This window comes from Haematobia irritans, chromosome 1, assembly GCF_050003625.1.
Source record: "Haematobia irritans isolate KBUSLIRL chromosome 1, ASM5000362v1, whole genome shotgun sequence".
NCBI lineage: Eukaryota > Metazoa > Arthropoda > Insecta > Diptera > Muscidae > Haematobia > Haematobia irritans.
The window spans coordinates 275,192,295-275,264,383 of NC_134397.1; the positions used below are offsets into that span (position 1 = coordinate 275,192,295).

Consider the following 72,089-nt stretch of genomic DNA (forward strand, 5'->3'; position numbering starts at 1 on the left):
CTACATTGTGTTGGTTGATCATTTTTCTTACATTAGACGATGAAGGGGAAACATATGTCCCATTAGCGTCGGTACCTTTTTAGAAAAACTATGTAACCGAATTAGTCCATTTAAACCGTTGTCGAGAGAGGATGAGTTGATACAAAGTATACCAAAGCACCTCACATAACCTATGCTTGAAATATGTAAACAATTATTTAGTGAAAAAAATTTCAGATTTTTCATATTTATAACTTTTCCACACACAAAGTACGCACAAATACCCCAATTTAAATGTATACATGTTCATAGCTACATGTGTTCTGCGCCAAAAGAATATTTTTTTTTGGAAAATTGGTTGATAAACGTGAATTTTACAACGGAAATGCGAAATGGGACATATATATCCCATTCATCGTCAAAGGGTTAAAAGAAACTTTTTCTTATATATTTTAACAATAATTGGGATTTTCTTGCTTATAGACATGCCGCGTTGTGAATGCGTATGTAAATTTTATTTATATATAATCCTGAGAGAGAAGTGGATAACTATCTCGAAAAGTAAATGAAAACGTTTTTATTTGAATTATTTATATATTCCACATTATTCTCATGCCACCCTTTACAATTGACTCTAAAGGATTTACGTATTCGTAATATCATATTATAATACTCATACGCTCTTATGAACATCTCTTAACCTTTCTGTGTTTATAGTAAGTACTTTACATGTACTTAATCAAACCCAAATTATTTAAAAGAAAAAAGAACAATATTACAGTTAGTCAATATATAAATTTATAATTATCTCTCTCCGATAATGTTGTGTAATGACTTCTTAAGTGGGACCACATGATTAATTCGGTCGTCTCCAGCATTTACTCTCTTTTCACACTCACTGTACCAATGGCCACAAACATCATCTCCAACTTCACTCATCCTATGTAGGCCTTTTTCATCATATTGTGTGTGTGTTTTTTCCTTTTTTGGAGTTTTCTTGAAGTCGACGTATTAAATATTATATACCTGCCCAACCATGTCTTAAGACACGTTGCGTTGTGATTTGTTTTGATTTTCAGAGTTTATTTTGCTTGCAGAAAAAAAATTTGGCACATTAAATGCATGGACGAGTTATTGCTTTAACCATAAGCAGGGCTATGGAAGTGAGGGTGGTAGCAAACAAGGAACATAAAGGTAAACAGTCCATGAAATTGGCGGGAATTTAGTTCAATCTGACTTTGTTGGCAAATTGGGCTCATTCAATTTTGAATTAATTTCACAATATGCCTCAATATAATAAAAGACGAAACTGCAGTAAAACGACCTACAATTGAAACATATGATTATGTTTTATAATTTCGAAACCAATTTGATAGATTGAATATTGGCATTAACTTATGAATTCAATAATATAAGTACACTGCAAAAAAAAAATAGTCACAATTAAAATGGATTGCTCTGATTTCGAATGATAATAACCAAAAACGTAATAGAGCAAAAATTAACTTTTTAACAAAAAAAAAAAGTTTTCATAAGTTTTCAAAATTTTTCCAATTAAAATTTTAATTGAGTTTTAAAAAATATTCAATTAAAAATTTAATTGATTCAACAAATTTTTTTATTGAAACAAAAATCAATCACAAACATTAATAGTATCAATTAATTTTTTAATTGGATCAATTAATTTTTTAATTGACCTTCAATTAATTGTTTAATTGACCTTCAATTAATTGTTTAATTGATACTATCATTTCTGTGATTGAAGACATTTCAATTAAATAAAGTAATTGGATCAATTAATTTCGTGATTGAATCAGAAAAAAATTTTTTGTGTGTATATTTAGGTGATTCGATTAAAAATTGGTATCTTAATATAAAAGAAAAATTTGTTTGACTAAGGTCAACATGGCTTTAATAATTCTGAAAAATTAGATAAAATTAATGAAATCGTCTTTAAGTTTGTACAGTTTATATATTATGATTACAAAACAAAGTAGCTTTCATTAATTATTTACTTGAAACATAGCATAAATTCCATTAGAATTAGAGTCAGAATTTGGAAATTTATTTTTGTCGTTGACACGTTTTTAAATGACTTATACCACATGAAGTAGACAAAAATAATATAAGAAATTTTGTTTCCTAGTATCAAGTATGCAAAACTCAAACTTGAAAGGGAATTGTGTCTTAAAGTTGTAATGATCTTTGGAATCGGATGAGATTTTTTTCAGTGTACGTAGGGATAAAAATCGAAACAAGTATATACGGCCGTAAGTTCGGCCAGGCCGAAGCTTATGTACCCTCCATCATGGATTGCGTAGAAACTTCATCTAAACACTGCCATCCACAATCGAATTACTTAAGTTGCGGTAACGCTTGCCGATGGCAAGGTATCTTAAAACCTCCTAACACCATCTTCTAAATTGTATCTAAGTCCATACGTGGTATATACTAAATCAAAAAAGATCGATCCAATACGTATATAATTCAGTTTGACAAAGTAGACATAAAATTTTGACAAAATTTTCTACAGAAATAAAATTTTAACAAAATTTTCTATAGAAATAAAATTTTCACAAAATTTTCTACAGAAATAAAAATTTTGACAAAATTTTCTACACTCTTAGAAAAATATGTTTTTAATATGTTCCGATATAAACAAAGTGTGTTTCGGGCACAATTTTAAAACACAATATATTTAAGTGCAAACATGTAATGTTCCTAAACTAACACTAAATGTTTGGGACATCTATTTTAATATGTTAGAATATATTATGTTTGGGGCATAAATGTTTCATAAAAATTATATGTGTGAATGCAAACATATATAAATTTACAAATTTCGACTAAACATACATATGTTGTGATATTTTATCCAAAGCGACAGAGAGTATAGAGAAAGAAATAGAGATGGAAACCGGGAGAGTTGACGAAAGATATCAACATAACACAGCGAAAGAATCCAAAGAGAGAAATTTTTGTGAAACTGCTTGTATGTTGTTTCGGAAAACTGTTTTATGATAAGGCCAAAAATTTGATATGCTTAAGTCTAAATATTATTTAATTTGAATAAAGAGAATGGACATTCGGAATTAAGAGAATAGACATTTGAAAAAAAAACATGTGTTTTCGCCTTGAGAGCAGCATTTCATGTATGTGTGGACATGTGTTTTATTTATCATTTTGGCATTATGGGAACAATTTTTTTCTTGGTGCGTTAAAAGAAATCAGGGGTCTTCATAAAAATAACGAAAGGGCACTATACTCTTTTTAGAGTTGGGACAGTAAAATGAAATAAGGAGGAAATAGTGAAAAATTACACAGTAAAATGTATAAACACAAAGTTTAGTTCCTCTTTATTAATAAGTAGTCCCAGAGTAGTTGACGGACACCTTCAAATATAAAAGCGGGCATTAAGTTCGAGTTTTGCAGCTTATTTTCTTTAAAATGAATTATTAAAGAAAAATAAAAGGCATTTTAGACCGATGGTGTTAAATGCTAGTACAAAACTGTTCACGCCTAAATAAGTTTATGTTTATATTATAAAATTATTTATGTATGTTACTACTCGACTCCATGTTCTTCTTTTGTTAGAGTTTTTGAATTCCTTCCAAATATTAAAGTTTTGTACCAAAAACAGTTTTTTGTTACAAAATTGTTATTTTTGCAATAAAAAATAATATTTTATCCAAAAATCAGTCGATTTCGTTTATATCATGCACTGTTAATGACTATACATCTTTAATAACCCACATTTCGAAGTTTCATTATAAAAATTTTATATAGTATAAATATAAATGTGTAAATTAAAAAAAAAAGTTTTTGGTCGGAGCTGGGATTGAACCCACGACCCTTTGCATTCAAGGCAGACATGCTAACCACTGCTCCACGTGGCAAACAAATGTATGTTTCTGTTAAATAATGTTATGTTTGCATGGGCTCGTGGGCGCTGCAAACTATGCTATATAAATGTAACTTATAACGATAATTATCTGCTGGTGACCACAACAGCTACGTAGCCCAGTGGATAGTGTGTTGGCTTACAAACTGTATGGTCCTCGGTTCGATTCTCCGTGCAGGCGAAAGGTAAAATTTAAAAAAAAATATAAAAGTGAATAATTTCTTCAACATTATTTGTATTACAGAAAAAGGTGCCAAGAATTAAAATATTTCGTGGAAGTGAAAATAACGAGTATGTTAGGGAATGAGCACAATCGTCTTTGGGAAAAATTCTTCCAAGCATATAATATTTTTGGGCTCAAAATGCTTCCAAACATATAATATGTTCACATAAATCAAACATATTAATGTTTCGGCAGTATCCAATAATATATGTGCTTTCTGCAAAATATGTTTGGAACATATGTTAAAGAAGCGATTTTTTTGAGGGTGTATAGAAAGAAAATTTTGACAAAAATTTCTACAGAAATAAAATTTTAACAAAATTTTCTATAGAAATAAACTTTTGACAAAATTTTCTATAGAAATAAAATCTTGGTAGATTATTTTTGGCTCGAGTGGCAACCATGATTATGAACCAAATAAAATTTGAACAAAATTTTCTATAGAAATAAAATTTTGACAATGATGAAAATTTTATTATGAACCGAATAAAATTTTAACAAAATTTTCTCTAGAAATAAAATTTTGGTAGATTATTTTTGGCTCTAGTGGCAACCATGATTATGAACCGATATGGACCAATTTTTATGTGATTGGACCAATTTTGGTATGGTTGTTAGCGACCCTATACTAACACCACGTTTGAACCGGATCGGATGAATTTTGCTCCTCCAAGAGGCTCCGGAACCAAATCTGGGGAATGTTTTATATGGGGGTTATATATAATTATGGACCGATATGGACCAATTCTGGCACGGTTGTTAAAGATCACATACTAACACCATGTACCAAATTTCAGCCGGATAGGATGAAATTTGCTTCTCTTGGAGACTTCCCAATCTGGGGATCGGTTTATATGGGCGCCATATATAATTATGGACCGATGTGGACCAATTTTTGCACGGTTGTTAGATACCATATACCAATACCATGTACCAAATATCAGCCAGATCGGATGCAATTTGCTCCTCTTTGAGGCTTCGCAAGCCAAATCTGAGGGTCCCTTTATATGGGGGCTATACGTAAAAGTGGACCGATATGGCCCATTTTCAATACCGTCCGACCTACATCGATAACAACTACTTGTGCCAAGTTTCAAGTCGATAGCTTGTTTCGTTCGGAAGTTAGTGTGATTTCAACAGACGGACGGACGGACATGCTTAGATCGACTCAGAATTTCACCACGACCCAGAATTATATACTTTATGGGGTCTTAGAGCAATATTTCGATGTGTTACAAACGGAATGACAAAGTTAATATACCCCCATCCTATGATGGAGGGTATAAAATATATTTTTTTAAGTTGTTCATTATGTTTAAAAACATCTCAGGAAATTATCCGAAATCAATGCAGATGATGGTTAAAAAGATGACTTCCTCTCCATGACAAGCCTACACTCAAAAAAGTGAACTCTCTATTTCACTAAAGCCAATTTAACTTTATTTTAGCTCATGGAATTATTATGTTTGGAGAAAGTTTCTTTTACTCTAATAATTTTTTGCGTACAATAGTTAAGTGAACTAAAAAACAGGGAAAATTATGCACGAATTAAGCATAAAAATTTACTAAATTCGTATTTTTCACAAAATAGCTCATTATTTCTTTAAATTTGTAAATTTTACTACTAAAGCGTCCATCATGAACTTCGTATGGCACTAAAGACATTCTTGCAATTTTAAACTCCAAATCTTTCCTTGGAACTACAAATTTTTCTTTAATAAGTGAAAAAACTTAATTATGTCTAATAAATTTTCTTAAATTGTTCGAAAAATATTTACTTATTTTTATGATATCGGCGTGATGCCAGCGTTGTAATACTGTTTAGTTAAAATTTTCTAAAAATTTTCTAAAGTTAACCAAAAGTTTTCTTCGTGGTGGTGTATGAAAAAATAAAATGCTTTTGAGCCCATTTTCACTACCTCCGGATCAAAAAAAAAAAAATAATTTTCGTTGATTTTGTTTTTGCTGGTTTGGTTTCTAATTTAACTTCTGGAAAAAATTCTTTTGAACTAAACATTTATGGAACATGTCCCTAGATCATATTTTATTCGATTTCTATTATTTTATGTCCATACAAACAATCATCTACATAGGTCCAGATGTTTGTATAACCCACTCTTCAGAGACATTTCCTGGTAGTGGGTATTGAAAATTCGGCTTTTTTGCCAAATATTTTCTACTTCTTGTGAAATTCAGAATCGAAGCAACAAATCTTGCCCAAATACATTTCATAACTTGAAAATAAATATCTTCGATAATTTTTTCACAACAACACATCTGGCATTTAAGCTTAGACAAATATCCTATTTCATTAGTCTTCATGTCAACTCGATTGCCACTCGCTCATCATTGGTAGATCATGAACGTTATTTTTTAATGTTTTCTCTTTTGTCAAGTGTCAACAATGGCCATCTATGTGTAGAACAAGAACGTGTTCCATAAAAATTCTGACCTTGTGTAGTGTTGTGGTCATATCATTCTCCTCTCGATTTTGCAACATGATGAAATTGTGTTAAGGTTCTTTACGTTTAAGCCAAAAACACATGCAAGAGCTAAACTTTGTTGTTGTTTTGTTTCTATACATACATAAATATGTAAAACATATACATACATATGTACATACTGTGACGTTTTATATACGCATGGTCGTAGGTATACATAAACGCACGTGTTTATGCTTCGATCATCTTTAAATCTGAATCCATGACCCGTCTCAAACGACGTCATATGAATACTGGCTTAATGTGATATTAAGGTGGGACAATAAAGATGTACAGACAAAACTTTCTGATTCAATCACAAAATTAATTGACCCAATTAATTTCTTAATTCAAATGGCTTCAATCACGAAAATGTTAGTAGTAGTAATCAAAATTGGTTCATATTTCTATATAGGAGGATTTTTTTTTTCAAATTTCTCGTCGAAAATCTATCCGGGACTAAAATGCGAATATTTGCTTTTGGACAGCATTTTTTGGTGACATTTTAACATTGTTGACTTTAGACTTTTGTGGTTATTGAAAAATCGACCACAATGCATAAATTGCAGCTTCCTGTCCACACTCAAAAAAGAGTGAACTCTCTATTTCACTAAAGCCAATTTAACGTTATTTTAGTCCATGGAATTATTATGTTTGGAGAAAGTTTCCTTTACTCTAATAATTTTTTGCGTACGTTAGTTAAATTAACTAAAACCAAGGAAAAAAATATACACAACTGAAGCATAAAGATTAACTACATTCGTGTCTTCCACCAAATAGTTAAGTATTTCTTTAAATTTGCAAATTTTACTACACATGCATTCATCATGAACTTCCCAGCAAAAAAAATTGGGAGTTGTTCCACAAACACTTCTTTTAAAGCCCATCCCGGAATCCCCCATCGAGTTTTTCCAACTTCCGATGCAGTCCTTTTGGACAAGTCCACAAACATTTTGTCTGAAGGGCATCGTGGGATCCCCCAATAATTTTTTTCCACTTCCGATGCAGTCCTTTTGGACAAGTGCACAAACATTTCTTCTAAAGCGCATCTTGGGATCCCCCAATGATTTTTTTCTACTTCCGATGCAGTCTTTGTGGACAAGTAATCGAAAAAACGCAATCAGGCTATTAATAAAAAAGTAAAAAAATAATAAATTTCATCCACGCTGGGATTTGAACCTGTGCCGTTTGACTTTTTCGCTTCCATGGATGTTCTTTTGAGAAGGGTTTTCAAATTACGAGAATTTTTAATTTTTTGTTGATTTTTAATGGAAAAAGTATATTTATACGAAAATAAATGTCGAAAATAAAAACAATGCATAACATAAAATTTTTTTTTTTAGAAAAATATTTGATAAAAAATTACCACTGGTGAGATTTGAACCTGCGTTTCGTTCATACTAATAAATAACATCTCGAGAAGCAATTAGAATGTTATTCCTTGGTGTCGTATTACGATCATATCACAAACATTTGAAGTGACCTTTCGACGCTTTATGTTCAATGGCGTTTGTGGTTGAGTGTGCTAAGGCGTTCTGTTATAGTGCCAGCAAACCCAGGTTCAATCCCTGGTCGGAGCGATAAAGTTTTTCAAATTGTAAAAATTTGATAATAGGAAAATAATAGCCCAGCAAAAAAATTTGGAAGTTCTTCCAAAGGCACAACTTTAAAAGCACTTGCAGAAGATGCACTCCCAATGATGTTCTTTATTTTAACTACCCAGGAAGTTCTTTTAATTTTTTATAACTTGGTTTTTTCATACTTTTAATGGATAATTTTAACTTTTTTTGTTTCAAATATGTTAAAAACAGAGTAAGAATTCACAAAATGGTACAAAACATTTAAATTTTGTCGAAAAAAATGCTAAATTCAATCTGAAAAAATTGTGCATTTTTGAAAATATTTGAAGTCAAACGTTTCCGACAAGCACTAGAATCCATTAAAAATTATAAAAAATTATAAAAATTATTTATTTGACAAAATAACAGAATTTTTTAATTTACATCCAAAACATTGAATTCGGATCACATCTAAAGAAGTGATGCAAATTCAGTGCAACGGCTGTTGAAATGGAGGACTTCCGTCCTATAACAAGCCCATGTTAAATTCATCGCTTCTGCGTCAATTTTGCACCACTTCCGGATCCAAAAAGAAACATATGGATGAAAAAAAGTGAAAGTGGTTGAAAAAAATGTTTCCGCTTTTTAAATTTCTTCATTCAAATTAACTTCCAGGGCACAACTTCTAAAGCAATGCAAAGGATCCAAAAAGGGAGTACTTCCGTCCTATGACAAGCCCATGTAAAATTCATTGGAGATGATCCAAGCTTGCATTACTTCCGGAGCACAGATTGGGGATCCAAACTACTTTTTTGGAAGCTCTTTTTTTGCTGGGTTCGTATGTTACTAAAGACATTCTTGCAATTTTGAACTCCAAATCTTTCCTTGAAACTATAAATTTTTCTTTAACAAGTGAAAAAACATAATTATGTCTAATAAATTTTCTTGAATTTGTCGAAAACTATTTACTTATTTTATTCAAAATATTCAAAATTTTCTAAAATTAACCGAAAATTTTCTTCCTGGTGGGTTCACTGTTTTTTCAGTGTAATATATCCCCGAAAGGTAATTTAAGTGCAAGGATAGATTTTTGGATTTATCCTCTTGTTTCTCTCTTGAAATTCGACTTTTGAAGTTTTGGTGAATTTTCAGCATAAAACTCTTTCGCTAAAGTTCACTTAGTCCCTTTGGTTACTATAAAAAATTGATTTTGACAGCAATATTTCAAAATTTGAAATAGTTGATTTTTTGAAATTTCGAAGTTTTCAAAAACTCGGTTTTCGAGTTTTTTTTTAAATTTGACTCGGTTATTGAAAAGTTGATATTAGAGGTTTTGACTTTTTGCGGATATTCAGCATAAAAATAACTCTCCACTTTTAAATTGTTTCGTTAAAGTTCTATTTCTTGTGAAACATGCATTAGATCAATAGACAAACATTTGTCGAAAATTATTTACTTATTTTAATGACATCGGCGTGATGCCAGCGTTTGTAATACTGTTTAGTTAAAATTTTCTAAAAATATTCAAAATTTTCTAAAATTAACCGAAATTTTTCTTCCTGGTGGGTTCACTGTTTTCTCAGTGTAATATATCCCCTAAAAGTAATTTAAGTGCAAAGATAGATTTTTGGATTTTTCCTCTTGTTCCTCTCTTGAAATTCGACTTTTGAAGTTTTGGTGAATTTTCAGCATAAAACTCTTTCGCTAAAGTTCACTTAATCCCTTTGGTTACTATAAAAAATTGATTTTGACAGCCATATTTCAAAATTTGAAATAGTTGATTTTTTGAAATTTCGAAATTTTCAAAAACTCGTTTTTTGAGTTTTTAAACGTTTTACTCGGTTATTGAAAAGTTGATATTAGAGGTTTTGACTTTTAAATTTTTTCGTTAAAGTTCTATTTCTTGTGGAACATGCATTAGATCAATAGACAAAAATTGACTTTCTAAAAGAAAAGGTAAATTTTCACAAATCGACACTTTCCAAATCTGGATATCTCTAATTGTATCTGGGAATTTTAGCCCCTCCGTTGGTGCGGTATATTTGACCCACCCCCCTTAATGTATTCCTTTTCATATTTCAGAAGGTTGCGAAAATACCAAAACGGAATAATAATAAAAGAAACAATCGAGATTTCCAGTTGGAATCATAACATTTCGAGGTACAGCAGCACATCAACACCGACTTCTCCACGCAACAAGTGGCCGCAGAGGAATAGTTAAAAGGCCGAAGGCAACTTTACCAACAACACCCAACGCAGCACACTGATCTCAACCCAACCCATCTTTGTGAAAACAAAATGAGTTTTGGTAGCATGCAGCCCAAAAAAAAAAAAAAACAAAAACGAGCGAGGGGGTCACTCATTGGCTGCCATTGTCCTATGTCGGTGTGGTACAGTAGTGTCAGCATAAACCGAACTGATACTAATGATGGTGATCCTTTTTTGCATTTATTACCACCACCACGCAGGCGGATGGATGGATTTATCCAAATGGTTTAAGAGAGTGTGGTGTTTGGGCTTTTGCTTTCGACTCACTGGGTGTCGTGTGCTTCGTACTATTTATGAGTGGTTTGCCCCCATACTCCACCAACCTAACATCGTCGGCCCCATAATCCCGAATCCGTACATAAGTATCTCTGCATATGCGTACATGTGTTGGGTATTTAAAGCATTCGGTAGCCAGCAGTCAATTCTTACAAACAAAAGAGCATCATTCACGGTCTGCCACCGTCCACAAAAGCCCTCAAAGGGAACCCCTTGATGATGTTGGTGAAATGGAGAGGCTTGTGACTACTACCTTAGCCAGCTCTTAAGCACCTTCAGCAAACACTTATCGGGGTCGTTTTAATAGTTTTTTGTTTTTTTTTTTTTTTTTGTATTCCATCAATGGCTCCGAATCGGCATCAGCATCACCATCACATTGACCACCGACAACATTTGCACTGTAAGCCACCATTAGGGGCACACCAGGTCCCCATGTCCGTGTATGTCCAGCAGCACCAGTAGTCTTGGGACTATTTATTGCGCATGGATATTTGTATTGTTTGTCTGGGCCATTCGGTTGCACTTCGCGTTATGCGTTTCCAGACCAAATGTGTAGCCCGGTAGCAAAAGTTGCATCATTTAAGCGCGTGGACCATGCTAGATTGAAGCTTCCATTTTTGTTCGTTAAGTTCTTTGGCTTTGGTTTTGTTTTTTGGTACAGCATCCCAAATAGCCACCAAAAAAAGTGTGTTCTCTTGGCTTCCCTTTCCACCCATCCTTTCTTTTATGGAAATAGTGAAAAATATTGCACATAAATAAGACAAAAAAATCTGTTATGGTCACGTAGTTAATGGATCCATGGATTTGTGGATTTTGCAAAAGAAAAAACTAACGAAACTCGCATTAAAAACGAGAGAAATATTGCAATTATAGTGAATGAGGTTAAACTATTACATTTGGGAAATATTACAAATCGCTACTTAAGATTTTGGATATATCTATCTATATATCTATCCAGTCTGCTGAGACTGCATTGCATGAAGTGGTCGGCCTTTTCGTATGTACCAACTGTCAGTCGCTAAGTATGCAAATGTGATCCAATAAAGTGTATCCGAATTCAATACTTCAGGCATTGTCTACATTAAATGATTGGCAATGATTTACAAAAGAGAAATTACGAACTTTTAACTAAAAGGCGTATTTCAGCCACTCTCATAACACCTAGCAAGGAGTAGTTCGATTACATTTAGTTTGAAAAAGTCCTTTAGTGCATTTTGTATTTTTTCGACCTTGCTTTTATTTTTTAGTGACAACCTTAGTATCCAAAACTCCCCAAACGCAAAAGTTCAGAGGATTGAGATCCAAGGGTTTTGGTGGCCATTTTGCGGTATAAATGAATCGAGACCATTCCTTTTCAAGCCATTCTTTGTTGACCCAATGTATGCAAGGCGGACACGCTAGCCCGGTGGCTCGCTGGAGATCTCTAACGACAGCCACATGTGGTTTTCAACCCAAATATAAAGAAACCACACTATCTCACTTGAATTTTTAACGAATAACTTCATTTCTCAATACAACAGATCAATATGTCATTTTAAGCTTTTCAACGTGAAAAAATGAATTTAGTTATTTATTTTTCCATATATTTTCAATCCAGCCTACGTCATCCAACATTCAACAAAAAACCAAACACACACGAACCACCACAAGACACGAGCTATCATTATGTTGAACAGCTAAGTGGCTGTGTGCTACTACATAGATGTGATTTCTGATGACAAAATTCAATTCACGCGAGAGAAGCTAATTCTCAAACAGTTCATCGCATCGATTGCTTATATTATTGACTTTTGGCAACCAACGGCAGTTGGCGGATAGGTGTAATCGTTCTACGAGTGGTTCACTGTACATTAGATAAGGTCACGAAAAAAAGTTGATGCGGTCACCCCCCAGTTTTGTAGCATATTCGAAGACAATTTCAGAACTCCAAAACTTTTTTTTCGTGCACCCTACGACCCCCCAAAATACAATTTATTGTGCTGTGTCGTCATTTGAAGTCCGATCGAAAAGAAGCGCATACCGTTGTTCGTGGCTGATCAGGGGCTATACTTCGTGCATTGGTCATTTTTGACTCCGACGTCAAAATTGATTTTTAATTTTTTTATTTCGCTTCGTATACCGCTATGGTGCCCATTTCTGATAACCATTATAAAGATCTTAATAAAATATGAAACTTTTGCTTTTGAAGTATTTACTTATATTCATAAACAAAAAAGTTACAGAGATTTTAAAGGTCACAAAAATATGGACAGACTTAAAAAATCATGTAGCGAAAGTGAATTTTAAAACAGTAGGCTCTCAAATTGTTCTAGCAAAAACACATGCACTTTGCATAACGCAGAAAATGCCGTAGTGCAAAGAACGAGTATGTATACAAAGGTACCGTTAGAAATTTACAGATAAACAGGTTTTGTGTTCTAAATGCCTTATAAATTAATTTCGTAGATGTGAATAACGATGTGCATGTGGTTTCGATCGGACATCATGACAACACAGCAAAAACTATTTAGTGGTGTGTAGGGTGACCTATTGACTTTTTAAAATCTCTGTAACTTTTTTGTTTATGAATATAAGCAAATACTTCAAAAGCAAAAGTTTCATATTTTGTTAAGATCTTTATAATGGTTATCAGAAATGGGCATCATGGCGGTATACGAAGCGAAATAAAAAAATTAAAAATCAAATTTGACGTCGGAGTCAAAAATGACCAATGCACGAAATATAGCCCCTGATCAACACGAACAACGATATGCATTTCTTTCCGATCGGACTTCAAATGACGACACAGCACAATAAATTGTATTTCGGGGGGTCGTAGGGTGCACGAAAAAAAGTTTTGGTGTTCTGAAATTGTTTTCGAATATGCTACAAAACTGGGGGGTGACCGCATCAACTTTTTTTCCTTTAGGCCGTGACCCTATCTACTGTACATGGTTATTCTCGTAGTTCGGTGGTATTTTTGGCGTCGTCCGAGGAATACTGTCTACCACAGAGACTTTCGGGCCTAATGTTCGCTCCAAGACTAGTAAGTAGCCGTAGCAGGGATGGAAAATACAATTTTTAAGAAAGTACGAAAAGGTATATTTTTGAGCGAAAAAGTACTTTTCACTAAATTTCAACAAAAATCCCATTGGAAGATTATTGTCAAGAGCTCCATTAGACTGAATTTTAAAGAAAATAAATTTGTTTGTCAACTCCTCAATTTTAAATATTTCTTTTTATTTTTATATCCGCTTGCAAATACTACCGTAGTATTGTAATCACGATTGCCACTGTTGTACTTCATGGTACTTCATACATTTTCTATAGAAATAAAATTTTAACAAAATTTTCCATAGAAATAAAATTTTGACAAAATTATCTATAGAAATACAATTTTGACAAAATTTTCTATAGAAATATAATTTCTATAAAAATATAGAAATAAAATGTTGACAAAATTTTCTATAGAAATACAATTTTGACAAAATTTTCTATAGCTATAAAATGTTCTATAGAATAATTGGACGGTACTTCTTCAAAAATGATGCGAATCGTAACGTATCTGTGAATGGTGAACGCTATCAAAATGCAAGAGCTTGACTTGGTTTCAAGAAGAGTGTGTAACATACGACACAGCACTCTTAACAAGGGAGTTATTGAGAGGCGAATTATGTGATATTATTTCACGATCGAGACCGGTCAATTGGTCTCCTAGATCGTGCGATGGTAAAGCTCGTTTCTATTCAGAGAAGCTTGCTTCAATAGACGTATTGGAGGACAACATTGAAGCATTTTTTCGTGATATATTCGGAAATGTTGCAAAGAATATGTCAAAATCTGACTAAGTAGATGGACCGATACGAGGGCGGTTCGGAAACTTCTTAGTCAATGAAAGAGAATAATGGACCGATACGAGGGCGGTTCGGAAACTTCTTAGTCAATGAAAGAGAATAGTTAGTTTTTCAAAAATATTTTTATTTTTCAATATAATCTTTTATACACACAAAAAAATTTCACGAAAATTTTTCCAATTAAAATTTTAATTGAGTTTTAAAAAATATTCAATTAAAAATTTAATTGATTCAACAATTTTTTAATTGAAACAAAAATCAATCACAAAAATAATAGTATCAATTACATTTTTAATTGGATCAATTAACTTTTTAATTGACCTTCAATTAATTTTTTAATTGATACTATCATTTCTGTGATTGAAGACATTTCAATTAAAAATTAATTGGATCAATTAATTTCGTGATTGAATCAGAAAAAATAGATTAAAATGATTAAAATAATTTTCCTCAAGGTCTTCAAAATAGTGGTTTACAACTGTAATTGCATCTTCATTTGAGGTAAAACGCTTGCCAGCAAGGATTTTTTTTAGATTTGGAAACAAGTGAAAGTCACTGGGAGATTAATCAGGAGAATAAGGTGGGTGGTCAAGCAACTCGTACTTTAATTCGTTGATTTTAGCCATTGTTAAAACACTCTTGTGCGCTGGTGCGTTGTCTTGATGAAAAATTATTTTTTTGTGTTGTAAGCCAGGACGTTTTTCTCGAATTTGTACATTTAATTGGTCCAAAAGGTTGCAATAGTACTCTGAATTTATTGTTTTACCCTTTTGCAGATAGTCAATCAATAAAATACCTTTGAAGTCCCAAAAAACCGTTGTCATAACCTTACCAGCCGATTGAATTGTTTTTGCCTTCTTTGGGCCACTTCCTCCAGCTTCAGTCCATTATTTGGATTGTTCTTTTGTCTCTGGAGTATAGTGGTGGATCCATGTCTCATCAACCGTTTTCATAACGACGCTTAAAATCCATTTTATTTCGCTTAAAACGATCCAAACAAGCTTGAAATGTTCATTCTTATGCGTTTTTGATCGACTGTTAACAAACGCGGGACCCATCTTGCAGAAAGCTTTTTCATCTGTATGTTAGTTCTTCATGCAAAATTAAATGGACTCGATCATTTGAGATGCCGAACTGCCCTTGTAAATTGCAAACACTTAACCAAGAGTTTTCTTTTTTGAGAAACTAAAATGGAGACAAACGAAGTTTTTTTTGACCCCAAACAGTATTTTCTTTAAAAGCAAATAAAAACGATTAGAGACAATCGTGTATTAGCTTGCCATGACATCGGGTTTAGTAGAATTGAGAATTTTGTATGTCTAAAATTACGTGCCAGAGGAAAGTATTTTTTTTTTTTCTTCGAGTGTTTATGCACGAGAAGTAGTTTTTGTTGTGGTGTAAACATTTTCCATGAGCAATGTTTATTTACTATGAAAATATGTACAGAAAATATGTACAGCGAGAAGTAGTTTTTGTTGTGGTGTAAACATTTTCCATGAGCAAAGTTTATTTACTATGAAAATATGTACAGCAATTTTTTCGCAAATCAGTGCGTGACTGAAACCCAACTCAGATCTTCTACTCTCTGTTATTCTATTGTACAACATGGTCGCTCTGTCATTAAAGATTTATGCACAGTTATACAAGGCATTGTTAATGATATACTCTTGTGTTTTGGCGTGTAACGCCCCACTTTTCCATAAACTTGTTTCGGTTTTAAGTAGATTTCCTATTTTATCTTCATTGTTGTTATTGCTAGTTTTCTTTATATGGCATTCTTCTCACTTTCTTTGCAAACTTTTGATTTATTCGCGAATTTTGCAAATTGAATATATCATGGGTTTTGTGTAAGAATGTCGTAACTCAAAAAGTGAATTTTTTGAGAGGTAAGAAAAAATAAAAATTAAAAAAATATCTTTAAATCATTATTAAATGATCCATCATAATTTACTGTCATCTGTTTCAACAAATTTGCAAATTGATTTAGGCCGTTCTTGCAAACAAACTCCCTTCACATGTTTTCATGATCGCTCCAATAATATATGTATGATGTTTTTTTTTTGGCTTTATTGTTTTAAGTTGTAGGCATTTAACATTACCATCAATCTATTCCACTATCCATTCATCCATCTCCTTATCGTTCTTGAAAGGTGTTTCCAAAACACCACAAAAAGAAAACAACTTCTAACGTGTCTATTCGAAATGTTGTAGAGTATACCCTGAGGGTCAAATTGCTTTTAACACGTCCCTATTTCGAAATTATAAATTTCGCCATGGGTCATCTATGAACCATATCAACTGCAATTAATAGAGAGACATAGCCGTTACTCGTTATAGCGCCCTACTTGAAACTTTGAGTGTAGTGGCTATAAGATTGATACAAAATAAAGTTATAAATTCGTAAAAAATTATTTGAAATTGACAAGCGTAGAGTGGTATACTACCACTGAATTTTTGCAAAAAAAAGTGAAGAATGGGTCAAGGAAAAACAAACTTCCTATAAAATAAATATGCTTACTTCATTGTGTCTTATGTTTATGTCAAAACATAATGCCAAAGATCGAATCATGCGAATTTGCTTTGAAGTGTGGAACAGATAGGATGTTTGCAACACCCAGAAGGAGACGATATAGAAATATTGTGTCTTTGGCAATATTGCTCGGGGCCCTTGGTCGATCTAGCCATGTCCGTCGATCTGTGAACACATTTTTGTGATCAAAGTCTAGGTCGCAATTTCAGTCCAATCGACTATATACATATATCTTTCGCCCGATATCTACTTAAATGGTCCCAGAAGCAAGAATTTCAGCCTGATTTGCTTTCAATTTTCTACAAGGAGTGCAATTGATAGTATCGTAAAGTGTGCCGATTTTGGTTGAAATCGGTTCAGAGTTAGGTATGACTTCCATATATACCTATCTTTTACCTGATATGCACTTATATGGTCCCAGAGAATTAACGTTCTCGATATATATATATATATATATATATATATATATATATATATATATATATATATATATATATATATATATATATATATATATATATATATATATATATATATATATATATATATATATATATATATATATATATATATATATATATATATATATATATATATATATATATATATATATATATATATATATATATATATATATATATATATATATATATATATATATATATATATATATATATATATATATATATATATATATATATATATATATATATATATATATATATATATATATATATATATATATATATATATATATATATAAATTTTGATTGAAATCGGTTCAGATTTAGATATAGCTCCCATATAAATACTTCGCCTGATATACACTCATACAACAACACAGGTCAAATTTGTAATCCGATTTACGTGAAATTTAAACACAGGGAGTAGAATTAACATTGCAGTTAGCATGCTATATGATATGTTTTTGTGATTTCTGCAAAAATGGTCAAAATACCAAAATTTCCCTTTTGCGAAGTTGCCTAAAAATTGCTTCAGATTTAAATGTTTCCTATATTTTTATACCCTGCGCCACACTGTGGAACAGGGTATTATAAGTTAGGGCATATGTTTGTAACACCCAGAAGGAGACGAGATAAACACATGGTGTCTTTGGCAATAATGCTCAGGGTGGGTCCCCGAATCGATATAACCATGTCCGTCTGTCCGTCTGTCTGTGAACACATTTTTGTGATCAAAGTCTAGGTCGTAATTTAAGTCCAATGGCATTAAAATTTGGCACATGTTCCTACTTTGGGTCAGAATAGAACCCTATTGATTTTGGAATAAATCGGTTCAGATTTAGATATTGCTCCCATATATATCTTTCGCCCGATATGCACTAATATGGACCCAGCAGGCAGAGTTTTATACAGATTTGCTTGAAATTTTTTACAAACATAACACTTAGTCCTATAGTCAAGTGTGTAAACTTTGATTGAAATCGGTTCAGATTTAGATATAGCTCCCATATATATCTTTCGCCCGATATGGACTTATATGGCCCCAGAAGCCAGATTTTGCACAAGGAGTACAATTAGTAGTATAGTCAAGTGTGCAAAATTGGATTGAAATCGGTTCAGATTTAGATATAGCTCCCATATATATCTTTCGCCCGATATGGATTAATATGGTCCTAAAAGCCAGAGTTTTGGCCCAATTTGGTTGAAATTTTGAACAGAGAGTAGATTTAGCATTGTAGCTATGTGTGCCACGTTTGGTTGAGATCGATTCAGACTTAGATATAGCTCCCATATATATCTTTCGCCCGATGTGTACTTATATGGACCCAGAAGCCAGAGTTTTATCCCGATTAGCTTGCAATTTTGCACAAGGAGTAGTAGTATAGTTGGTAGTATAGTCATGTGTGCCAAATTTGATTGAAATCGGTTCAGATTTAGACAAGGAGTACAATTGGTAGTATAGTCATGTGTGCCAAATTTGATTGAAATCGGTTCAGATTTAGATATAGCTTCCATATATATTTTTCGCCCGATATGGACTTATATGGCCCCAGAAGCCAGATTTTTGGCCCAATTTGGTTGAAATTTTGCACTAGGAGTACAATTAGTAATATTTTCATGTGTGCCAAATTTGATTGAAATCAATTCAGATTTAGATATAGCTCCCATATATATGTTTTTCTGATTTCGACAAAAATGGTCAAAATACCAACATTTTCCTTGTTAAATCGCCACTGCTTAGTCGAAAAGTTGTAAAAATGACTCTAATTTTTCTAAATTTCTAATACATATATATCGAGCGATAAATCATAAATAAACTTTTGAGAAGTTTCCTTAAAATTGCTTCAGATTTAAATATTTCCCATATTGTTTTACTAAAATTGTGTTCCACCCTAGTGCATTAGCCAACTTAAATTTTGAGTCTATAGATTTTGTAAAAGTCTATCAAATTCTGTCCAAATCGAGTTATATTTAAATGTATGTATTTGGGACAAACCTTTATGTATAGCACCCAACACATTTGACGGATATGATATGGTATCGAAAATTTAGATCTACAAAGTGGTGCAGGGTATAATATAGTCGGCCCCGCCCGACTTTAGACTTTCCTTACTTGTTTTTACTAACATTGAGTTCCACATCAGGGCATCGGCCAACTGAAATTTTAAGTCTATAGATTTTGTAGAAGTCTAACAAAGTTTGTACAGATCTAGTCAGATTTTAATATATCTATATGAAAACATTAACATTTATATATAGCGACCAAAATATCTGACGGATTTGATATGGTATCGAAAATGTGGATCTACAAAGTGGTGCAGGGTATAATATAGTCGGCCCCGCCCGACTTTCCTTACTTGTTTTATTTTGAAGTTGTTTGTTCACAATGCTTCTTTGTTGTCTTCTAAGTTCTAAGTTGTCATTAAGGACATTTGGCTCGGAATTAAAACCAAAACATAAACTTTTTTTGAGTGTGGTTTGAAAAAAAAAGAAGAGTTGTTTGGTTTTTTTTTTAACGGCCAACCTGAACATTACCAACCTGGCAAAAGGTGACGGCATTTGATACGTTTTGACACTGACACCGACATTGACACCTTCCTCAATGTCTGTTGAATGAATGACAGCCTTCTTTACGCTTCATGCACCCAACTGTCAGGCAAATCAATTAACTAATTCGTTTATTATCAACATCTCTTGATCACATCCACCGATTGGAGTTGAGTTCTTCCTTTTAAGTTGTAAGTGAATTGGTAGGACAAACATTGTTTTAGAGTAATACAGAGGATTGTAAACAAAGTTCCTGTGAAGGTCTACCATAAACAGCCCCAAAGGCATTTGAAAATTATTTTAAATGAGACGATCTCTTATGTGGTAGGCGACGAATAAAAACACCTGTACAGGAGATATTTCTCTTTATTGGGGAATATGAAGTGCATCAATGTCACATAAAAAAATATGTACCTTGGATGTTGGCCTCCATATCCACATATTTTGACGTTTGGAGCCAAAAATTGAAAGTCAAACCAGGTGTGCTACTGTATCGAATAATATAACAAATATCATGAAGAGCTCATAGTTTAAGTATCTATTGGGAATTGTCAATATTCAATACCACATTCTTGGCATGTATTTAAAGTTAAATTAAGAGACTTGCATCAAATCTTTACATCTTTACATCGGTGAGCACAAATTTACTCTTGAATAACTACCACTGAATTTCTCCTCTTTTTAAAGATCCAACAGAGTGGACACCAGACCAGTACAAAGTATCCAGATCGGTACAAAGTATCCGTTCCTGGAATATCACTGATTTCGTACTGACCTCCCCCATCCTTTCGTCCCACCACAGGTTTATTATGGGTCATTTGAGTGCCTGAGGGCGAGGCGCATTTTTGCGTCCACGTCCGCAAAATTGGAAATATTCTCGTATTTGTGCATTGAGGAATCCTGCACCATCGCGTTTTCCCTTAGACCGTCAATCTTCCCATGCTATAACTGACCTCCTTGACCAACTTGTGGATCTCGTCTTGTCTCGAGTTCTTACCATAAGTGGCATCTAGCTCACATTTATAGGAGTTTGTTTGGTGCTTGCCAAGTAACCCATACCATAGGAAGCGGATGAATACATTATCTCAACTATGGGAGCCACCGTGGTGCAATGGCTAACACGCCAGACTTACATACAAAGGGTCATGCGTTCAATCCCAGTTTAGACCAAACAAAAATATATTCCAGCGGTGGATTATTTCTGAGTGGTCCCTTGTTATTGAGCTTAACATGGACTGAATAGTCTAAGTGAGCCTGAAATATTGGGAAGCCACTATACCTAACCTACTTTTCGACAAATCGATTTTGATTGTTTAGAAAGTTGAGCGCTAGACGAACTTTCGTAACATAGTATCCAAAATCAACGAAAAAATCGAAAACTCGATTGACCTTCGATGATATATACGTCTGAATTGGAATGATAGAGATCCTAAGTCACGGATTGTTAAAAATGAATATCACCAGCTTAGTCGCCTTGAGTCTTGAATGTCCACTATAGTTTATTTGATATCAATAAGGCTTCGGTTCCAACTAGAGGTGTGCACGTGAGTAATATTTTGCTCACGCTCACGCACACTCACGTCGGAAAAATGTTATTCACGCACACTCACGCACGATATTTTTTGGTAAGACTCACGCACGCTCACGAAAAGAAAATTTATACTCACGCACACTCACGCACGAAAATCTTTTAAATGTTGTGACTCACGAAAAATATCGTGACTCACGAAAAATGTTGTGACTCACGAAAAACCTCGTGACTCACGAATAATTTTATGAGTAATTTACCTACAGAACCTGGCTGAAAACATGAGTATGATTAAAATCGGGAGCGTTATAAAACTCTTAACACTTTGGATATCACAAAAATTATTAATGAATTCAACTCCTAAGCATTTTATGTTCGTGAGCGGGATTATTTTCGTGAGGGTGTTTTTCCGAAAGTCGTTACTCACGCACGCTCACGAAGATATTATTTTCGTGAATCACGCTCACGCACGACATTTGGTTGGTTAATCAGGCTCACGCACACTCACGCCGTTTCCCTCAGCGTGACTCACGCGTGAGTCACGAAAATTTTCGTGAGTCACGACAATTTCGAGTCACGTGCACACCTCTAGTTCCAACCTTCATGAAATTGGGTATTACCTGGTGGGTATCTTTCATAAGCAATAGAGAAAAGGCATTCACCAAAATAAAAAAAAATATCTTTGGCTTAAAAAATACTTTTTCGAAGCTAATTCAGTACAATTTCAAGAATGCTTATTATCGCTGCTCTCAGCACCCAGTGTGTCTAAGTGAAATAGCAGATGGGAAAAACTTCATTATATTAAGGAAATTGTTTATTAATCCTCTAATGCCCAATCCCGCCTTTAGGCGCGCTTCGAAAAATCAGTAAGCTTTTACTAAACACACCTTAAGACAACAAAAATGGGCAAAATAAAAGGAAAACTTAATAAAATCTGTTCAAGAGGCTTTGCAGCATATACTGAATTTTACCGCATACATTTTTCTTGTTTCGTTTTCTTGCTTTCGTGTCGTTAACATTGAATATTTAATCAGCTGGCAAAAAAATTTGGGCATTAGAGGGTTAAAATTATGCCAATGAAACAATTTCAAAAATACAATTAAATTTTTCGTTGTTATAACGATATAAAAATGAAACTTTTCACATGAATATTTGCATTGTCTTAATGAAAAAAAAAATGTATTATTTATGAACAATTTTTTTTGTACCTTTGTTATTAAGGTTTATTTTTTTTAATGTGTGCATGTGTTAATATTCTCTTAATTTTTATTTTCCAAAATCCTATAACATTTCATTATCTAAGAAAATTGGCCCCAACGCCTTATAACGCTTTAGAAACAAGAATTCTCTAAACCGCTTCTCTTCACAATCACTTAGGGAGAGACCAAACCAACACAAAGTGTTTTGTTGCTTCGTTCTGACTCAAGAATACAAACTTGAGATGACACTTTTTTTCCATCTCTCCACATCTTTCTCATGATCGGAAATGAGATTTTGTGTTTTCTCCCTCAAGATTTTTGCCTATTTAATTATATCAAAGCACGCATATATAGAACTTTTACAGGAAACGGATGTTGTAGCCTACATAAATAGTTCTCATTCAATGGATGTCTATGCTAATCATGTACTCGTATAGGGTGATCTGGATACTATGGCACGCACAATAACCATACCAAACGAAAAAAAAGAAACAAAACTGAATTCTTCACCATGGGATATAGAGCCTATTAGCTATACGCCTGCCGAACGACAGAAGACAAACAGGTATTGCAACAGACGCAGACAGTAGTTAAATGTCAGAACGGGTGGACGGACAGCTATAGTAATTAAATTGCAAACACTTCCGTGTAGCTCATATTCCGCTCATACAAGTAGAAGAAAAACTTTCATCTATGGAAGACTTTGAAGCCATGTCCAAAGTGCATAACCACAAAATATATCAACGTGAGCAACGTCACTCTCGTCTGATTCTATTGTTTGTTTATAATTTTGGACGTTTCCTTGGAATCGTTAATGCATACTGGGATCGTCAGCACCAAATATTGCGTCCACTTAGCCGACTGTATTGGGGGGCCTCAACTATCTTTCGTTTGGTTATAGTGATTACCTATTGGGATGTTATACCGGAACTGGTGCAGAATTTTTTCACAAATCCCAGAAGTTTTGAGCAATTGTTCTCCCTCCTTCAAATCGTTTCAGTGGTGGTGTTCAGTGTAGGTCTGGTGATAATGAAGATACGTGATGGTGCTCAAATGATTACAATGACCAATAAATTTGTGGAACTTAATAAGCAGGTAGCCGAATTGAATAATACACCGTTCACCCTTACCAAAAGATTTGTGATTCTATTCACCCTAAAGACCATAATGACCCTAATGGGATACATCAGTGAAATGCCCCATATTCTAAGTGTGGACGGTGTTAAAGTTTATTCCTTCATTAACATCAGCATTGGAATTTATTTGTGGTTGGGTTCCATGTACATTTTGGATGGTTGCTATATTGGCTTCATGCTCTTGGCCATGATGTATTCGAATTTGGGTAAACATCTGCAACGCATGTTGGCCAATATGAAACATATCGAGAGTGCCAGTCATTTGGGTTCATCACTAACCGATTACAATCGCATGAAACTATTGTGTGACTACTCCGAGAAATTGGATTATATATCGTCCATCTATAGTCGTCTGTACAAATTGACCAATGAGTTTGTTAGCCTCTTCCAATGGAATATCCTCTATTACATTTACTACAATTTCATGGTGATTTTCTTTCTTCTCGTTCATTGCATTTGGCAATATCTTAAAAATTCGTTTGTGGATGTTGGACAAATTCTTTATATTTTTGTTAAAATTGCCAATTTGGCTTTTATGATTATGCGGGCCAATGACACTGTGGATTGCTCGGAAATGGTGAATCAACTGAATCTGGATGTAGTCTGTTCGGATATCGATGTTCGCTGGGATACCAGTGTATGTTCGATGTTATCAACTATATAAATAAGATGTTTTCTTTTGCATTTCCTTGTTTTTCTTTTCAGGTGGAAACTTTTCTCAGTCAACGCAAAGTGGAAAATTTGGAAATCAAGGTTTTTGGCTTCTTCACCCTCAACAATGAGTTCATCCTGATGATGTTATCTGCAATTATTACCTATTTATTTTTCATCATTCAATTTAGTATGAGTGGTGGTTTTGGAACATCCAATGTTCACTAGTCGTCATTCATTTGAATGGTGAATGTTACGAGAGAGGTTTGCGAAGGAGAGAAATATAAATATATTGAGTGATAAGTAATTTTGTATGAATTTCTTTGACGGGTTCGGTTTTATTATCCAAAACTATTTTATATTGGGATAGGCTAAGTTAGGTATTGTAGTAGTCCGTTATTTCTGGAGTATATTCACTCCATTGTGATACCATTGAAGTGAACTTCCTTCTTCTCAAAGAGTACTGATCGTTAGTAAGCTAAACATTGAATTAGCTTGCTAACAATGGTACTCCTATTGATCCTAAATGTCACATTGAAGACAAAGTGTCTAATATTGCAACCAACTATCATTTCTAAACCGCTTTTTCAAATAACTAACCGATTTATTCCAGTGAAAGTTCATTGAGTTCATGAAGTCCATTTTATTGGTTACATGCGTACAAAAGCATTTTGATATATTGCATTGAGAAAAAAAGTTACTCGTGATGGGAAACCACAAGTGAAAATCAGAAAAAAGTGCGCTTGTGATAAAGTTATTTTGATTTGATATTGATTTCTAGCCAAAGAATCGGCTTCTTTAAAATAAATACATTTTTAGAAACCTATCTATCAAGGATCAAAAAATTAAAATTCATGTAAAAAAATTTTAAAAATATGTTTTTTAATTGCAAACAAACAATCCTTTAAATAAGTCTTAGGCAGCGTTGCCAATTTAGCTTTTTTCCCGCTAGATTTGGCTTTTTTTGAAGACGTTTAGCGGGAAAAAAATGCATTTAGCTTTTAGCTTTTTTTCTGGCTTTTTTTCATGACCCTTTTAGCTATTTTTGGCTTTTTTATTTTCGACATGTTCCTATTGAAATATGGATAAAACTTCGTTTTTATCTAAGCCTTGCTGCCAGAATAAGATTTTCCACATATTTCAAAGTTCAATTGAAACATTAATAATTACTCCAGCCATTATGCGGGCATTTTTGCAGCACATACACCTTGTTATAAAGTTTTTTCCTCGTATTCATAAAAGTTATCGTAAACTTTAAATCTACTATTACCATACAAATTCCTTATATAAACTGTCAGTAAATTATTAGGAATATTAGCATTTGACTCGTTTATCCTTTTTATGTTATTATAATATTTTAAAGTTATTATGATATTACTAAATTAAAATAGTAGATGTGAATTGCTTTGTACACTAAAAAAATATTGTCGTGAGGCCATAGATTTCATGTCCTTAAAATACGAACGCGAATTTTACTTATAATAGCATTTGTGAATTTCTCTTACACCCAAAGAAATTTGTTAGTAGGGACAGCAGAAAAGTCTGCTAAAACAGCAGAAAGTCTGCTGAAAAAGGGACAGCAGTCATTGTTTGCTGAAATAGCAAACATTTCCTGCTATTTTTGAAGCTCGATTACACTAAAACATGTTTTATTTTGGCTAAAATAAATAAAAATGTCAACTTAGGAGCTATCCTAACATAATTAACACAATATTTTATGAATATCTATAGTATTTGACCAAATATCTGAATATTTATCGAATTGAGGCATAACAGCAAACAAAATGTTTGCTGATCGTATTTAGGAGCTTGTAAGTATATCACAGTGCAAAAATATACCAAAAACTACTTTTGGTTCTTAAATAGGCTTTGGGGAAAATTTTATAACCTAAAAATTTTATAAATTGTTGTTCATTACGCCCTGAAGTACAAAAATATAACAGCAGACATCGACTGCTGTTTTTAGCAGACTTTTTTGTATGAGTGTATATAAACTGTTTTCCTTGTCCATAAGCCGATAAAGTCGTTTTGTCCTTATAGTTAAGTGATTCAACTTAAAAATGGGTATCTTTTCATGAAGGAAGGCTAAGGTCAATTCTAAAAATTCTTAAAATTAATGAAATAGTCTTTAAATTTGTGGAGATTTTGTATCTTATACCACAAAGCAAAATAGCGTTAAAAAATAGAAGAGGTTTTTCAACATTTTATGGTGAGTACTATGTTCGGGGTTTTCACCAAAACACTAAACTAAAAGTACAAATATATTTGTGAAGACGTTTATATTTTGCTCAAGTCTTACCAAATAATGGATGGAAAAGATCCAAGGAATTGACTGCAAAAAATTTTATATTTCTAAATTAATTAATTAAAAAAGTAACCGTGAAAACAAGATGGTTTTCAGCTTGAAAACTTAACATAGTACTCAGCTTTATTTTAAAATCGCATACATAAAATAATTTCTACCTAAACTCGAGTCTGAATTTGGAAATTTAAGTTGTCGTTAGCACGTTTTTAAAGCACAGTGTGTAGCTCATGAAGAAAAAGCCTAAAAAACTAATAAATTCAAATTTGACTCGGAATCAATACCAAAATCATTAGTGTACAAAATCTTTGGAACCGAACATAGAAATAATTAAGGAAATAAAGTTTTGAATGTGGTATTATTCTTTTTAACACCAAAAAATGCAATAAAAAATTCGTAGTGAAAGGATCAAAACAAATCTGCTATTGGAATGGATTTACATTTACGAAAACTGGACAACAATAGGTTTGTATGGGAAATATCCGAATAAATGTTATTCAGTATAAACTTGCAAGACAGTTGGAATGTGTTTTATTCTCTTGGGTAAAATTAGGAGAAGTGTACACGTTCACGAATTTATCATTAATTCAGTTAAAACGAAATATATTGATATTTTCTAATGCAGTTCTAAGTGACAACTTGCAATATATCGCACATTGGACTTGTTGATGATTAACCAGCTGACAATTGCAAGTTTACTGGGAAAAATGTTTTTACTTGGAAATATAAACGAAGGACTTCCAGTAAACATTTGTGATAGTAATCAAAATGTATCGAGTACGCCAACAGAGCTAATATGACTTAGATTTTCTTACAGTCTCACAGAAATGGAATTAAAATGAATACAATTAAAATAATACGCATTTTAAGTGAAGTAAAGCCTTTAAGTTTGTTAAATTTCAATCAAAAATGTGACTTTTGATACGAACAAATTTAGCTTTTTTCTAGCTATTTTTTAACATTTTTTAGCTTTTTTGGCTATTTTTTTGGACAAATCTAGCAGTTTTTTATGAAACAATTCTGGCAACGCTGGTCTTAGGCTATATTTGAATCTTTTTTTATTATACCAACCACCATAGAATGGTAACGGGGGTATAATAATTTTGTCATTCCGTCTGTAACACATCGAAATATCGATTTCCGACTATATAAAGTATATATATTCTTGATCAGGGAGAAATTCTAAGACGATATAAGTATGTCCGTATGTCTGTTGTAATCACGCTACAGCCTTCAATAATGGCGCTATCGTCCTGAAAATTGGCACAGATTCGTCTTTTTTTTTTGCAGGCAGGTCAAGTTCGAAGTCCATCGGTCCAAGTTGTGATATAGTCCCCATATAAACCGACCTCCCGATTTGGGGACCGATTTTGCTTCTTGGGCGTCTATAAATTGTATTTTCTATCCGATTTGCCTGAAATGGAAAATCTAGAGGTATTTGAAGACCACAAATTGGTGTACCGAAAATGGTGATTATCGGACCATGTTTTGATATAGCCCCCATATAAACCTATTTCCCGATTTCAATTCTTGGGCTTCTAGAACCCGTAGTTTTATCTAATTTGCCTGAAATTGGAAATCTAGAGGTATTCTTGGACCATAAATAGGTGTGCCGAAAATGATGTGTATCGGTATATGTTTTGATATAGCCCCCATATAGACCGATCTCCAGATTTTACTTCTTGGGCTTCTAGAATCCGTAGTTTTAATCCAATTTACCTGAAATTTGAAATCTAGAGGTACTCTAGGACCCTAAAGACTTGTGCCGAAAATGATGAGTACCGGTCCATGTTTTGATATAGCCACCATATAGACCGGTCTCCCGATTTTACTTCTTGGTCTTCTAGAATCCGTAATTTTTACCCAATTTTCCTCAAATCGGAAATCTAGAGGTATTCTTGGACCATAAAGAGGTGTGCGAAAAATGTTAAGTATCGGTCCATGTTTTGATTTAGCCCCCATATAGACCGATTTTACTTCTTGGGCTTCTAGAATCCTTAGTTTTTACCCAATTTGCCTGAAATTGGAAATCTAGAGGTATTCTAGGAAAATAAAGAGATGTGCCGAAAATAGTGATTATCGGTCCATGTTTTGATATAGCCCCCATATAGACCGATCTCCCGATTTTACTTCTTGGGCTTCTAGAATCCGTAGTTTTTACCCAATTTGCCTGAAATTGGAAATCTAGAGGTATTGTAGGAAAATAAAGAGATGTGTCGAAAATGGTGATTATCAGACCATGTTTCGATATAGCCCCCATATAGACCGATCTCCCGATTTTATTTCTTGGGCTTCTAGAATCCGTAGTTTTTATACAATTTGCCTGAAATTAGAAATCTGGAGGTATTCCAGGACCATAAAAAATGTGCTGAATATATTGTGTATCGGTACAGTTTGTGATATAGCCCCCTTATACACCGGCCCTCCGATTTGTGGTCTAAATTCTAGAACTACAATTAGATGTGCTGAATACTGTGTGTATCCTTCCATGTTTTGATATAGTCCCCAATACACCGAACACCCGATTTAACTCCTAGGGTTTCTAGAAATTGTAGTTTTTATCCGATTTGCCACAAATTGAAAATATACTGGCATTTTAGACCCATAACAAAGTGTATATGATTTAGTTTTATCAGTCCATTTGGTAAGGCCTATATATAGACCGATTTCATTTATTGAGGGCATAGAAGGCGCACTGATCATGAAAATTGCTTGACACTGAATTTCCAGATTTTACTTCTCGTAATCATTTAAATAATAGGGATGAAAATCAACAGATTTTAGATTTCTAATCAAGGCGTTATTTCATCATTTTCTTGTACACTTACAAGAGATGTTTATGATTCCTCTAGAACTCAAACAAAAAATGGTTCTTATAAATTCAGAATCTGATCTAGTCTTCATAGGTAAAATCTTTACATTTATCTGTGGGAAGCGTACTGGTTGAACTGGCGTAGAAATGCCTCTGTCTCCGTTGTGGGCTATTCATCGACCGTGGGGTCTAAACAAATGCCGAATATTGTCGGGAAAATGTCCTAAAAACAGTATTGAAGCCCTGGACATTTCTTTGACATTCCAACAGGACTTCACCCAAGAATGACTAAAAAAGAGGGTTCGCTGCTTCATTTCTACCGCACAATGGCCACCTAAGTCCTCGGATCTCAATATGTTGGACTTTTGCACCTGGGGCATTTTTGAGACTAAGTTTGGCATTAAAAAAATTTCTTTGTCAATGCGTGTGATGTCTTTGTCGACGGTTGGAAGCCCATAATTCGTGCCAAAAATAGCCAATTCGAACAAATCTAAAATCATTCCAAAACTGTATGTTACATTTTATAATTCAATATCTTTAATTTCGTACCAAAGAGTGATTTTTTATGGACGCATTTGATGCTTTTGCAATACTTCTGGATGAACTTCTCTCCAAAATTGACAATTCTGCTTATTTGCGTATGTACCAGTTGTGCCAAAAATGAGCTTAGTCGCTGATCACAAATTTTCCATAAAAGCGCGCGATGAACAGATCACGCATATTGATAATAAAATTCAATAAATCGCTAGAATGTTTGACAGTGAAATAAAACACTAAACGTGCGTCAGCGGTTTAAACCTGTGTTGCCAAACTGATAACACTAGTTTACATTGAAAAATGTACATTTAATGAGAGGTGACTTTTCTTATGTATTTTGGTCTGCTGAATTCGAAAAAAAAAATGGATGGAACAGTTTTTGAGATATCCCGTTATTTTTAGTTGTTCGCTCCTTTTCCTCTAAACAAATTATATCTCGAGTTAGAAATGTCCGATTATATAGTTTGATACTTAAATGAAAGGTATTGAGATTACGAATAATCGTGTATAATTGGATCTGTGATAAGTTAAGTGGTTCATATCGATGAAAAAAGGGAAATTTTCATAAAAAATAAAAAAATAATGTTTTACAGTGACCCTTTTCCGCCGGAAAAGTACAAACCATATATCTCAAAAACTGTTCCATAATTTTTTTTTAATATTTTCGAATTCAGCAGATCAAAATACTTAAGAAAAGTAACATTCCATCAAATGTACATGACAAAAATTTTATTTTGTAAACTAGTCTAATTGCTAAAAAATCACCCTTTAATTGTGTATTGTCTGATTTTCACAAATTTTTCATTGGTAAGTTTTTGAAGACCCCCTTAACTTCATTGAAGTAATAGAAATTTTATTAAAAAAACTGCCCTCGTAAGTTTGAGCATATTTCGTGCACACAAATTTTCACACCATCACTAATTATTTGGTAATTATTAGTGCTACACCCACCACCACATATATACATACCTTCAAAATTCAAAAACTTAAGACAAAGACAACAATTTGTCTCTGAATCATCTGAAATTATAGGACGATCATATTCTTCCATGGAGCAAGAGAAAAAAATAAAATTACCAGCAATGGAAGCAAGTCAAAAGTACACAAGTAATCATGAATTTAACCCAAAACTCCAACAATGACTTGGAAGGTCAACCAAGCGAGACACCAGACAATCGTTGGCATAACTACTCCCATTACATTGGTTTAAGTATTTTAGTGTGGGCCACTGACTATTGTGGAAATTACATTCCAACTGTGACCAAAGTGACGAGCCCAAAGACATCCATGCAGAAGGTGAGGGGTGAGATTTTTGCCCGTGACCCTTGATCCGTGACGATGACATCCAAGTAACCAGCTCTAAACGGAACAATCAGACTGAATTGTAATAACGACCATAGGGAGAAAAACAAAAAGTCATCAAATCGCTGGGCGTAGGAGGCCAAAAGATCAAGAGGAACATTGCAATAATTGCGATAGTTTGTCTGTCTATCCATGATGTAAAGAAAGCTTAACAGAAAGTTTTTTTTTATAAAATCTACACTCAAAACAAATGTGTTTACTTGAATGCAAGAAAGTTTATAAACTTCAATTTTTGGTATTGATTCCGAGCAATAGACTTGGCTTCCATAAAAATAAAGATATTTTGAAGAAGCAACTCAGCTAACTTTTTTTTATAGTGAACCGATGTCGAAAAAATTCCCACGAAAATTCCCAACAAAATAACCAAATCGCCAACTCTATAAATTCGTCCCCAACCACAAAAAACTAAATGCCGGCAATACTGGCTGGTGGATCGTACTACTTCAAAGTAACGAACTTGGGAGTGGTGAGCCCCAAAGATTATAGATTACAGAAGATGGGAGATTGGCTACTGAGCACATCAAACCATTTACCACATTAGTTTAATACTCGAACCAAACGCATATACGACAAGTATTGACATAGCATTAAAATGCAAAAAAAAAGAAATTAAGAGCACGAAATAAATTTCCATAAAGGAGAAAATGTAATTTTTTTGTTGTTGCCTAAAATTTAAAATTGTTTCATTAAGAAAATTGCATTTTTCATTTAAACAATAAAAGCGAAAAACAACTAAAAAATTACAAATATGTATTAAACTAATCAGGTAAATGCAACATTTGGTATGACGCAAGCCAATCTCACATCTTCCTCAAATCTATAATCTTTGATGAGCCCTATCGTGAAATAGCATTTTTAATAAAACTGAAAACAAAATAAATTGTTTGTAATAAATATAAGATATTTTTAGCATCAGTTTGAATCGAGCGATTCATATAAATATTTAAAAATATCATTATTTTTACGAAATTTGTCCTTACGTGTTCTTTAATTTATGTTTCAAATTCTAAACATGAGTATCCTAATTTTTGTGAAAATTAACAATTAACAATTTTTCTTAGAATTAAAATTACTTTATTAATATTGAGTAAATGCAACATCCTAAAATTTAGATCGCAAAAATTTTCATATCACGTGTATATAGTTTTTTTTTCAATGCATCTATCCCATATATAAAATATAAATAGTCCGATTCCTGAATATGGGGCTCTTTTACGCTATGAAAATCTAAAAATAAAGATAAGCCTCTTCCGCTAATTGAACTAGAACGCACATTCATTCTTGGAACATTGGCTATAATAATGAGGGAAATGGTCATTGGAATTTGCATATGTAAAGAGTTCCAAACATCCTCTCCCCAATCAAAACATAACCCTTTGCTGTGATTCTTTGTTCTTTGTAGCCCATATCCATCACAGCACAATAAAATTCTATGGCCTCATCCAGCCATGGCTAGACAGGTACACTCATATCATGGAGTTGGTTCCACCACACATATATACTGACCAAGAGTATTTTTCAAACTTTTCAGGAATCCATGCATGCTTCCGGTATGGTCTTTTTCATTCCACCTCTTCATCATTGCGAATATCGTCCAATCAATGTTCCTACTCCTCCTCCTGTTATTATATAGTTTTTGTTTTTTTTTTTTAATCATTATAATCACCGACTGTGTCATATATTTCCCGGTGACTCACATGGTTCATTTCTGCCATTGAAAGGGGAAAGATGAGGTAAAAACAAAACCAAAACATTTAAGACCGATTGTCAGACGTTTATCGGTATTTGCGCTAGTCTCATCACCACCAAATGGGTTAGCTTTGTTGCAGAAATACTTCTGGGAAGGAATTTCATTTTGGTATTATTAATGCCAAGAATGAATCATGAGAAAAGGGAATTTTGCCCAAAGAACAGTGCCCAATATTCCTTACAGGAAAAAACAGGGGAAACAAAGAACAGCGAAACTTTTACATAGTAGTTGGCAGAAATGAATCAATGGTCTCGTCATCCATAAAGAATTCGGAGAAAATTACATTGACTTGTATGAGGTATAGGTCTGTATCTGATATCCATATACAAAAGAGGAACGAAACTAAAGCCAATTAAACTTTATTTTAGTTCATGGAAATTATTAGGTTTTAGTTAAAATTTTCCCCAGTATGAGAAATCTTCCTTCACTTTAACCATTTCTGCCAAGGGAACTTTCTCATATTGGAGAAATTTTAACTAAAACATAATGATTGCCATGAGTTAAAATAAAGTCAAATTGAATATAGTGCCCTGCAGGGTTTAGTTCTTTTTTTTTAGTGCAAGCCACCAAAAGCTTCTGCGAAATTGCCTATAGAAATAAAATTTTGACAAAATTGTCTATAGAAATAAAATTTTGACAAAATTTTCCATAAAAATAAAATTTTAAGAAAATTTTCAATAGAAATAAAATAAAATTTTGACAAACTTTTCCATAAAAATAAAATTTTAAGAAAATTTTCTATAGAAATAAAATTTTGAGAAAATTTTCTATAGAAATAAAATTTTTACAAAATTTTCTATAGAAATAAAGTTTTATAAAATTTTCTATAGAAATAAAAATTTGAGAAAATTTTTATAGGAATATAATTTTGACAAAATTTTCTATAGAAAATGAAAAAAAAATCTATAGAAAAACTAAAATTTTGACAAATTATCTATAGAAATTAAATTTTGACAAAATTTACTATTGAAATGAAATTTTGAAAAAAAAAATTCTATAGAAAAAAAATTTTGACAAAATTTTAGATAAAAATAAAATTTTACGAAATTTTTTTTTTTTTTTTGAAGTATAAATTTGAGAAAACTTTCTATAGAAATACAATTTTGACAAATTTTCTATAGAAATAGAATTTTGAGAAAATTTTCTATAGAAATATAAATTTGAGAAAATTTTCTATAGAAAAAAAATTTGACAAAATTTTCCATAAAATAAAATTTTAGGAAAATTTCCAAAAAACAAAAAATTTTGAGACAATTTTCTATAGAAATAAAATTTTTACAAAATTTTCCATAGAAATATAAGTTTGAGAAAATGTTATATAGAAATATAAATTTGACAAAATTTTCTATAGAAATGAAATTTTGACAAAATTTTCTATAGAAATGAAATTTTAAAAAAAATTTCCATAAAAATAGAATTTTGAGAAAATTTTCTATAGAAATATAAATTTGAGAAAATTTTCAATAGAAAAAAAATTTGACAAAGTTTTCCATAAAAATAAAATTTTAAGAAAATTTTCTATAGAAATAAAATTTTGATAAAATTTTCTATAGAAATATAAATTTGCGAAAATTTTCTATAGAAATATAAATTTGACAAAATTTTTATAGGAAATAATTTTGAAAAAATTTTCTATAGAAATAAAAATTTGAGAAAATTTTCTATAGAAATAAAACTTTGACAAAATTTTCTATAGAAATAAAACTTTGACAAAATTTTCTATAGAAATAAAATTTAAAAAAAAAATTATAGAAAAAAATTGAGAAAATTTTCTATAGAAATAAAATTTTGACAAAATTGTCTTTAGAAATTAAATTTTGACAAAATTTGCTATAGAAATAAAATTTTGAAAAAAAAAATCTATAGAAAAAAATTTTGACAAAATTTTCCATAGAAATAAAATTTTAAGAAAATTTTCTATAGAAATTAAATTTTGTTGTTGTTTTTTATTTCAGCTTAAAACCATACATTGACTAAACTACAAGAGTAGCTTAACCAACAGAGGAAAAGAATGTTTGTCAAATTTATTTGGGCAAAGCCCTATAGACTGCAAGATGGTTGGATGGACGCACGTTTCGGAATTACCACATTCCTCATCAGCATCCTCTACTTGCAGCAAAACTATCAACCAATTATCAGAATAAATTCAGGCAGTTTATTAAACCCAACAAAAACCACACTTGAACCCTCCGAAAAAAGGTTTTACATTGATAGCCGGCTTATGCCGAAATAAATTCGAAACAAACATATCTCTTTTCCTATGCCACTGTCAAATCATCGATTTGAATTCACATGGCTGGGTTTATTTTGAGCGTGCCTCCTCTTCTTTTTCCATTTGTTTTGTTTTGTTATTGTTGGTTTTGTTCTTTAAGCATTGTTGTTGTTTTTTATTTCAGCTTAAAACCATACATTGACTAAACTACAAGAGTAGCTTAACCAACAGAGGAAAAGAATGTTTGTCAAATTTATTTGGGCAAAGCCCTATAGACTGCAAGATGGTTGGATGGACGCACGTTTCGGAATTACCACATTCCTCATCAGCATCCTCTACTTGCAGCAAAACTATCAACCAATTATCAGAATAAATTCAGGCAGTTTATTAAACCCAACAAAAACCACACTTGAACCCTCCGAAAAAAGGTTTTACATTGATAGCCGGCTTATGCCGAAATAAATTCGAAACAAACATATCTCTTTTCCTAGTTTTCCTAGTTTTGCTGCAAGTAGAGGATGCTGATGAGGAATGTGGTAATTCCGAAACGTGCGTCCATCCAACCATCTTGCAGTCTATAGGGCTTTGCCCAAATAAATTTGACAAACATTCTTTTCCTCTGTTGGTTAAGCTACTCTTGTAGTTTAGTCAATGTATGGTTTTAAGCTGAAATAAAAAACAACAACAATGCTTAAAGAACAAAACCAACAATAACAAAACAAAACAAATGGAAAAAGAAGAGGAGGCACGCTCAAAATAAACCCAGCCATGTGAATTCAAATCGATGATTTGACAGTGGCATAGGAAAAGAGATATGTTTGTTTCGAATTTATTTCGGCATAAGCCGGCTATCAATGTAAAACCTTTTTTCGGAGGGTTCAAGTGTGGTTTTTGTTGGGTTTAATAAACTGCCTGAATTTATTCTGATAATTGGTTGATAGTTTTGCTGCAAGTAGAGGATGCTGATGAGGAATGTGGTAATTCCGAAACGCCTAAAACAACACCTAAAATGTCTAAGTGAGTTAGGAAATGTGACACATTTCCTCATGCTCGAAAATTTGAGCATACCAAAATAATTTTCCATGTTAAGTGGTGGACGCACATGTCCAAGAATGCAATTCAGGAGATCGGTTTATATGGATCAAGAATGACTCAATCGTGGCGAAATTTGACAGAGGTCAAGTTCGAAGATGTCATACATCGGTCCACGTTTTGATAAGCCCCCATACAAATCGACCTCCCGATTCGCAAGCCTTTTTTCAATGTGTATATCCATAGTCTTCCATATAGATATGTCAGGAGGGTAACTTCTAATGGAGAAAACTCTTTACAAACCAAATCGTTGGCAATGTAAAGCTACATCTCGCGAAATAAAGGGGCTTGCCCATTGTTGTAAAAACAAAATTTTTCTCCTTTTTCTAATAGAAGTTCATACGTTACACCGTTGATCATCTATGAGAAAGAAACGTTCGGGTTTTTGCTATCCTGAAGGTACCAACATCTCGATGAACAGGTTTTTCATTCTGTTGATGCTACTTTACCTTTATAAAACCTGAAGAAACAGCCGAAGAAGAAATGGATAAAATGAAACAGAGATTATCTTACATGTAAGACGATGCTGATGCAACTACATTAGCAACATAGGGCATCAGAAGAACATGAGTCTCCATACCATAAAATGCATCAACTGGTAACTGCATTTTCAGATGCATTTGCCGCAAGGAGAAAAGATGCAATGATGCAGTTTCTCCATAAAGTTGCTTCATGATGCTCTAGTACACAGATGCTTACAGGAGAGCAACAGAATATAGCGCTTGGTAGCTAAAATCTGGCACACAACATCGGATTGGTTAATGTTTATTAAATGCATGGAAAGAGTAGACCAGAATTGTTTGTGCTTTGGCTGACCATATGTCAGTACTACGATTGGATTATTACCATTTGCTTAAATATTCCTACGTGAGTTCGGATAAATAAACACGATATTTTTGATCTATTGGGAAATGTTCCTCGTCAGAGAAATGCACGAAGGTCGTGCTAGCGCACCAACTCATTTGCTCTTTCTAAACTACATTTTTTCTTTGAAGATTTTTTTAAATACTTACCTTAGCCTTATTTTCCTCCATAATGGCGTTCACATATTCTGACAATCACCCATGTTCCCATATCCACTTCAATTCCACTTGCACTATTCACGTCAAATCCACGAGCGTGAAAATTTGGTGTTCTTAATTCCACTTATTTGAACTTTTCTGTAACCAGCTTGGTTGCACAAATCACCCAAAAATTCACTAAGGCGGAAATCAAAATAAGTGGAATCAATAAACTTGTTATAATTTATTATTTTTTTAAATTAAAAATGACGCAGTTTTAATAAAACTCATGTATTAAATATAAAACATTTCAAATTTTTTACGCGAGTACTTATTTTAACCGGAAATACACCTATCTTGGACATAATTCAACTTTCACCAAGACTTTTGCAAGTGAATTGATTTCACGAAAATTCCGGTGAAAGTGGATTGTAGGACACGAAAATCGGGCAAATTTCTTCATAACGATATCGGTTCACTTTGAGGTATTCGAAAACTCTAAAACTATGATTTTCGTTGCCCTTCCAACTGTGCCACAACGCTTATTGTGTGTCTCTCCAATGCATCCAACACGTCTGTGTATTCTCTATGAGTTATCTTTTCCCACAAAGGGTATTGAATCTTTGTGTGGTGGACTCTTTTAACTGATTTGTTAAAAGGGTAGGGGCATATGTTGTATTCCACCTCTTCCACCTTGAAACACTAACTTCATACATCATCATCCGCTGCTCGTATTCGTCATAGATATGATATCAATTCTACGTACCCGGTCATAATTCTCACGGCAGTTCTGATCCTCGTCGTACGCTCTTTCACTAAAGCTTCCGACTTTTTCTGAATTTCGATCTCCCATAAGATTTCCGTCGCCGTTCCGTCTGTTCAACTGCTTCACATTCTATTGTCTCTCTCGCGCCCATGCATCCAACTGAGCCTATGTAGTCTCTATGGTTTCTCGTCTACCCTAAGCTCACGCCCCTTTGTTTTCTAGCTCTTTACGTCTCATCTTGTTCAGACATGCCCAAAACACCCAGCAGTATTTTTCTTACTTCCCTCTGGTATTTTACCTGAGATCCTATGCTTCCAGGACAGGTCAGAACTCGGAGGTCATTGCCACCTCGGGTTTTATATATCCGCCACTACTCCCATCGACTCCCCTTTTAACCTTTAATGGTTCGTCATATCCATTTTGCTACAATCTGATAGGCTAAATTCCAGTATCGTTTCCAAAGCTCAAAGGATTGTCCTAATAACGCTCCCATACGTCCAATGTGTCATCTATGGATTCAGGCCCAAAGATTTTCTGCATAGAGCCCCACGTCTATCGGACATTATTGTCCTTTATTTGGTGTGGAACTTCCAATTAAATTCCTGTCTAAGGTTAATCTTAAGTCCAGAATACCTCGTTCGATATAGTGGACTATCTTACTCGGTCTACTCTCTCTCTCTCTCCCCTGCAGAGCTTTTTATGATTCGTCCTTTGCAGAAGTATTATAGCGTCGTCTTCGTAACAGACGGATTCAAACCCCTTCTTGGTCAGAATCCCTAGTCAACAAATAAACCCAGACTCAAATGTTTTTCGTTGGAGCTGTGATTTACATTTTGGCTGGTATTCTAACTCATTTTCACGAAGGATTCCATCCTTGCATGTTTCCCCTGGAAAAGTAACATTATGCTCTCGTATTGCTTCTCTGCGTGTTGATCTTGTGTTTATCTGTTGTTAGAGAACCACTTTGGCCAGTCCATTATAATACCGAAGTTGTTGAGCTTCATTGGGACAAGCTAACTATATCTTAGCCAGGAACTTGCTTTGAAACTTGAAGTAGGGTACCTATTTATCCATTCCCGATCGCATAATTTGAAATGCATTTTATGTAATGGAAATAAAAACAAGTTCTCCACTTCATCCGTGTAGTCTTCTTTACTTTTGGTTTGCCAATATGCAGTTTTAGGATGGGATCCATTGGGTTTCCTATTGGTGATGCATTGATTGCGAACTTTTTTCTTGTTTACTCTACGATCGTTAAGTGACCCCCCAAACCAGGCTCTAACTAAGGCTCACGTTGTCTTGGATGGTTGTGGCAACTAGAAAAGAGGGTATTCTTAACGCTTGGAGCATGTTGCATTGTCGCATTTTCTATGGATGAGAAAGAGTATTGGATCTGCTGTACTAAACCTCATCCAACTGCTCTTGCTTAGGCTATTACGACATCAGAACATCAAGTACTGGATGTACTTTCTTGTTGCCCATAATTGCACGTTTGGTGTTGTTGCTGATGTTGAAACATCAAACCAAAGAAATTAAAAAAAAAAAAAACGATGGAACGAACGAATGCTTGGACTGAAAGGACGCTAAGCAGGCCGTGAGATGTGGTAGGAACCTATATTATCCATAGAAATCCATGACCAACTGTAGCTAATGTTTGATTTTCATTGTTCTCTTGTTCCGTACCCGATCGAGTGTAGTAAATTTTTATATCGTAGATGGTTTCTATTGTTGTTTGGCTTGAGGTTGCCTTTCAGTCCTGTTCTCATTCGGTCCATCATTTTCAACAGGCGACAGCAATCTCAATTCCCCCTCGCTCTGGCAGTTGCATACAGGAAAACTTCTACGACAGATTGCTATTGACCCCTTGCCAAAAGGGCCAATGAACTCTTCTAGCTTACTAAACTCTGTTCTCCATCACATCACGGCATGTCCTACAACAATGGAGTCTGATTCAATGGTCGATCATGGTTGATGTTGCTTGCTCTGTTGTTATTGTGTTGGCTTTAGTTTATAGTTTTGTTTTTGTTCATCTATGTTGATTATGTTATTGTTGTTGTATTGCGTTTGATGGTGATGCTGCTGCTGTTGCGATTGCCATGGATGTTGCTGGTGCTGCATCAATTGTGGTTGCCTATTGTGTATGATATTGCTGCGATCGCTATTGCTGCTGCAGCTATGCATTGTGTTGTTGTCATTTAACTAAATTGTAAGTAATTGCTGTACAACATCACTTCTCCTCCATCATTATATGGTGACATACAGCATATGGTTGTTGAATTGTGCCCAAGCATTCCATATTCAGACACGAAAATGTTGATCAAGTTTCTTACTCACTTCTGAGTAAGTGGTTTCTAACACTTTGTGGCATGGCGTTCCGACTCTGCAGTATAAAGGAGATTACACTGGACGTTCTGTTTTATTTCTTTAGGAGCCTTCACTGAGCCATGCTTTCAAACCGTATGCGGCCATGTATTGAACCATGGAGCTCCTATTGTCATTCCGTTGATGATGAGCTGGTTTGACTTTTATTTAGTTTTGCAATCTGCCGTCAAAAAAAATTTTTCGCGTTGGATCCCACACAAAGTCAATCGCTCAAAAAAGGCTCATTTCGACGCTTGGTCGAAAGAAATGCTCCAAAATACGATCGCTGTGCTTCAACAGCAGTCGACTGTGGGAGTGGTTCAAGATGAGCCAAATCCAATAAAAGTTACACGCGCATGAAGCACTTCCAAGCTATCGTACACAAGAATCCAAACTATCGTACACAGAAAAGTCAATTCTGAATGGTACAAAACCATTTGATTGCCAGTTGTCTTCCAAGAAATCAGGAAAATCAAGGGCAATTTTGAGCACTCAAAAAATGGATTTGATGGGTCATCCGCCATATAGGCCTGATTTGTCAACGACCTCTTTTTTTATTCCAGTAAATAAGAAATAAAATGAGAGGTCAACGATTTTCCACGCCTGAGGAAGCAGTTGATGCGTTCACAATGGAGATACCTCAGAGAGGCAAAAGTGCTTGGACAATAGGTAAAAACGCATGCAGAAGTGTATATAAATGGTGATATTTTGAAAAACAATAAATCTATTTTCAATGATTAATATTTTTGTTCTCTAATCCCGAACTATAAAAAGCAACCCTCATATATCGCCATCAATATAAAATTCAACGTATACAATCAAGCAATTTTCTTTTTAGACCAGACTGTGGGGCACACACTAACAGATTCGAAGAGACTTAATTTCAAGAAAACAAACCTTCATAGTTGCAAACGTCTGTTCTTCGGTTTGTAACAAACTGAACACTTTCCCCAATAGTATCGAGAAAATGTCTTAAGGACAGTATTGAAGCCCTGGGCAGACAAACATTTCGGTCACAGAACGTGGACATTCCAACAGGAGTCCATCGCATCCACAATCTCACTCAGCACATTGCAGGGAAAATACCCAAATACCGCAGAACCAGAGAAGAAATATGGAGCAAAAGTATGGGAAACATTCAGGAGCAAAAAGTATGGGAAACATTAAACATTTTTTTTTTGCAAAAACGAGTTGAATTCAATCAAACGTTTTACAAGTTTATTTTTCCCCTATAAAATAATACAATTTTCTTATGACAAAAAATTCAAAATATTAATATTAAAAATTTTACAAATTCATAAATATGTACGAATAACGAAAAACTACTTTAAACCCGAATTTAAGGATGCCGTGAGGGATTATGACATTTACCGTGAGGGATTATGACATTTTCGACGTTTACAACTTTTTTGGACTTTGGTCCTAATACATTTTCTAAGTGCTGTATTCCTAGTCCACCGATTCAACCCATGAAGCGAAACGTGCACGTGTTAAATTTTATTTTTTCCAATTCTTGTAGACTTTTTGTCCAAATAATGAAAGGCAAAAAAAAACATAGCAAATTAAACTTCAGCCTCAGTTGAAAGATGGAAATCTTGTATTATTGTTGTTTTGAACTTTATAGAGTGATGGATGAAATGAAGGGGATATCTTTTATGATGAACTAGTCCAAGAAATGAAAAACATAAATATAAAAGATATGGAATTGTGGTTTGTGACGGAATAGGAATTCTAATAAAAAAATTAAATCAACATTTTCTTTTAATTTATCTCTCATGAAAAAGTTATTGAAGATTTCTAAAATGCATTGTCTTTGTACCAATACAATTTCATTAAAATTGGGCCAACTAAACAATTTCATAAATACAATGAAATTTTTCGTTAGCTCAATTTTAATGAAATTTCCTTTGTTTTTATATTTATTATTTTAGACCTGGAAATTACACCCTCCCAGAAGTGGACATCCTTAGTCGCCTAATTTTGTCCACTTTTGGATAATGGGGTTAATTTTTCGGAGAGGTTAATTTTGATGTAATGGAAGGCTTTTGCTAAAAGTTAACACGATCAGTACCCACACAGAAAAAAGCAAGACTGAACTACACCCTCAAAAAAATCGTTTCTGTAACATATACCCAAACACATTTTGCTTCAAGCATATATATTTTTAGGATTTGTCCAAACAAATTATTGTTTGTATTGTTCAAAAATATTATGTTTCACCTTAGGCATATACTGGTAGAACAAAATTTTAATGAAATTTTCTTTGTGTGTATATATTTTTAAGGCGCCAATATGTTACTTCCATTCTTTTACGTGCAGCATACTCTCTAGGTCTCTCTTTCTGAACACATATATGTTTGCAGGATATTTCTAAATCAATATATGTTTGCAGCCAAACATATAATATTTACAAGAATTTTATGTCCCAAACATAATATGTTCTAACATATTAACATATATGTCGCAAACATGTTATGCTAGTTTATTAACATTATATGCTTGAACTTAAAAATATTGTGTTAAAAATTTTGAGTTCCAAACATATAATTTTTACACTCAAACATCTGAAAACAGTCGTTTTCGTCCGTGTACCCTGTGCGAAAATTGAACTAAATTGTACTGCACATTTTGAGATTTACACAAAGAGTGGAAAAAAAGAACTAAAAGTAAAGAAAATAATGGTACGAAAATTTTCTTCTACTTTAGTTCATATTCAACTTATATGTACTTGGGGAGCCACCGTGGTGCAATGGTTAGCATGCCCGCCTTGCATACACAAGGTCGTGGGTTCGATTCCTGCTTCGACCGAACACCAAAAAGTGGAACACCAGCGGTGGATTATCCCACCTCAGTATTGCTGGTGACATTTCTGAGGGTTTCAAAGCTTCTCTAAGTGGTTTCACTGCAATGTGGAACGCCATTCGGACTCGGCTATAAAATGGAAGTACCTTGTCATTGAGCTTAACATGGAATCGGGCAGCACTCAGCACAATGGACTGAATAGTCTAAGTGAGTCTGATACATCGGGCTATCAGTGAACTTTATATACATACTTAAAAAGAGGAAAACTTTATTGGGCTGTGTAGAATTTTGCAAAAAAAAATTATCTACCAAGAAATATTTTTTTTCAATTAAAAATAAATTTAAATTAGTTTAATTACGTTTTTTTCGCTGCACAGTTCTTTTACAAACCCAAATATGTCCGATATATTGGAGACAAACATTCAGTTGATATATTTAGAGTGAATAGAAAAAAATTTCACGAAAATTTTTCCAATTAAATTCTTAATTGAGTTAAAACAAATATTCAATTAAAAATTTAATTGATTCAACAAATTGTTTTAACTGAAACATACATTAATACTATCAATTAATTTTTTAATAGACTTTCAATTAATTTTTTAATTGATACTATAATTTCTGTGATTGAAGACATTTCAATTAAAAATTAATTGGATCAATTAATTTCGTGATGGAAGATAAAAAAAATATTTTTTGTGTGTGCCTATTGTTTCATCCAGTTTCAGGATTTTTTAATATTTTCGTCGGTGCATTATCGTACAAATCGAGCCAACGAAACTGTTTCATACACATAACAAATTTATTCGTTAATGTAATAGAACGAAATGTCCATTATTTCAAGTATATGTCAAAACTTTCATGGACTAAACGTGGATACAAATTCCTTAACATTAGGCTTTTCAACTCACCCAAATGACCGCTACAGGGAAACGGTTTCACAATTTTCAATATCTATCTCAAATGTTTTTCTTTCATATTTCTGTTTTTTTTTCTGTTTTTTCAATAAAAATTAAACTCAATTACATGCTATTAGTATTTTACATGGTTTACATAACATAATCTACGCCATAAATATCTGCTCTTTTGTGAGCGAAAGAAGAAATACAAACCAAAGGGAAAATGCAACCAGGAACTAAATGCGACCATTTGAGTTCAATGCCTTAAACAAGTTCTATATTTCTAGACCATGATTTGAAAAATAAAAAGCAAGAGTAGAGATAAGGCAATAGAGAATTAACCGACAGCATTGTACCCTTTACAGTAGACTCACAGATATAATAGCGACATTCTGTGATGGGCCCTACAAAACACGAGACGTATGAGCCAAAGATGATTGGTTTAACTTTGCACTCCAATAATTAATAGGTTCATGCTGATTTCATCAACCTATTGTCGATGTAATTATGTAAGGTCTTTGTTTCACAAGGAATGTATATTGAATCTTTGCTACAACAAAACATACTCCTTAAGGAGGGTAGCGTTCCTGCTCCGACCATAATTTCACATTCAAAGTCATTTGAGTGGAAAGTAAACAAACGAAACTGCAAAACAACAAATAAAAATCATGGAAAACAAACAACCATCCATTCGGCAACAAGAGTAAAACGCAGGAGGACGATATTGCGTCTGCTAATTTTTGCAGAGTTGGATTGCCGTTATATCCTTCAGATATATCTATAAAGATCAATACCAAAATTCTTATGGGAAGCAGTGTTGCTATTTTGGTCCGATCGGATCAAAATTGGTCCAAAAGATTTCTAATTTCTAAATTTGGTCCGATGGTCGGACCAAACGGAAATTGGCCCCTTTTGGTCCACTTTCATAAATTTGGTCAAATTTATAATTTTTTTCTAGTATTTAAAATTTTTTATCACATATTCAATAGTATCTATGCACTGAAAAAAATATTGTCGCGAGGCCGAATATTTCATGTTATTAAATACGAATGCGAATTTTGCTTAGCACAGAAGACTCATTTCTCTGATATAAAGTTTTTTCCTTGTCCAAAAGTCGATAAACTTTTCAATGAAGTCGTTTTGTCTTTATAGTTAAACGATTAGACTTAAAATTGGGTATGAAAGACCCAATTGAGCCACCACCAAGAAGGGAGCCACCGTGGTGCAATAGTTAGCATGTCCGCCTTGCATACACAAGGTCATGGGTTCCATTCCTGCTACGACCGAACACCAAAAAGTTTTTCAGCGGTGGATTATCCCACCTCAGTAATGCTGGTGACATTTCTGAGGGTTTCAAAGCTTCTCTAAGTGGTTTCACTGGAATGCGGAACGCCGTTCGGACTCGGCTATAAAAAGGAGGTCCCTTGTCATTGAGCTTAACATGGAATCGGACAGCACTCAGTGATAAGAGAGAAGTTCACCACTGTGGTATCACAATGGACTGAATAGTCTAAGTGAGCCTGATACATCGGGCTGCCACATAACCTAACCTAACTTAACCTAACATGAAAGAAAATTTCGTTTTACTTAAGTCAATTGGGCTCTAATACTCCTGAAAAAAAAATCTGCAAAATTAATGAAATCATCTATACGAGGACAGTTCTTAGCCTAGCACAAAAAGCGCGGTATAAACATAAAAAAGTTAAGTGTTATGAACACATGTTAAATTTTGTTTCAATTTGGCAACTCCTTCATATAGAAACAGGTGTTCAAAAGAGACGCATCCACAATTTTTTTTACAATGGACCAATTAGACATGCGTGCTGTCATTAAATATTTACATAAAAAAGGTTTATCGGGACATGAAATTCATAATGATATGATGAATGTGTTAGGTGAAAGTGCTCCTTCATATGCAACAGTAAAAAATTGTGTTGCTGAATTTAAAAGTAGACGTCCAAAAACAGCAACAACAACAGAAATTGTAGCCAAAGTGCATGATATGGTATTAAATGATCGACGAAAGTGCGTGAAATTGCTAATATCATGGGCATCTCAAACAATCGAGTCCATTTAATTTTGCATGAGGAACTAACATACAGATGAAAAAGCTTTCTGCAAGATAGGTGCGGCATTTGTTAACAGTCGATCAAAAACGTATAAGAATGAACATTTCTCAAGCTTGTTTGGATCGTTTTAAGCGAAATAAAATTGATTTTAAGCGTCGTTTCATAACTGTTGATGAGACATGGATCCACCACTATACTTCAGAGACAAAAGAACAATCCAAACAATGGACTGAAGCTGGAGGAAGTGCCCCAAAGAAGGCAAAAACAATTCAATCGGCTGGTAAGGTTATGGCAACGTCCTGGCTTACGAAACACAAAAAATAATTTTTCATCAAGACAACGCACCAACGCACAAGAGTGTTTTAACAATAGCTAAAATCAACGAATTAAAGTAGTCGCTTGACCACCCACCTTATTCTCCTGATTTAGCTCCCAGTGACTTTTACTTGTTCCCAAATCTAGGTTAGGTGGCCGCCCGATGTATCAGGCTCACTTAGCCTATTCAGTCCATTGTGATACCACATTGGTGAACTTCTCTCTTATCACTGAGTGCTGCCCGATTCCATGTTAAGCTCAATGACAAAGGACCTCATTTTTATAGCCGAGTCCGAACGGCGTTCCACATTGCAGTGAAACCACTTAGAGAAGCTTTGAAACCCTCAGAAATGTCACCAGCATTACTGAGGTGGGATAATCCACCGCTGAAAAACTTTTTGGTGTTCGGTCGAAGAAGGAATCGAACCCACGACCTTGTGTATGCAAGGCGGGCAAGCTAACCATTGCAACACGGTGGCTCCCAAAATCTAAAAAAAAATTCTTGGTGGCAAGCGTTTTACCTCAAATGAAGATTCAATTACAGTTGTAAATCACTATTTTGAAGACCTTGAGGAAAACTTTTTTAATCAATGGATAGAATTGCTAGAAAAGCGTTGGACTAAGTGTATTGAAGTTTCAGGAGATTATAGTGAAAAATTAAAATATTTTTGAAAAACGAACTATTCTCTTTCATTGACAGGCTAAGAAGTTTCCGAACCGCCCTCGTAGTATTGTTGAATTTTTGCATCTTGAGTATAAAACTAAAAAGCGTTTAAAAATGTATGGCCATATGCAAAATAATTTATTGCCAGTTTATCGAAGGAGTTTATATGGTCAATTTTAACCACAATACTCGAATGTGCACAAGAAGTGGAATATTAGGATTGAGCTATATAAGAATATGGGCCATTTTCCGCATAAAATTATGGGTGCGAAGCAACACTACAGCAAATTGGATGAAAATTCGGAAATCTATTGTATTCTCTCAAGTACACCCTCACAAAAAATCGCTTCTGTAACATATACTCCCAAACATATTTTGCTTCAAGCATATACATTTTTGGGTATTGCCCAAACATTTATATGTTTGATCTCTACCAATATATAATATGTTTGAAAGCATATTGGTCTAAACAATATATGTTTGGGTAGTCTAAGTTCCAAACATTTTGTATTTTTGCATCCAAATTCAATAATGTTGTCTTCCAAAAAACAATATGTTATTATGTGTCCTTATAATATATTTGGAAGCATTTTGCACCCAAAAATATTATATGCTTAAAAAAATTCTCCCAAACAATATTGTGCTCAAAATTTTATTTATTTATTTATATATTTACAATCATAATGAATTATGAAAATAAACAGGTAATATAGGTGCTAACAACGACCTGAATGCTCAAAATTTTGATTCTGCCCAATTGTATATTCCCCGACATCTTTCTCACTTCCACGAGATTTTTTAGTTCTAAGCACCTTTTTCTGTAATACAAACATTGTAGAAGAAATTATTCAATTTTATTTTTTTATTTTTATTTTAATTTTACCTTTTGCCGGACGGGCATTCGAACAGCGGCCCACACAGTTTGTAAGGACCAAATAAGTAGCTGATCAATTGCCCAAGGAAAAATAAAATGTTAATTTTGTAATAACAAGCAACAACCACCAACTTAATTCAATATCGCTCCTTGTTAAATAGCGCTCCAAGCTACTAAACACATATATGTTTATAGGCTATTTCTAAATTAATATATGTTTGCATACAAGCATATTATATTTACAAACATTTTATGTCCCAAACATAATATGTTCTAACATATTAACATATGTGTCCCAAACATGTTATGCTAGTTTATGAACATTATATGCTTGCACTCAAAAATATTGTGTTTAAAAATTTGTGTTCCAAACATATAATGTTTATAGCCAAACATATGAAAAACAGTCTTTTTCAACCGTGTAGTGTCTTCATGGGGCAAAGGTAATATAAACCAAATGCGTGACTGTTGTGATCTTTAATTTCCTCTAAGTCGGAAGTTTAAATCAACTTTTTGTAATATTAAATTTTGACTTTTGATGTCAACTAAAATTGACTTTAAAATTAGACCTTTTCAAAAATATTTTCTCAAATTTTCAAAAAATGTTGATAAGTCGACGTTACTATGTCAGCCGCTAAATCATATCAGTCCTTTCTGGTTTACTTTACTTTTTAATAAAAGTACTATGTACAACAATAAAATAAGTTTTAAGGCATTTTTCTTCGAAATTGGAAATTTGGTCCGCTGGAGAGAATTTTGGTCCGATTTTGGAAAAAAATTGTGGCAACGCTGATCGGAAGATTCAAAATCTTTCGAGTGTAGCAAACCTACTCATTCGACTAATATTTGTGTCCATGATAATTATGACTCGATGCACAACTTACTGTGAGCAGTAGCCCAATTTCTCCACAAAGGTAGTGTATTCTAAAATCATGATTTTTGGTTGGGGGGCTGTAATGGTTTTGACTAGAATAAAACAACTTCTTGTTATTTCATAGCAATTCATTCATTCATTTCATTCATTTCACTTTATTTATAATCATAATCAGAAGCTCAAATAAGGCCAAAATTGATTACAAAAGTTTTACATTGGTTTGACACTTAATTATAAAATATAATTTAAGCTCATCAACATCAATACTATATATAATTTTTGAATATGTTATTAATATACTATTCAAGATTCAAGAACCTAACACGAACATGGATGAATGGAAGGAAAAATAGATGTTTGTAGCGTAAACACAGTTCGAAAAATTTAAGTGTTAGCTATGGTTGATGTTCATAACCGAGATAAAACCAGTTCCTTAAACTTAAAACATGGCAAATTAAAATTTCTATTTTCGTAAGGTATTAAGGTATTCCATAAGCGTGTGACTCGAATTAGGAACGATCGCTGCATCACCAAAGTCTGAAAACGGGGCATTACCAACGCATGCATTCTACTCGAACCTCCAAACTGGAATCTTTCTGCCAGATTTGGCGGTGTCCTAAATTTAAGTACTTTGTAAAACAACATCATGGTTCTAAGCTTCATGAAGTTATCGAATGTACAACCTAGGAGTTCAATTGAGCGAGATGTGACATGATCATAATAACCCAAGTGATATATGTAGCGAACAATACGATTAAAACACATTTTCAAATGATGAAGGCTACCTAAAGTGGATCCTGAGAATACCTCAAGTCCATACGTAATATGCGGCAGAATCAAACTAATCCCAATCTTCTTCCTTACACCAAATGGTATAGCGGACGATGTGTTATATACCCTTCGCAGAATGGTAGTGACATTTGATATAACTTTGTTCACATGCTTATCGAATTTCAAGTGATTATCCAGGCAAAAACCCAACACTCTCATTTCACTTACGTTATGAAGAATATTACCGCCAATATTAAAACGTAACGACGTGTTACCGTAAGATTTAAATATCATAGACTTCGACTTGCCGGCATTCACATCTATGAAATTATCCAAACACCACACAGAAATCCTTTCAAGCTCGGCATTAACAGCTTGCTGAAAGTTTACGTCCTCAATTCCGACTACTAACAACTGCAAATCATCTGCGTACAAATAAGGTTTAGCAAAATTTATCACATCAAAAATATCATTCATGTAGATGGAAAACAAAAGTGGGCCCAATATAGATCCCTGGGGAACACCACGGTATACGCTGCGGACATCAGAAGTAACACCCTTCCACTGCACATACTGAGTTCTGCTACATTATAAATCAATATAAATCAATTGCAAAAAAAATTAAAGACATGTAAATGTTGAAATATGTCCATGTAAACTCCCATCTCTGTCACATAGTTACGTGATAGTATAGAGAAAATGAAGTTAATGGTGTCATTTATCAAAAAATTAGTTATGTTTACAACGTTGTATGAGTTAAGCATAGATTCGAAAATGATCAATGTGAATATACAGAATATATTGCGACATGGAATTCTAATCGAATTCGACTACTTATAGTCTCAATTAAATCATTGCCTTATTTTTCGTTTTGTCTTCTAATTTAAAACAAAATTCGGAAAAATATCACAATCTGTGTCCAATGAAATGGACAATGACTTTTGTGTGGGGATGTTGCCCGCGTCCGTAATGTCGTCACTATTGATTGCGTTATAGTAGTACGAAATATGCATATGGGTGTATGTGTGTGGGTATATACGAAGAGGCTGTTGTATTTTCTCTTTCGTTTTTTTGTTTGTTTCTGTTATATGACAGTGTAACACTGTGAGTACTCTCTAACCAGATTGAGGGATGTTGGAAGAGGCGTCGTGCATGCAATTCAAAGTTCTTTGGCCAGGGCACATTGACATTGTTTACGTTTTTACTCCCGTCCACAGCAGCAGCAACAACAACAATTACACGAACAACAGGTTCGAATACAATAACACAACAAATCTCATGGGTAATAGTAGAGGAGTAGAGAAAAAACGCGAAAACGACAACCGTTTGACAAAACAAAATTGTGCTTCACTGTGTGAATACAATGTTGTTGTTGTTCCTAGATTGTTGTAATCGGGGAACATCCCCAAGTGCCCAAGTGCAGTGAATCCTCAGTGTAATGAGTAGATTAGCTTACTTGTGAATATAGAGTCTCACCAAGAGAGGGATGGTGATAGGTAGTGATGAGATTGGAGATGGGTGCGTGACAAAATCATACTACTGATCGATATACAGTTTGTCAAGAAAGTGTTTTGACAATGGGATAAAAATTATGTTTTGTTCCAAAATTAAATATAATGAAATTTTAAAAAAAAAAATTTATTATGTATTTTGGAAAGTATACATACGTACACAGAATTAAAAATTTAATAAAATATTTAATATTTCAATTATTTCTAGAAGTTGAAATAGTTGGCAATGTCAAAAGACTTTCTTGACAGACTGTATGTGCCAAGCAAGTGAATTTTATATGTGTGGAAAGAAAACTATGTCGGCATTGTTCCATATAGCAGTCTTGTTGACAATTTGTATTACTTGAATAAAGAAAGTTACTTGCTGGAATGAAATTTGAATATTGGGATGATCTTTCTACTTAGTACAATATTTTTTGAGGATTTTGTGGGAAATACCATATAACCAACGCGATCTTTTAATATACCAATGTGATATCGTAGATCTTTGTCTACTAGCTAGATAGTTCAATGTAACATAAGTGATCGAAATTTCGAATTCATGCACATCAACGATTTCATCTCCTATTTAATCTCATAACAATCACTGGGTTTAGGGGTAGGAATAAAGAGTGGTGGATTACATTTGTAAGTGCGTAATAAAATACAGGTATGTTTTAATAATAAAAAGTGTTGCGCAATTCAAATTCGTGACAATGGCGAGTTTTTGTCAGTTTTACTTTATGTAATAAACTTGATCTGGATGAAATGCGAAAATCGCTATAAAATACAAATATGAAAATAATTCCATAATTTACTATTTAAGTAAACGAAATATAAGAGTATAACATAATACAATATAATTTTAATATAATACGGTGACTGATATTTAATGCAACAAAGTAAAGCGCTATAATCTTTCACTTTTGTTTTAATTTTATTGTTCATATAAAAAAATTCTATGATTGATTGTTTAATATCATAAAATGTCCGAAATAGATTAGATTTGTTCCAATTTATTGTCTTTGGCAAGAATAATGACCTTCAAACGGCCGAGAAAGTGCCTCTGAGATCAGTGTTGCCAACTCCCCAAGGCCAAAAAGCACCAACAAACATATCATAAATTCTAACATACCACTTCTATAGTTGAGTTTCTTAAGCTCTTGAAAGTCTAATCCAAATGTTTGTATCAATAAAACTTAATACTGTTCAAAATGAAAAAAGCACCAAAGCACTAAATGAAAATGCCAGAAAGCACCAGGTTGGTGCTTTTTTTGAAAAGGCACCAAAAAGGCAATTGGGTGCTTTTTAGAAATCCAAAAGCACTAAATTTGATGCTAAAAGCACCAAATTGGCATCACTGTCTGAGATAATCATCCCATTCCAAAATGCCCCCAGATGCAAAAATGTAACGGATTGAAAGAAGATTTTGCCATTGAGCGGTACAAATTAAGCGAGGTATCTATTTTTTAATCCATTATTGGATGAAGCGTGCTTAGTGCGATGGTGCAGAATCCTATTGGAATATCCGTGGTGTGCAGCCGAAATGTTGGTTTGCCCAGGGCTTCAATACTAGGGCTGTTTTCTTTTAGCACTAGATACCCTAAACCCTAAAGGGCTAAAAGAAAACAGAGTACTCGCTTATCCAGAACACCTCCAAAAATATGCAACACTGTCATCAGCTGTTTAAAAACAGTCACAGAAAAGAAGTTAAATCTTGCATTTTTAATGTATGAAATACTCAAATAGTAATAAATATTTTCTGCTGGAATTATTTATGACACTGTACCACTTTGAAATACTCAAATAGTAATAAATATTTTCTGCTGGAATTATTTATGACACTGTACCACTTTGAATTTCATGTTTTTCGATAAATTAGTCACAATGAATTGCTATTGTGAATCAATGAAGCGTCACATCAATCAAAATACAATCTGGCAACATTGGCGCGACTTGCACTGACGAGTTGTTCTTGATAGAACACCAGTGCAACGATGTTCTGGATAGCTCATACAAATGTTGCATCCAGTGCTAAAAGAAAACAGCCCTACTGACGTTAGTATATTTCCCTGAAAATATTCGACTTTTATTTTAACCCCACAGTTAATGAATACGTGCGGGTATCCACTGACGGTGTTGAGTTTTGGTGGCCAATCGAAGGTGTTAGTGACTTCTTTGGCAAATAAACCCGATTTTGTTTACTCCCAAACTGCTCAATTTGGAGAAAATCTAATTTGGTAACTTGTCACTTTGTTACAAACGAAGTAACTCCCTTAACTGGTTCCATTCTAACTCTTTTTTTGTGCATCGGTTAGCTCTTGCACTTTTTTGAGCTTCGATGGATTTGGTCCAAGTTTATTTTTCAATATGTGTTACATCCGGTTTCGCGATATATTCAGCTCACAAGCAAGTTTTCTATCACCGAGACGTTTATTTCGATCAAATCTGGCCTTCATCTGCTCACAAGGAAGTTTTCTATCACCGAGACGTCGATTTCGATCAAATCTGGTCTTTTTTCTTTTTTCGTTTTACCTTATCAATGGTACAAGTATCCAAATTTTTTACACATTCAAATGCTGGAGAGCTCTAACGATAGCCATATATGGTAAACAATCATACTTGAATTCAATCATGAACAATACAATAGATCAATATGCTATTGTAAGCTTGTAAACAATAAAATGAACTGTCGTTGGAATATATCTGCTGTCAGACGATCGGCTTCAAAATTATAGCAACCTGAAATTGGTTACAATACATATCACCCACACTCCAGTTCATATCACCCTACCAGACCTCATACAGTTTTCGTGGTCTGGAGCCATCAAATCGTAGTTGGTGATTACATATACTCGTAGCTCTGGACGTATTGGAGGCCTTCGATTGTCTACAATGACACTCTTTTGAAAAGACGAAAGAACATCTGAGAGTTTTATAAATTTTAAATTTTTAACTCAATTTTAAAATATTTCTTAAATACTTACAGACTTAATTATTTCGAACTTTATTCGAACTATTCTATATTTGGAATAGAATTTTTTGTATTAGCTTGGAAACAAGTGTATAAATTTTGATTGCCTACGGGAGATGTATTATTTTCATATTAATCGTTAAAAGAGAAAACCCCCAAAGATAAATTCAACCCCCAGGGGATGATGTCTAGTCAGTTACCTTTTGTCGGTGGTTTCTCTTGAGTCGAATTGTTTACACAAGTGCAACAGCCTCCTATTCACAAGTCCTAAAATCAAACTATGTATACTCGTATGTATGGTATGTAGCACTTGTATTCAATATCCTTAAATGTAGGGACATGAAATTGTTGCTACCTAAGATGAGATACCCTAGTCATTTTGAAATGAAGAAAAAAAGAAATTCCCACAAATCTTTTCCTTTCCCTTTTCTCTCTTGTGGAGTATTAGAAAAACCTGTAAATATTTCATTTCGAGCACTATTCAACTGTTAGGGGTGTTTTGATATTGGTGTAAGAAAGCAGATAAGAATTTATTGACATTCATTTAAAATCAATGCTTGAGTCAAGGATTCTTGCATACAATGGCTAGACGACAAGACATTAGAGTGGTACATAATATTGATTATTAATAAGAATATTAAACACTTGTCATATTCATATTCAGGTATCTTCATCGTATGTCGTTGAACTAAGACCAATTTTCCTTAACCCTTTCGACCCTAAAGTTGCCTGTGGGCAACTTTTTGTGTTTTGAGACTCGCTGTCAGCGTTGTTTTTGCTTTTGTTCATAAAACTGTAACGGTATCGAAAGCTACAAGTGTTTTCTTCAAGTCGAATGAAAAATCAGCTAATTTGGTTGTCAATTAGCAAAAAAAATTTAATTAATACGCACGTGCCTCAAGAAAAAAATATTTGGGAATTCAAAAAGAGGTTTTAATACATGTGACTTATTTCAAAAATTTCAACTAAAATTTTGAAAGTTTTTATTAAATCTGTTGTAGTACATGTCGAATAAAATATTTCTGGAAGTCAAATCTCAGAATTCCAAAAACACAACAGATGAGAAATTTTTAAAATTGAAAAGTTGCCTGTGGGCAACTTTGGGCAATTGTGGTAGTAAAATTACATATTTTTGAACATAAGACCTAGAGAAAAAAGGTTTGAAAAACAATGATTTTGAACAAATTTTTAACTTCGATTGGGATGTCCCAGTGACGAGAAATGCGGCGATGATGTGGAAAACCTATCTGCAGTGCAGGGGGAATTTGGAAGGAATCTTAAAAAGGGAGAAAGCCATAGATATCGACTTTCTTGGCAACATACTAGTGGATTTGCACGAATATTGGCGCTTTATAATACTTTGGTTTATTTACACTGCCAGTTAAATTAACATGGGTTCAAAACAAAACATTTTCGTGAGTCACGCTTGATTCACGCGAAGCCGTGAATGAAATTTAAAGGAAATCCCGCAAATGTGCGTGAACGGGACTAAACAAAAATGTGTGGCGCGTGAGCGTGAGTAAAAATCAACTTGTGTTAATGATTGATAAAATTCACTCACACTCACGGTAAAACAGAGACACAAAAAGTCACAATCACGAACAAATTCACGTTCACGATTAAATTCAAGCTCACCGATTTCATCACGGTTAAGATTTCAATAGGGTGAGTCACGAGAAATTTCGTGAATTTTATTGAGCCACGAAAATTGTCGTCTTCCGAAAATATTCGTGAATCACGAGGTTTGTCGTGAAGTACGCGTGTGCGAGTATAACTTTTCATTTCGTGAATTGACGTGAGCGTGAATTCCAACCCACATGGCGTGCGTGAGTACAAATATTTCTTCGTGAATGTGTTTGAGCGTGAGTGAAATTCCACTCACGCGCGCACCTAAGTATATTTTTACTGTAAAATAACAAAAAACTTTAAAAAATCCAATAAAACGTAACACGTCTATCTTTACAAAACAAACTATTTTGTAGTCACAATTGCCTAAAGTTGCCCACAGGCAACATTCTCTACAGCCTAAACGAATGGCCGTGGCGACCCGAAATTTTGGCCAGACGCTTCATAAATGACTTCAACATGATTAAAAGTGAAAAAAAAAATTTAGCGATACCTATAAAAATTCGGGGTCGAAAGGGCTAAAGTAAAAAAACATATTTGTTATTTAAAGAAATCGTTCTTAAATTAGCTGAAATATTGAATCTTTAGATTAAAGATAACAAGTAAGGAAAGTCTAAAGTCGGACGGGGCCGACTATATTATACCCTGCACCACTTTGTAGATCTAAATTTTCGATACCATATCACATCCGTCAAATGTATTGGGGGCTATATATAAAGGTTTGTCCCAAACACATACATTTAAATATCACTCGATCTGGACAGAATTTGATAGACTTCTACAAAATCTATAGACTCAAAATTTAAGTCGGCTAATGCACTAGGGTGGAACACAATGTTAGTAAAAAAATATGGGAAACATTTAAATCTTAAGCAATTTTAAGGAAACTTCGCAAAAGTTTATTTATGATTTATTTTACAACTTTTCGACTAAGCAGTGGCGATTTTACAAGGAAAATGTTGGTATTTTGACCATTTTTGTCGAAATCAGAAAACATATATATGGGAGCTATATCTAAATCTGAACCGATTTCAACCAACTTTGGCACGCATAGCAACAATGCAAATTCTATTCCCTGTGCAAAATGTCAACTAAATCGGAGTTAAAAATTGGCCTCTGTGTTCACATGAGTGTAAATCGGGCGAAAGCTATATATGGGAGATATATCTAAATCTGAACCGATTTTAACCAAATTTGACACGCATAGCTACAATGCTAATTCTACTCCCTGTGCAAAATTTCAACTAAATCGGAGCAAGAAATTAGCATCTGTGGTCATATGAGTGTAAATCGGCCGAAAGCTATATATTGGAGCTATATCTAAATCTGAACCGATTTCAACCAAATTTGGCACGCATAGCAACAATGCTAATTCTACTCCCTGTGCAAAATTTCAACTAAATCGGAGCAAAAAATTGGCCTCTGTGGTCATATGAGTGTAAATCGGCCGAAAGCTATATATTGGAGCTATATCTAAATCTGAACTGATTTCAACCAAATTTGGCACGCATAGCTACAATGCTAATTCTACTCCCTGTGCAAAATTTCAACCAAATTGGGGTAAAACTCTGGCTTCTGGGACCGTATTAGTCCACATCGGGCGAAATATATATATGGGAGCTATATCTAAATCTGAACCGATTTCAATAAAATTTGGCACACGTGACTATAGTACTAATTTTTCTTCTTGCGCAAAATTTTAAGCAAATTAGGGTAAAACTCTGGCTTCTTGGGCCATATAAGTCCATATCGGGCGAAATGTATATATGGGAGCTATATCTAAATCTGAACCGATTTCTTCCAAAATCAGTAGGGTTCTATTCTGGGCCAAAACACATACTTGTGCCAAATTTCAAGTCGATTGGACTAAAACTGCGACCTAGACTTTGATTACAAAAATGTGTTAACGGACAGTCGGACATCGCTATATCGACTCAAGAGCCCACCCTGAGCATTTGTGCCAAAGACACCATGGTCTAACTCATCTCCTTCTGGGTGTTGCAAACATATGCACTAACTTATAATACCTTGTTCCACAGTGTGGCGCAGGGTATAAAAACGCTTCAAATATAGGCTAAGATTTATTTTCAGGGTTTTCACCTTCGGCTTAAAGTCTTTTTTTTGGAATTAAGAAAAAATGTTTTCTTTGAAGTATCAGTTATAATTTAGAGATTTATACTGGCATATTTTTGTACGTGTGAATACTTTATTATTATACCGGGAAATGTGAATGAAAATTCGATAAACGAGATCTGCATGTTAATTTTAACTTTATTGATCCTAGCTTCTACAGCCAGATAGGTCGCTAAAAATCTCTTTATTTTAAAGAAGTCACATCTTTGGATCCAAGTAAACTAGTTTTCAGTGTAGGAAGAAGACAACGCTATGTTATCATACCACGCCACGCATTAATAAGAGTGAATTTCATCTTTCATCCTAATGAGATGTTCATGGGAAATATGTATGAATAACTTTCCATTTTGCCCCCACTCTAATATACACACCCCATAGATAAAACTCTTTTCAGACTATCCTAATGTCTTAGCACACCAAAGAGACGTTTTTAAAACCTTCTTCCTTTTTTGTATGAAGAAATGATAAGATTAGAAAACCATGATGAAGTCTTTGTTTGGACTCAGACACAAAGAATGATGATCAAATAGTTCACTATCTCCTAGAAGGGGATTTTGGCGCGATTATTGTTTACATATCCTGTAAGGTATCTATTGTCTGTATATTTGTATAAGTATTTGGTTTGAATGTAAGTGGATATAGGGTATTCTTATATGGCCCAGGATTCCAATAGGCTATAATCCTTTAGTGTGTGATAGACAGACGAACGTGTACAGAACGAGACGTACACGTGTGTACTGACGTCGTAATAGAAATATCCACCAAGCATTAGGGCTTTATTTCATTAGAAAATCTCACAGGCTATTTTCTCATAAAAATTTCCCGCGTTTTTTCATCTTAAATTAAAGCAGACGCTCATTTGGAGGAATCTGTACGCTTCTTTTTGTTTGAGGTATGTATATGTCTATCAAAAAGATTTTTTTGTAACACATTACATTGAAAATTAAGGAAAAATCAGCGTACGCAATAAAGAAGTGATCTTAACCTAGCAAACAAAATGTAAATTGTTACAAAAATTATACACAGTAATTTTTGTAACAATTTCCAGAAATGATTTTAGACAGGCCTTATAACATTCACTGTTCTATTGCTTCAATATACAAATCTTTTTTCAGGTATTAGTTTGCAAAATCAGCCAATACGGACAATAACAATTGCAAATATTGTGAATATAGGCTTGCCAGATGATCGGGACTCTCCTGGATTGTCCCGGAATTTCGTCTCTACACACAAAAAATTATCACCAACATTTTTTCAATTAAACACTTAATTGAATTTGGAAACAGATTCAATTAATATGTTAATTGATTCAATTAATTATTTAATCAAATCCGAATAAAACCCAATTAAAAAAATGATTGATATTTGTAACGTTTCCAATTAAAATATTAATTGATTCAATCAATTTGTTAATCAATTCGGAAATAATTTTCAATTACAAACGTGATTGAAATTTTTTCCGTTTCCAATTACACATGTGATTGATCCAATCACCTTCGTGATTGAAATTGAATAATTTTGAGCAATGGAAAGAGCGAAAAGAGAACAAGAGAATGGGTATTTATTCAACAATGTATGATGGAGAGATCAGTCTGTAGAAGTAACTTGTAACGAACGGTTGGGTTTTTGTTTTTCGCGTAAATTGAAAAACATGATTGGCGACATTCTGTCTGCTGCATTGAAAATGTGTACATGAATATTTTGAACGCAACAACAAATCATAGCAAAGGGTTGAAATAAATAAAGTGTGCAAAAACAAATGGCCACGTGCTAAAGGTTTGAAAAAAATATATGACAGAACGCATTTGAAATTACCTGTGTTTGTGTTTTGTGGTATTGTAAAAATGGAAAACAATCTACGTTTATTGAAGGTAAGAAATTGTGAAATGTGAATACCGTTTTCCATTGAAGCCTGTTTACATTAAACGGACTAAAATAATATATTTTTTATTCATTTCTTTTAGTAACCAATTTTATTTCGTGAAATTGACCAATCAACTCCATCATTTTATCAAATATGTAAGAATATGTTTGCAACAAAAAAGTGGGTACCGTATTGATCTTTTAAAATTATATTTTTTTTCACTACTAGTTTTCTTAAAACCAAGAGCGGTATGGGTTTGTTGGAAGATTCACCTTGAAGTTGCGAAGTGGCGTTGGCATTAAATTGTATTTTTGTTTTACCTGCCTTTTTCAGTTTGAACCCAAGTAGAGAGCAGTATATCTTATATATAAACTAATGAGCTGAATTATGTAATGGTAAAAAAGTTCTTTCTTTTGGATTTAAAAATATGAAAAATATCCGAAAATAATAAAAATATGTATTTCCCATTTATATATTTTTTTCTATTTTTAGAATTTGCAAAGTATCATCAATATAATACCAAATATTACATTGCTTTCCCATTATTTTTCTCTATGATTGGTTCAAATTTTAATAGACGATTTCAATGTGCGGAAATTTTGGAAAGGAATTGCTACTAAAATTAAATTACCGAGCTCCTTAATACACCTTTTTATGCTAAAAGACTACAACTGCAAAAGAAGAAATCTGCAACCTGGAACTAAGAATTGAACTTGATATTCTATGCAGGTAATGTTTAACAAAATTAACTTTTAATTTAACAAAATTAAATTCGAATTATTCTGTTTACTTTCAGAAAAACTAATTTAGCTTACAGGCTGCTGATTTATTGGAAATCTAGGCGCATCTACATATTAGAAGGACCATGCTAACATGGTTATTATTATAAGGAAGATAATGATTTATATAATTTATGTAATTGTATTTGTAAGTTATGTTAGAACAAACCACAAATGACAAGAACCAAATTTATTTGTCTATTGCATAATTCAAAAAATAATAAAATATTAAATATGTTTTATAAGAAACACATATTTTCTTTTATTTCAAATAAAATTAAATACGATTTTGGGGTCGCAATATATAAATTTTTTGATTGAAATTTATAGCCAATTTCAATTAATTATTTAATTGAATGAATCAAATAGTTGATTGTTTTTTGTCGCGAAATTAATTAAAATTTTAATTGATTCAATTAAAACTGTGATTGAATTTTATGTTAAAAATCAATCACGTTTCTAATTGTTTCAATCACACAATTAATTGATTCCGTGACAAAAGTCAATTAAATTTTTAATTGAAAATCGTGTTGGTTTTCAATCAAAATGGGTGATTGATACTATCATTTTCGTGATTGAAGACATTTCAATTAAAAAAATGATTGAATCCGCGATTTTCGTGATTGAAATCAAAAAAAAATTTTTTGTGTGTAGGAAGTCCCAAATCATTCACAAAATTTGCCAAAAATCCCGGAATCAAGGCATACGTTTTAATTTTTCTCATTTCTTAGAAAAGAAAACTATTTGAAATTAAATCGCTTTCAAAAATATTTTTGGTTTTTCATACTTTTTAAATGTACGTTTGTCTGTCAGATTTTTCAATCTCAAGATCCTTCAATCTCATCACTAACAGAAATAAATCAAATGACTATCACTGTCTTTCGAATCATAAGTTGTCACTTGAGCAGTATATGTAAAAAAATATATGGACATATATAATTTTATTTCAAATTCACGTTTTTCTGTGAAAAGTATTTTTACAAATTATAATTATCAGTTCACGGTTAGTGTCCAACTCCATTCACAAAAATTTTTTTTTCTGATTCAATCACGAAATTAATTGATCCAATTAATTTTTTAATTGAAATGTCTTCAATCACACAAATGATAGTATCAATTAATTAATTAATTGGTCAAAATAATTGATATCATTAATTTTTGTTATTGACTTTGTATCAGTTAAAAAAATTGTTGAATTAAATTTTTAATTGAATATTTTTTAAAATTCAATTAAAATTTTAATTGGAAAAATGTTCGTGAAATTTGTTTGTGTGTTTAAGTCTGTATTCCCTACAACATTTCAAAATAGATTTTATTTCTATCACTACCACAGATGCTTTAGTGACACTATAACAATCGCCAACTGTGATGCGAAATATCTCCATGGCGATAACCAAATTCCTAGTATCGAAAGCCACAACGAAACAACGAAAGAAGCAGCGATTGCCACCTCATAACCGAAAGTAATTACCAGTAAATATGCTTCCGACTTTCAAAGGACAACTTGATATAAAATTATCGCAGCCATCTTGGCAGAAAAATTTGAGAGCCTACAACATATTTAGGAATTTCAAAGTCTGCAGGCAAAGTGATAAAATATGGGCAATTATTTTTGAAAAATGTGACTGTTTTTGCTTGTCCCGACAAATCCCGCAATATACGGCGCAATGTCCCGGATTTTGGCAACCATCGTCTGGCAAGACTAGAAGAATATCGTTCAATCGGCTGAAAAAGTGATTGTCTCAGATTTCTGGGATTAGCAAGGTGTGATGCTTATCCATCAAAGAAGAGTAAAACGGTCATTGGGCTGTATTATGTTGTACGTACGTACACTCAAATAAAGGATATTTATTTTGAGAAACGAATTTTTAGACAAACGAAGTTAATTAAAAAAAATGGGTTTAAAAACAAATAAAAAGCATTACAGACAGTCATTGTATCGTGTGTCATAAATTCGGGTTTATTTGCTCTTATAGAAAACACTTTACATTAAAGAGGAATTTCATTCGTCTAAAATTTTGTTCCGGATGAAAGTAATTTTTCTTTGGGCGTACAGGCTCAAAGAGAATCTAAAATTTTCAAACAAATAAGGAATATAAAAAGATAAAACAAACTTTTAAGGATTATACATTTATGCTTCTACACGCTCACAAAAAATCGCTTCTGTAACATATACTCCCAAACATAGTTTGCTTCAAGCATATACATTTTTGGCTATTGCCCAAACATTTATATGTTTGATCTCTTCCAATATATAATATGCTTGAAAGCATATTGGTCTAAACAATATATGTTTGGGTAGTCAATTTCCAAACATTTTGTATTTTTGCATCCAGATTCAATAATGTTGTCAAAAAACAATATGTTATTATGTGAACATATAATATGTTTGGAAGCATTTTGCACCCAAAAATATTATATGCTTAAAAAAATTCTCCCAAACAATATTGTGCTCAAAAATTTATTTATTTATTTATATATTTACAATCATAATGAATTATGAAAATAAACAGGTAATATATGTGCTAACAACATAGGTTTTCGACCTGAATGCTCAAAATTTTGTTTCTGCCCAATTGTATATTCCCCCACATCTTTCTCACTTCCACGAGATTTGTTAGTTCTTAGCACCTTTTTCTGTAATACAAACATTGTAGAAGAAATTATTCAATTGTATGATTTTTTTTATTTTAATTTTACCTTTTGCCGGACGGGGATTCGAACAGCGGACCACACAGTTTGTAAGGATCAAAGAAGTAGCTGATCAATTGCCCAAGGAAAAATAAAATGTTAATTTTGTAATAACAAGCAACAACCACCAACTTAATTCAATAATGCTCCCTGTTAAATAGCGCTCCAAGCTACTAAACACATATATGTTTATAGGCTATTTCTAAATTAATATATGTTTGCAACCAAGCATATTATATTTACAAACATTTTATGTCCCAAACATAATATGTTCTAATATATATGTCCCAAACATGTTATGCTAGTTTATGAACATTATATGCTTGCACTCAAAAATATTGTGTTTAAAAATTTGTGTTCCAAACATATAATGTTTATAGCCAAATATATGAAAAACAGTCTTTTTCATCCGTGTACATACAGTTCGAGAAAGCGAGTCCAGAGTGAAATAGGTGTCAATTCTGTTGGTTTTGCAGGACACGCGAAGAGATGTCTCGTGATGGTAGGCGAATGTTACCAATTTGGGGCAGACATCTTGAATTGCCGAGCTCAGAAGGGAAATACCTGAAGATACCAGATCTTAGCTGATATAGCACTGACCTTGTCTGCCGTGTGTGCCGCTCTCAATGCCGTCCTAATTCCCTCATCACTGTCATCGCTGATCAAGTGGCCAACTAAATGTAGGACTTTATGGCGTGGTTTGCATTTTATCAGTGGCTGGTGGGATAGGGGGTTGCAGTGTTGCCTCACCGGGGGTATTTTGGACTCATGCAGCAGATGCTGTTCGGGTCCTTTGGACTGATATTCAGTTGCACTCCGCAGCGCAGTATTTTGCACCGTTTGAAGATTTATCCCTTGAGAATCGTTAATACCGGGAGTCGAAACGGGGGAGTTTTTTCCTCCAGTTTCTACTTCTAAACATTTTTAGCAACCTTTCCCGCATGCTTTTCAAAAAGGAACAAACTATCAAACGTCGCAACAAGGACCATGGAGTTCTTGCATGTGGTTATGATCTGTGGATTGTAGATTTCAAGCTCCAGGTTCACTTCTTTGTTTCACGATGTGAAAATAGTTGTTGCTGACAAAGAAATCCCGAGGAAGTAGTCATTAATCTTCTCCTCAAACTCCTTGATGTCTCTACCCGACGTAACTACACCCAGAATAAAATGGACACGCCATTAAAGAAAATGTAGGGATATTTTAGAACATTTTAAATATTTTATAGCAAATTGAATATTTCACAATTTTTAGTATAAATAATTTTATTTTGAATTTTTATTTGTCATAATTGCCAATTAAACATTGGTGTAGATATTTAGCAACTACATCCTAAGGGGTATAAGCTACAACATGTGGGCATTATTGAGAGAAAAACTATATTCGTGTAGATGTGAAGAATAGATAATATTAAATTCAAGGATATATAATCATAATTTAAAGAAATACTTGGTATTTGGTAGGGGAAAATGGGAAACCCATAAAACCCTTCTGCCTACGCTAATGTCATTAATAAAAATATATTTGAATATAAACAAATGATTATAATCACCTTGAAAATACCTTCATAAATATGGCTTGATATGACATTCAAAATGCTACTTAAAACTCATTAACTCCAATCATTTCAACCTAGTCCCAGAAACAAGTGGATGGAAGGAACGGCGTACACCGTAGATAGACATAATTATGTATTGCACAACTATGATTACAATTCCTCGATCTGCAGTCTAAATCATTTTATTGGAAATCAGATGCTAATGGTAATGCTATTACCATGCATTGGCACCTGTACCTTTGCCAAAAAAAAAAAAACAATATTGTGGTAATTGAAGTTTGAAAGTTGTGAACACTTCAACCAATAATTAACGAACAATGCTGTAAGGGTAATAAACGAGTTCGAATCACTTCGACCATGGCAGCGTATACGTGTAATTTGTCATGAGTAAATTAGGTAGTAGAGATTCATCTTAAAGCCTGGTTAGCAAAGAATACTATTTTACCTTTGGGCATATGGACATATGGCTGCTGAAGTGGAGTCCACCGTATAGCTATGCTACTAGTTCGACATTTCAACCACGTGTAGTGAGTAGTTCCTTTATTCTGTCGGTCTCATCTTCACTATGCAATTTCAATAATTGTTCCAAAGAACTAAACTGATTATTACGATTTTTAATGTTCAACTCTCTGAATATAACAGGGTGTTGATATAGGTAAGTAAATTGGAAGAGAAAGTAATTTTGAAGTGACCTTTAACAATCTTTTGGTTAACTTTAGTTACATAAACGAGAAAGAAGTTATTTTCCACCAAAACGAAATTTTAGACAAACAAAATTCACATTTCTCAAATACGATGGCAGTTCGGAAACTTCTTAGCCTAGCACAAAAAGCGTAGTATAAACGGAAAAAAGTTAAGTGTTTTGGAAACATCCTGTTATGAACACATGTTAAATTATGTGTCGATCTGGCAACTCCTTCATATAGAAAGAGGTGTTCAAAAAAGACGCATCCGCAATTTTTTTACAATGGAAAAATTAGAAATGCGAGCTGTCATTAAATATTTACATAAAAAAGGTTTATCGGGACAAGAAATTCATAAAGATATGGTGAATGTGTTAGGTGAAAGAGCTCCTTCATATGCAACAGTAAAAAATTGGGTTGCTCAATTTAAACGTGGTCGTACAAGCATTGAAGATGAACCACGTAGTCGACGTCCAAAAACAGCAACAACAACAGAAATTGTAGCCAAAGTGCATGATATGGTATTAAATGATCGACGAATAAAAGTGCCTGAAATTGCTAATATCATGGGCATTCAAATGATCGAGTCCATTTAATTTTGCATGAGGAACTAACATACAGATGAAAAAGCTTTCTGCAAGATGGGTGCGCATTTGTTAACAGTCGATCAAAAACGCATAAGAATGAATATTTCTCAAGCTTGTTTGGATCGTTTTAAGCAAAATAAAATGGATTTTAAGCGTCGTTTCATAACTGTTGATGAGACATGGATCCATCACTATACTCCAGAGACAAAAGAACAAAGAAGGTAAAAATACTTCAATCGGCTGGTAAGGTAATGACAACGGTTTTTGGGACTTCAAAGGTATTTTATTGATTTACTATCTGCAAAAGGGTAAAACAATAAATTCAGAGTATTATTGCAACCTTTTGGATCAATTAAATGTACAAATTCGAGAAAAACATCCTGGCTTACAACACAAAAAAATAATTTTTCATCAAGACAACGCACCAACGCACAAGAGTGTTTTAACAATGGCTAAAATCAATGAATTAAAGTACGAGTTGCTTGACCACCCAGCTTATTCTCCTGATTTAGCTCCCAGTGACTTGTACTTGTTCCCAAATCTACAAAAAACCCTTGCTGGCAAGCGTTTTACCTCAAATGAAGATGCAATTACAGTTGTAAACCACTATTTTGAAGACCTTGAGGAAAACCATTTTAATCAAGAGATAGAATTGCTAGAAAAGCGTTGGACTAAGTGTATTGAAGTTTCAGGAGATTATATTGAAAACTAAAAATATTTTTGAAAAACTAACTATTCTCTTTCATTGATAGGCTAAGAAGTTTCCGAACCGTCTTCGTACATCCGAATTAATGACTAGCTTTACACCGATAGACTCTAATCTCTTTTAATAGATTTTACAGAAAATTCTTTAGTCTCAAAAGAAAACTTCTCTTTTGCAAAATTTCGTTCCTCAGGAAAAAAATCTCTTCTTTCAGTGTACAAATGAAGCATACAAAATTCGGGATTCACACAAAATTGTTCAGAATATCCTCCTTTTTGGGGGCCATCGTGTTGCAATGGTTAGCTTGCCCGTCTTACATATATAGGGTCCTGGGTTCAAACCAAGTTTCGACCAAACAAATAAGTTTTCAGCGGTAGATTATCTCCTCTCAGTAATGCTGATGGAAGTTCTGAGCGTTTCAAAGCTTTTCAATGCAATGTGGAACGCCATTCGGATTCAGCTATAATAAGGAGGTCATTGAACTTAACATAACATCGGACAGAACTCAGTGATAAAAGAGAAGTTCACCACTGTGGTATCACAATCAAAAATGGTATGCATCAAACTTTTTGAGGTTTGCGACTGTCGCAAAGTTGTAAACGACGTAAACCTCACATACACGTCGTAAATGTAGAAAAAGTAGCAAACGTCGCAAAGTTTAAACAACTTGAGAATAGAGTTATTTCAATTGGAAACTCAAAGCCAAATTAATATCAACTACTCCATGGTGCAGTAAACGTGACGGTCGGTACTCGCTCATAGTTAACCTTTCACAAATTTCTGCAGAAACTAGAGGGAAGGAAAACTACTTAAGTCTTGCATAAGTGAATAGCTGTATAGAGAGAATTTTATAAAATAAATTATTGGCTTATTAGATTCAATTTCCATACTAATTAAACATTTTCAAAAATTCGTTGATGCAACTAAAGCTTGGATGGACATTATGGACCATGAAAACCAAGAATAGTTCGAAGTTATGAATGAGAGATGTAAATCTAGTAGAGTTTTGAATAAATACGAGTTGATAAATTTGCGAGGTGAAGCGTTGTCTGACGATTTAGAAAGAGGGAATGGTTTATGGTCTGTAAATATTATGAACCTTCTACCCTCTAGCAGACGCCTATAATATTTGGCTACTGCATAGGCGGCAAGAATTTCCCTGTCGTAATTCGAATATTTCTTTTGAATAATATCCAACTTGCGTGAAAAATTAATTGGCTTCCAACCATTGGGTGTGCACTGCGGAAGGACTCCACCGATAGCAGTATCTGAAGCATCTGCCAACTTCCATCGTAATGGGTTAAAATTTAGTGTTCCGTGCAGTGTTGCCAGTATTTTTCGGGTTCTTGTCCCCAAAATAAGACGCTTTCATCCCCAATTGAATTTAAAATCCCCAATACAGTTTTTGGCAAGATTTTTTGAAAATAGGAGTAGGCTTGCTGTAAAAAATCTGTCATAATCCAAAAATTTTAAAAATATGCAATTTTTGTTATACCAATTTGCGAGTTACAATAAGATTAAGATTTCAAAATCCAAAAAATGAGACGGGTGCTCAAAATATTTTCTGATACAATCCCTCATCAGAATTAATTATTGGTATAAAGAGTCATCGAATTTGTGTCTTATGCAAATCATCTTCTAAATGCTCGAGAAATAAAAATAGGAGTTGGGTCAACATGTGTAGTTATGAATCAAAACTTAGTTCTGAATAGCTAAGAAATAAAATTGGGTGATCGATCAAATGGCGTTGTTGAAGTCTATTATATATGTTATGTTAGATATATATTTTCCAAATCAGTGATGTATGCAGATGAGGGGCCAATACTGCGACCCAAGTCCTTATGAAATAATTTCACAATAGTAAACAATTTCTTAGAAACAAAGTAAATTGTAAAGTAGCTCTTGGAATAGATTTTTTTCATATTTTGAAGATTCTCTGTACTTCTTTAAGCCCCTTTTTAGGCATGTAGAAGTAAAAAATTTCATACAAACCATAACTCAAAACATGATTTGTTATACTGACCAGAATTCCCCACAAAAATCCCCAAATTTGTGGAAATTCCCCACCAAATCCCCAAGTTCCCAACTCAACAATTTTTCCCCATCCACGAAAAAATATCCCCGATTTGGGGAAAAATCCCCAATACTGGCAACACTGGTTCCGTGTCAGTATATGGCCTCTGATTACTATGAATAAATGGGTCTATATCTGTTTGTTATCTAAAGGCGGGTACACACAATTTTTTTTTCTGATTCAATCACGAAATTGATGGATCCAATTAATTTTTTAATTGAAATGCCTTCAATCACAGAAACGGTAGTATCAATTAAAAAAATAATTAAAAGCCAATTAAAAAATGTATTGGTCCAATTAAAAAATTTGTTGAATCAATTTAATTTGTAATTTTTTAAAACTCAATTAAGACTTTAATTGGAAAAAATTTTTGTGAAAACATTTTCTGTGTACTATGTTTTCGAGTTGAAAATTACTTTATTTTCGCGATTACTTATCCTGAAATAATCAAAATTATAAATGAAAACAGACATATTTCTATAAAGTCTTTCCGAAATCTAGAGGTACAAGAAACTGAATTAATTGAATCTGCTTATATTGCACTGTTTTAATAAAGTAGCCGCGAAAATGTCAACGCTAAAAGCGAACATAGTACTACCTTAACGTAGACTTCATATGGACTAACTTACACTTTAGAAAACAATGTTAAGAAGTTTTAAATTTAAAGAAAAATAAATATTGGAAATTTATCAAAACAAAAACAACGTCATTCCAGTGTCCATAATGACATCCCTAGTATTCATTCGATGCCGTCACAATCCATTATTCCTATTAAATTCCCTTAAACATTTTGCTTCAATTTTAACTTTTTTTCTTGGTCTTCAAAAATTAATTTGTCTTCGGCGAAATAGCGTAATGAAGATGATAAGCAAATTTTCAGCATGACTTATTTACCTCTGCTCCGTGAAAACAATGATGAAGTCCAAAAACAAATAATGAGCAACAAAATGAGTATTCCAAAGTGAATAACCAGACCCAGCGGCAAATTAAACCCCTAAAACGGATGTCCTCTCTACGCCTGAAAAAAGATTGCCAACAAAAGGGAAATGACTGTCCATTGCACAAAAATCCACTTACGAAGTTTGAGTCAAGTGGAATTTACGATACACTACAAAATAAAAATAAATTCATTTTGTTTTTTTTTTCAAAACAAAATTTTTGGTGAAAATGTCATACTACTACGTTCGCACTAGACACGAAATCTCGCTATTTAGAACCAAAATCTCTTTACAAATCTCAAGTGTTCGAACTGGCAAAATAACGAGATTTCGTAGATTTGAGGATTTAACAACTGTTTGTAAATATATCAATACAAACACAAACCCGAATGTGTACACGCACACAAGGAAAATTGGGGCAGGGTTGCAAAAAGCGCATTTTTAGTACTAAAACCACAGTTTTACAAGGCAGTATAGGGGATTTTGAAAGAGATGTTGTTGAAATCCTCTACGAGCCAGCTGATTTTGCCTATTGCAAATCTACTGAGATCTAGGAGGATTTCGGCGAAAATCCTCGTTTACGAGGATTTCGTGTCTAGTGCGAACGTAGTATTATAGGTTAGGTTATGTATTATGACAGCCCGATATTTCAGGCCATTGTTATACGATAGTGGCCTGAGTGCAGCCCGATTCCATGTTTAGCTCGATGACAAGGGCTTCTTTTTATAGCCGATTCCGAAATGCGTCTCACATTGCAATGAAACCACTTAGAGAAATGTCACCAGCATTACTGAGAGGGTAAGTTACACCCCCTAACCTAACCTACACAGCAGAACATCGAAGGCCCACGACCCTATGTATTCAAAGGCAGTCCTAATAATGTCAATCTTGGTTCTTCTCTTCATAACATTTGTTCTAGAAAAGTTACAAACAACAAAATGAACTAACTCTACATATAAATTGCCATTGTAGTCGTCGGTGTTGATGCAACCAAAAACGATGTTAAATTTTTTTCTCACCAAACAAGCGAAATTATTTTGTTCTACTTTTTCAACGAAATGAAGAACACTACAAGACATGGACAGACCGATAAGCGTGGTAACCTAAATGAGACGATGTTTCAGGTGGATGGAAGCAACAGCAACAACCACTGGTCAACAAGGAAATGCAATCATATGCAATTCCAAAAAAACACACACACACAAACAATCGTTACCATAGGTGAACCATACGGAGAGTACGCAAAACAACCAGAAAGACCGACAATCGTATGGTTTTGTTGGAACATTTCAGGGGTTTCTTTTGCTTCCGCTATGAACTTGCTATACACCTCACCGGAATGGGAAAAACAAGTGATAATGGCAATGCATGACGATAACCAGACCAATGCCTAACGGAAAGGGTTAATGTGATTTCATGTTATCCGTATGGCTACTAGCCAGCCATAGGGGCGACATTTGGGTAGAAGATTTTTTTCTCAAGCGGAAATAAATTCCAAATCGTGTGAGAACCAAAAAGATCGAGACACAAATCCCCAAGGCATTCTAAGTAAGAGTTCACAGTTTGTTTTCTTTTTATTTATTTACCGATGATCAACCACAAGTGGAGCATACCCACTGGCAGTTCTATGACTTAGGACTGGTATAGCATTTCTGAAATTTAATTACACTCCTTTCTGGGTAATAGAATCAATTTCTGAAATTGTATCCCCACAAAACAAACCCAAACCAACAACAGCAGATGTTCATCAAAATGTTAGAAGTTAAAATTCACCTACCTTCCTCCCAATACCACAATACTTAAGAGTACCCACAATCGTTAGCACTGTGAGTGTACTCAAATTAAGATAACATCGTTCCTTTTGCTCTATCTGTCCATTGCTTATGTAAAAAGCAAACAAATTTAATGAAATTTAATCAAGCGTTTAATTTAAGGGGAATTCAATACATCATCCATCC

The 72,089-nt window shown here is 33.5% G+C and overlaps 1 protein-coding gene and 2 long non-coding RNA genes across 3 annotated transcripts; all 3 read left to right on the plus strand.

Moving 5' to 3' along the window:
• The first annotated feature begins 23,404 nt into the window (after positions 1 to 23,404).
• Gr93a (Gustatory receptor 93a) lies at positions 23,405 to 24,877 on the plus strand. Its single transcript, XM_075288609.1, has 2 exons — positions 23,405 to 24,560; positions 24,629 to 24,877. The coding sequence occupies exons 1-2, from the start codon at positions 23,481 to 23,483 to the stop codon at positions 24,800 to 24,802; spliced, it is 1,254 nt and encodes a 417-aa protein (XP_075144724.1). The 5' UTR covers positions 23,405 to 23,480; the 3' UTR covers positions 24,803 to 24,877.
• A 34,955-nt stretch (positions 24,878 to 59,832) lies between these two features.
• On the plus strand, positions 59,833 to 60,502 carry LOC142219788 (uncharacterized). The gene is made up of 3 exons (XR_012717770.1): positions 59,833 to 60,128; positions 60,222 to 60,276; positions 60,350 to 60,502. It is a non-coding gene; the product is annotated as an uncharacterized LOC142219788 (long non-coding RNA).
• A 123-nt stretch (positions 60,503 to 60,625) lies between these two features.
• On the plus strand, positions 60,626 to 61,153 carry LOC142219789 (uncharacterized). The gene is made up of 2 exons (XR_012717771.1): positions 60,626 to 60,850; positions 60,918 to 61,153. It is a non-coding gene; the product is annotated as an uncharacterized LOC142219789 (long non-coding RNA).
• The last annotated feature ends 10,936 nt before the right edge of the window (positions 61,154 to 72,089 follow it).

Excerpts from the sequence above, each read along its gene's own strand:
- Gr93a (XM_075288609.1), top strand. The coding sequence starts at position 23,481 with ATGGAAGACTTTGAAGCCATGTCCAAAGTGCATAACCACAAAATATAT. Across the intron at positions 24,561-24,628 it reads ATGTTCGCTGGGATACCAGT|GTGGAAACTTTTCTCAGTCA; the intron begins GTATGTTCGATG and ends TTTTCTTTTCAG.